The sequence below is a fragment of the Trichosurus vulpecula genome, chromosome 6 (assembly GCF_011100635.1).
Source record: "Trichosurus vulpecula isolate mTriVul1 chromosome 6, mTriVul1.pri, whole genome shotgun sequence".
Taxonomy (NCBI): Eukaryota; Metazoa; Chordata; class Mammalia; order Diprotodontia; family Phalangeridae; genus Trichosurus; species Trichosurus vulpecula.
In genome coordinates this window covers 79,161,605-79,233,693 of record NC_050578.1, presented here as the reverse complement: position 1 = coordinate 79,233,693, position 72,089 = coordinate 79,161,605, and the positions used below count along the sequence as shown (strand labels likewise).

The 72,089-nt window shown below is 39.2% G+C and overlaps 2 protein-coding genes across 2 annotated transcripts; one reads left to right on the top strand and one right to left on the bottom strand.

The window, feature by feature from the left end:
• Positions 1-10,930: 10,930 nt before the first annotated feature.
• ODAPH (odontogenesis associated phosphoprotein) lies at positions 10,931-14,275 on the top strand. Its single transcript, XM_036762706.1, has 2 exons — positions 10,931-11,006; positions 13,887-14,275. The coding sequence occupies exons 1-2, from the start codon at positions 10,931-10,933 to the stop codon at positions 14,273-14,275; spliced, it is 465 nt and encodes a 154-aa protein (XP_036618601.1).
• Positions 14,276-22,940: 8,665 nt separating this feature from the next.
• CDKL2 (cyclin dependent kinase like 2) lies at positions 22,941-69,364 on the bottom strand. The gene is given in 12 exon segments (XM_036764970.1): positions 22,941-23,146; positions 29,437-29,526; positions 34,240-34,363; positions 36,187-36,265; positions 36,833-37,125; positions 39,464-39,593; positions 47,638-47,726; positions 50,411-50,550; positions 51,966-52,078; positions 56,495-56,673; positions 61,320-61,514; positions 69,197-69,364. Coding segments are annotated over 12 exon segments (1,806 nt in total).
• Positions 69,365-72,089: the final 2,725 nt, after the last annotated feature.

Genomic DNA, 72,089 nt, shown 5'->3' with positions numbered 1-72,089 from the left:
TCTCAAAGAGTGAGCCCCAAGTCATACATAGCCAGAAGTTGACCTCAAAACTCCCATGACATGGATTAGGATCAATAAAGCCAAATTTGTGCACATTCTACAGGAGCAGGCGTTGAGGGGAGGAAAAGAAAAGCCTCCCCACTACATGTCATTAAATCAATTAGAATGAAACTCCCTTAAATAAGAATTTATTAATTCCTTTGTTCTAGACCTCTCTCAAATAACAGTGAATAGGCCAGCTTCTCAAACTTGCTAATATTTCTTCCATCTCTTCTCCAAGCAGCCAAGAAAAATGAACAAGCTTAGGAACCCATATATTGGCAAAACATGAACTACCATTTCATCCATGAGCAATGAGCAAATTGCCATAAAAACCTAAAACAAATTAATATCAAGTAAAATTAAAACATAGTGTGGTTTTATAAACCTCACTGATTTCTTTTGGTTTCTGATAATAATGTAATAACTAACACTTATATAAGACTGTATTCTAAGCAGTCAGAGAATCATTGATCTAAAGAACGATAAGCTTAAAGTAGCATGAAAGGAAGATTAGTCTGGTTGCAGAATATATACACCATATGTATATAGATACATGTATTTATGATATATTATATTCATTTGTCCATATATGATATATGTATTTATATTTATTTATTTATGTATATATGCATATGTGATGTGTATATATATATACATGTATTTTTCTGCAACCAGACTAATTGTCCTTTCATTTATACATATATATGTGTGTATATATATATATATATATATACATACACACACATATATATATATGTGTCTAAAACAGATTGTGTAAAAAGAAAGATGAAAGAGGCCAGATAGGAGGCTGCAGCAATAATCTTGGTGGGACGTGTTAGGGACCCTGACTGCGGTAATATTGTAAGACTAAGAAAAAAAGAGAGACTAACATGAAAATCATCCGGAAAGGAAAAAAATCATCAGGATTTGATGAGTCACGGAACATAGGAGGATGATGACAGATGAGTCAAAGATGACTCCAAGATGTTGAGTCTCCATGACTAGGAAAGATGGGAAAGTCAGGAGAGGAAGATGGATTTGTTCTGGGGACACATTGGATTTGAGGTACTGGCGAGACATCCAGTTGGAAATGTCTAAGAGGAACTTGGAGATCTAGTGCTAGAGATAGAGACGCATTAGTCATCATTATAGTGGTGATGGTTGGAGCCATGAGAATGTATGAGCTGTCCAGTGGGGAGAAGGTAGAGAGGAAAGAAGAGCTCCAAGAACTGGACCTTGGGAAATGCCCTTTTTTAGGGGGATTGAAGAGGCACTAATGAAAGAAGCACACAAGGAGCCATCTGAGAGAAAAATGTGGAACAAAAATTATTCTGTACCACAAAGAAGTCAAAAGGGAAAAGTGTGTCACGAAAGGGCATAGTCAAAAGTATGAAATGCCAAGGAGAATGAGAGTGGAGGGAAAGCCATTGGCTTATTGATGACTTACAAGAAAATATTCTTAGTAAAGTGTCAGGAACAGAAGCTACATTAAGGAAGGAATATGCAAAGAGACATGGCTTTTTAGATCTGCCTCCGCCACAAACTCATTGTGACCTTGGGCAAATCCTCTTGCCCATCTGAGCCTCTAGTTCTAGTTCTTTGTGTACTAAGGATTGTGTGTCATCTCTCCTTAGTTCTCAAAGAGGACCGCGACATCAGGAAGTTGATGCCATGGCTTGCAAGTGAATTGGATTTAAGTGAGAGAGGGCTGTGCTAAGTCACCAGCTTCACTTTCTCCTCCGGAGCCATCTGGGTCCAGTGGCAAAATACGATCAGGACCACTGGAGATGGACATGCCCATGGGAAAGAAGTGTGTTTCCTAGGAGGCTCCAGGTCTCGAGAATAGGGCTGGTTGGAATGGTTAGGACTTCAGTTCCTAGAATATAGTTACTATGTAGAATATATATCTCTGTAGAATATATACTATGTAGAATATAAAATAGTTACCATGTAGACTATATTACTGCAGTGCCTAGGACAAGATGAAGCAATCTACTTAATTAACTAGCAAGGGGACTGAGAGAGAGGGTGGACCTCTTGCTTCTACTGTGAGTGTAGGGAGGGTGGTGGGATGTTCCAAACACAGATTCAGGTGCCTGCATGACTATGCACCGTACTGTCCCTTTAAGATACTGCTCTATTAGTGATGAAAGGGTCAGAAAAAGTATTTTTACCTCAAGAAAAGGGGCAGCTAAGTGGTACAGTGGATAGAGTGCTAGGCTGGAGAAGGGAAGACTGAGTACAGATCCAGCCTCACTTACTAGCTATGGGACCCTAGGCAAGTCACTTAATCCTGTTTGCCTCAGCTTCCTCATCTGTAAAATGAGCTGGAGAAGGAAATGGCAAAACACTCTAGTATCTTTGCCAAGAAAATCCCAAATGGGGCCACAAAGAGTTGGGCACACTCAATCAACCAATATCAACTGTTAGAGAACATAAAAGATTCAGTCATAAATTAAGCACCTACTGTATGCCAGGCACTGTAATAAGTAGTGGGGATACAAAGAAAGACACAGAGAACCCACAAAAGGAAGCTGAAAAGTCTGAGTGGTGAGGATTAAATGAGATATTTTTAAAGCACTTAAAACCGTGCCTGGCACGTTGTTGGCACTTAATGTTTGTGTCTCCCCACCCCAAAGGGAACTAGTCACCTTAAGAGGTAATATTTTCTATATGTATTTTTAGATTGTAAGTTGAAAGAGCTTGTAAACCTAGCATTCAAGTGCAAACCGATACAGCAATCTAGCCCAGCTGAAGGAGCAGAGACAGGAGGCTGTTTCGATGGGCAGGTCAAACCACCACCACTTTGACCATCATCTCCACTCAGATCCAAGTGGAGTCAGCCTCGGACCCCGAACCCAAAAGCTTTTGGATTAGCCATGCTTCCAGCCCAGGGCTCACAGATATATTGAAAAGCAACCTCTGTGGAGATGCGGCATCTCCTACAGATGATACAGCCACATCCATTGAAGACCCAGAAAAGAAAATTCTTGTCACCATCAAATGATTTAACATCAGAAACTGATATGATTTTATCAGCAGAAAAAATGATATTAAGGAGGAATTATTACCATCTGCTTTGTTATTGTACCCTATGGCCCATGGAATCTTTCCATTTCACTGGTTGCTGAAACCGTCCCTAACCATCTCTCCCATTAGAACGTGAACTCTTCGAGAGCCAGGACTGTCTTACCTTTCTATTTATATCCTTGGTGTTTGGCACACAGTGAGTACTTAATAAAGGCTTCATCCATTCATTCATTCATTCACAGAACAGAAGAGGATTTCCCCAGCTAGAGAGTAGTAAGCTCTAACAGATAAACAGTGAACAAGTTTGTGTGATGTCAATGTTCTTTAATGGACAAATGACATCAAAACCTTAGTCCAGAGTCGCAAGTTACTCTGACTGTTGGTTCTCCTCCCTCATTTTCTTCCCTGTCAAGTTCCTGTGTTTGCCTACTTTCCTCTGCAGATACTCACTGCATTGGTAGGAGAGGATGACCCAGGTTTATGTGTGGAATATGATTTATTTTATTATTTATGCACTTGCTTTAATATAGGAGTAGCATTTCTTTTCCATTACTGCTAGGTAAATAGGTTTAAGATCTAAAATTGTTACTGTTGTGAATGGCTCATTGTATAAATATCAAGCATTATAATACATTATATATAATACATTAAATTATGAGTACCTGGCAATGTACAAAGAAAAACATCGACGGCAACTCAAGATAGGTGAGTAGGGAAAGTGTATTTCCCCTCAACAGGTTTCCCCTTAGGACGCTGAGAGAATTTGAATGTAGTCATATTTTGGTACTCAGTCTCTCTGTCTCTCTCTCTCTGTGTCTCTGTCTCTGTCTCTGTCTCTCTCTCTCTCTCTCTCTCTCTCTCTGTCTCTCTCTCTCTCTCTCTCTATCCCTAGACCTACCAGGGTGAGATGATCAGGATGAAGTGAGCAAGCCAACCCAGAGAATGAGTAGGTATCCACATGTCCCATGTGAGGGGTGACATTGTGGGAGCCTATGTCCTAAGCATTCCATATTCATGTTACATTGTGGGAAAGGGGTGCTCATACTGTTGCTATTACAGTTAGACCCTTTCAATCTTACAAGAGACTTTTACTATACTCATCTTACACTGAGGCATGAGTTTATCTGTACAGAAAAGGGAGACAGAAGGGAAACACATTAGAAGATTTGAATAGAAGTATGATTACCAATCAAACAAATGACAAACCATTTATTAAGTGCCTACTATGGGTCACACATCTGGATTCCCACAATGTCACCCCTCACATGGTACATATGGATACCTACTCACCCTCTGGGCTGGCTTGCTCACTCCAACCTGACCTCAGTTTGGCAGGGCTAGGTTCTCAAAGAGAAAGATAATTGAGTATCACCATATTGCTACATTCAAACTCTCAGGCTACTACAGGGAAACCTATCTTGAGTTGCCACAAATGCCTTTTTTGTATTACCAGTCATCATAATGTAATGCGCTCATAATGTAATACTTCCATCATGGTCCTAATAGCTGGGCACACAAATAGAAAAGTGAGAGACTACCTTCCTGTATAGAGTTTATATTCTATTGAATGTAATAGTGATGGGGGTCTTTAAATATGTGAACAAATGCTTATATAGCTCTCTCTCCACCAAAAACAAAGCAGCTAGTAATGTCATGGCTTGCCTTCCGTCTTTCAGGAGTTGGAGAAACTTAGGGGCAGCTAGGTGGCACAGTGGATAGATTATCAGTCCTGGAGTAAGGGGGACCTGAGTTCAAATCCAGCCTCACACGCTTACTAGCTGTGTGATCCAGGGCAAGTCACTTAACCTTAACTGCCCCCCCAAAAACAAAACAAACAAAAAAAGAGTTGGAGTAACTTAAATTCTATCCTAGATGCAAGTCTCAGTGACAAGGAAGGCCTGGTTGCTGAAGGGTAGGACCTTAGAGGAATTGACCACTCCATCTTAGAACATGTATTAGGGAAGAAGAAATTTGGTCATAATCTGACACATCCTAGATTTGAGGAGAAGAATCCTAAAAATATTCAGGAAAAGGATGGGAAGGATATTTTGACCTAAACTTCCACTGGGAAAGTCAACCCAAGAGAGCTGAAAAGCTCTCATGACAAAAAAATTCTGAAGATACAAAGAGAAAAAATGATTCAGAGGAAAATGGGTAGTTGTATAAAGATATGGGTACAGACACCTAATATAGAATTTAAAAAGTCATGTACAGAAGGTGGAAGCAAGGGCAGGTAACTGATAATGAATACAGAAGTGTGGCATGACCCTGTGTGAGGAGTACTGAAGGTCAGAATGAATCTGATAAGAAAACCTAAAGACAACCCAAAGAGTTTTATACACAGACTTTTGGGACATATCGTATTGTTCGTCTAGGGAATAATTGAGAATTTTTTTTCTTTGGTTCAAGCTGCCTTCCTGGTTGCCATTCCCTAAGGAGGAGGGAGGGCTTACTAAAGTTTATATCCAAAAATCCAACCCCTTTCAAAAAATGCCAGTTATACAACAGACCATCACAAGTACACCCATTTATCCAAGCAGCTTTCAAACAGAAATCAGAGAAGTTATGTGGATTAGAAGATGGCAGATAATACATAGAGGGTGAGCTCTACCTCTGGGAGTGAGGTATCTCAGCTCAACCAAGATCTTATCCAAGGAAAAAATTCCCCAAATCTGAGGAGGCAAGCTGGAAATCAAGGACATGTTGAAGAGCTGGCTTTTCCCTCTAAGGCTGTCTTCCAAAGTTCATTTACTCTCTCTTCACAGAACTCTCCTCAAAGGGAATCTGGAACTATGTGTGTGTCCTCTTGAAGAAGGAATGAAAAAAAAAAGTCTCTCCTCTCCCAACCTCCCAAGGATGGAATTTAATAGGGACAAAGATAAAATCTTACACTTGGATTTTAAAAAGTCAACATCAGGGCAGAGTCAAGACAGCAGCTGGGAAGCAAGGACTTGCTTAAGCTCTCCCCCAAATCCCTCCAAACACCTGTAAAAAATGGCTATGAACAAATTCTAGAGCTGCAAAACCCACAAAATACCAAAGGGAAGCAGGTCTCCAGCCCTGGATGGTCACTGGGAAGGGTCTATCGCACGGTGCTGAGAGCAGAGGGTGGCCCAGCGTGAGCCACACCGGGACAGACCAGACCCGGAATGAGCCAGCCAAAACAGGCCTTAGGGTGATGAAACAATGAGTTGTGACAGTTACCAGACTTTTCAACCCACAAACACCAAAGAGCAGGTTAGGGGGAAACTTCGGAATCGAGTTCAGAGCAGTCTGCCACCAGCCTGGGGGTGGCAGAGGTGGTGCAGTGGTGGCAGTGGCAGTAGCAGGAAACTCCCGAGGCTGCTTCCAGAGCTACAGTGTCAGCTGCTTCCCAAGTCCCTGGCTTATACGGTGGGAGGATTCTAGCAGCAGATCAGAGCAGGAGTGCAAGAAGCACTTTGTGGGCACAAAGGCAGATTCTCTTGCTGTACCCTGCTTGGATCTGTATTGTGGTCCTGGTTGGCGGTTCTTGGAGGAGGAGGAGCACTGAGGTAACAGAGCCTGGGGAGATTGTGGAGTAGAAGTAGCTCTTAAAACAGCAGCGCTTGGACCCTAAAGCTTGGGACAAAGTACTCTCTACTCTACAAGCAGTCATATCCTGACAAACAGCTCAAGGGTCAAGTAGTTGGCTGGGAACATGAACAGGCAACGAAAACAAACTCAGACTCAAACTCAGACTCAAACTCAAACTTTATATTCCTTTTTTGGTGACAAAGAAGATCAAAACATACAGCCAGAAGAAGTCAACAAAGTCAAAGAGCCTACATCAAAAGCCTCCAAGAAAAATATGAATTGGTCTCAGGCCATGGAAGAGCTCAAAAAGGATTTGGAAAAGCAAGTAAGAGAAATAGAGGAAAAATTGGAACAAGAAATAAGAGTGATGCAAGAAAACCATGAAAAACAAGTCAATGACTTGCTAAAGGAGACCCAAAAAATATTGAAGAAAATAACACCTTAAAGAACAGACTAACCCAAATGTCAAAAGAGCTCAAAAAAGCCAATGAGGAGAAGAATGCCTTGAAAGGCAGAATTAGCCAAATGGAAAAGGAGGTCCAAAAGACCACTGAAGAAAATACTACCTTAAAAATTAGATTGGAGCAAGTGGAAACTAGTGACTTTATGAGAAATCAAGATATTATAAAACAGAACCAAAGGAATGAAAAAAAATGGAAGACAATGTGAAATATCTCGTTGGAAAAACCACTGACCCAGAGAATAGATCCAGGAGAGATAATTTAAAAATTATTGGACTACCTGAAAGCCATGATCAGAAAAAGAGCCTAGACATCATCTTTCAAGAAATTGTCAAGGAAAATTGCCCTGATATTCTAGAATCAGAGGGTAAAATAGAAATGGAAAGAAACCACCGATCACCTCCTCAAAAAGATCCCAAAAAGAATACTCCTAGGAATATTGTAGCCAAATTCTAGAGTTCCCAAGTCAAGGAGAAAATACTGCAAGTAGCCAGAAAGAAACAATTTGAGTATTGTAGAAACACAATAACACAAGATCTAGCAGCTTCTACTTTAAGGGATCAAAGGGCTTGGAATATGATATGCTGGAGGTCAAAGGAGCTAGGATTAAAACCAAGAATCACCTACCTAGCAAAACTGAGTATCATGCTCCAAGGCAAAGTATGGATTTTCAATAAAATAGAGGACTTTCAAGCTTTCTCAATGAAAAGACCAGAGCTGAATAGAAAATTTAACTTTCAAATACAAGAATCAAGAGAAGCATTCAAAGGTAAACAAGAAAGAGAATTCATAAGGGACTTACTAAAGTTGAACTGTTATGTTTACATTCCTACATGGAAAGATGATGTGTGTAATTCATGAGACCTTTCTCAGTATTAGGGGAGTTGAAGGAAATATAGACAGAGGGCACAGGATGAGTTGAATATGAAGCGATGATATCTAAAAAAATGAAATAAATTTAAGAGGTGGTAGAGGAACATACTGAGAGAAGGAGAAAGGGAGAGATAGAATGGGGTAAATCATCTCACATAAAAGCAGCAAGAAAAAGCAGTTCTGTTGGAAGGGAAGAGGGGGCAGGTGAGGGGGAATGAGTGAATCTTGCTCTTATTGGATTCAACCTGAGGAGGTGTAAAGGCAATCAGTGAATGGGAAGATCTTTCCCACCCATTTGAGTGGGCTTTGGGGGTGGGGCTCTCAGGGTCCTGGGGGGAGTGGCTAGGACTGGAGCCAATGGTAGGCACCTGAGTTCTGGTCCACGCGATGACATGAAGCCTGTGGTGGGAGGAGCTTGCTGAAGGGTTGGAGAGGCAGTTGGTGAGAGCAGTTAAGAGCTGAAGGAGAGAGGAAGCAGTCAGCTAGCTGGAACACAGCTTGGAGATTGCAGCGGAAGCAGCAGCGACAGCGGCAGGCGCTACAAAAAAGCAGGACTGACCCTTGTGGAGACCGGAGAGTGCTGAGCAGGGGCTTGAGGCCAGTGGGTGGTCTTCTTGCTGGAAGGCCCTGGCATTGGCGGGGGAAGCACCAGTATGGCTTGGCTTGCTGCTATAATGTTTTTCTGTGGCTCCCTGGTCACCATTGTGAGATGGGCACACTGGTTTTGGAAGGCTCTTGCCAGGATGTCGAATTGGGGACACCGGTCCATGGGTCTGCTACTTCTGAGTTTCAATAAATGCTTTAACTCCTCTGCCTTCTACTTAGAGAATTCCTTATATCCTGTGATTCTGGATCATTCAGGCACATTCATGGTTATCTTTGAAGTCATGAATTCTGGATGGGATCGCTAGGTATAAGATCTCTATAAATTGGATAAATTGGAAAGCATGGAGAAAACCAGAAAGGTGACCTCAAGGTCAAGTCACATGAGGATCGGCCAAAGGATTTGGCCTAGAGAAGAAAAGAGTTGGGGGGAGGGGTTGGAAGGAGAAAGGGGAGTACTGGACATGAAGGTAGTCTTCAAGTATTTGAAGAGCAGTGCCATGGAAGAAAGATTGGACTCATTCTGCCTGGTCTCAGAGTGCAACACAAGTATCAGGGGGTGGTACCTTTACACAGGCTGTGCCCCGTGGTGGTAATGCGCTCCCTCTTCAGCTCTACCTTTCAGGGTCTTTCTTTAAGGCTCACCTTAAGTGTAACTTGCTATAGAAAGCCTTTCCTGACCCCCTAAACGTTAGTGTTCCCTTCCCCTGTGGGTTTTTATTTACACTGTGGAGAGAGAGACTGTGAGAGACAGAGAGACAGACAGAGACAGACAGAGAGGGAGACAGAGAAGGAAAGACAGAGAGAGAGAGAGAGAGAGAGAGAGAGAGAGAGAGAGAGAAGGAGAGAAAGAGAGAAGGAGAGAAAGACAGAGCGAGAAAGAGTGAGAGAGAAAGAGAAAGACACACAGAGACAGAAAGACAGAGACAGAGAGATCTGATACCAAATGAGATAATATATTTAAAACATTTTGCAAACCTGAACTCACTATGTAAATGTGAGCTATTGTCATCATTATTATTGTACTACCTGTATAGAGGTCAATTTCTCCCAGGGGAATATAAGCTCCTTGAGGGCAGGGACTATCCTAGTTTTATCTATGTATACCTGGTAGCTAACTCAGTGCCTGGCATATACTAGGTACTTAATTATAATTATAGTTAAATATAGAATTATAATTACACATTAATTATAATGATATAATTATAGTAGGAGCTTGTCAAATGAATAAATGAATGAAGTTGATAAATTTTGATTTCTAGAAGGAAAAACAATCAGAACTATCCAAAGACTGGACTGGACCACCATGGGAGGTGGTGGGTTCCCCATTTGCCCTAAGTCCGGATGTTTCAGTCCTGGTATGTTTCAGAGGGGATTGTTGAGATGTAGTTTGCACTAGGTGGTCTCTGATTAGATTCTGTGAACATGAGCTACTTTTGTTGCCTCTTCTGGCATTTGATGGAGTGGAATTATAAAACTTTAGCATTGGAAGGGGCTTTAGAGCCATCTAAACCAGCCCATACCCCAAAGAAATCCCTATGCAAAGTATAGGCCGCTGGACTTGATTTCATTTGCCTTGCCCTGCATATCCTAGAAGCAGATATGAAATTATGGCACATGAATTAACCCCTGTTATCTCCTCTGCCCCACTCTGATTGGCAGACACTGGTCATTAACTCTTCATCTATCACTCAACAGAAAGACTTGAAAGAATTTGAATGATGAGTTAGAAACAGGATTGAATGAAGGGCCTTTCAGAGTTATCATTCCCAGTCTTGAGTTCTGTATTTTGGTTAAGACCTCAGAGGTAAATATGGCTACTGGAGATAAAGAACCTCTCATAACTGCTTCCTTGACAGCAATGAACAACAGATAGAGGAAGCCATAAACTCTGATAGGAAACCTCCTAACAACTTCCTCCAAACACCCTAGAAGAAGTCTCCAGCTCATTCATTAATTCATTTGTTTGTTTGTTTCATGGGTAGCTGCTGTGTGGAAGGAGCCAGAATCCAGGGCCATAATATAATATAACACTAACCATAAAGAGAAGGCATAGGGATGAAAAGGGTTTTCTATATGTATATACACATACAATACATAAGTAATAGGAAGATTTTAAGGGGTACTCCAAGATCTGACTTCAAGGAGAGATGAATGGCATTTGGCTGCCATCCCAAAAGTTTGGAGGTTGATAAATCCTGTCTGGTATTTGCCTTGCTGATCCCTTACCCACCCATTTGCTGGCCTTTTCCCCTGTGGGGCTCTATGCAAATACAAATTACCTGAATCAGACAGTAGATGACTCATTGACTCCCCTTTAAATCCACATTGGCTTTGACACAGTAGATACAGAGAGACCAGGAACCATGGCTCACTCACCATCACCAGGCTGTTTCTCCTACAGGCTGCTGGTTTTCTGGTTAATAGTAACTGTGGCAGAAGGTAAGCTTTTTTTGGGGGGGGGAGTTTATTCTAATAATAACTTATGACAATGATGCCTCACCTTTATATATGGCATTTTACATTTTATAAATGAGATAATATTTATAAAGTGATAACACAGTGCCTGGCACACAGTAGGTGCTTAATTAATGCTTATTCCTAGTCCCTATAAAGCAGCTGGATCCTCTTATTAATGATGATTTGATCATTAATAAAATTAATCACAATTGTGGATAACAGGATCCCAGACATCTTGATAGAATGAATAGAGCTATCCTGGAAGCCAGTACAAGTTCTGGCCCTGGGAAATTGGTCTCAGCAACTTTCTAAGACAAAAAAGTGCTGATCTGCATTGGTGAAAGGAGTTTCCTCACCCAGGAATTCCATATACCAATGAAATCAGGTCAGGTTCCTTTCCTTTGGTTATTTAAGGATATAATCTCAGATTTGGAAAGATTTCAATCATCTTTTATTGGGCTTCCACAGTTTCTATCCTAAGACAATAGTATCAATTGGGTTCCAGATAATGTAACTAAATAATTAATAGGATTTATAATTCCTTCTATTTCACCTTGGGAACCCTATGAGGACTTTTCAATCGAGTGAAAAAGCACGTTTATACATAGATGCATATGTGTGTACATATATATATGTATATATTACATATATGTGCACAGACAGAAATACAGTACAGATATTCCCTTAAAATCTTCACCATAAAGTAATTATTTTCATCCCAACCAACCACATAATAATTATAAGAAAGGTTTCCTTAACTTCACCTTTTTGTTTACAAGCATGACATGCTGTCATTCAGTGAACTTCATGTCTAGACTAAAAGAATGCCGTGAATCCACTTTAAAATTACAATAAGGAAAGACTCACAAGCAAAACTTTTGACAGATTTTTTTTAAACAGCATTCTGCTGTTTCTTGTCGTCAATGCAAACATTGTCAATTTACCAACTAGATGTAAATGTGTTATGTTAACAGGGGGCAGCCCCTGATCTCTGGGAATTTACATTATAAAGGGGGTGAGAGTGGGGGGGGGGTGCTAAGAGTAGCAACAGAAATAACCCAAGTACAAGACAGTGAGAGATATGTGGAAAGGTGGAAAGGAGAGGTTCCAGCAAAGTGCTCTGAATGATTTGGAGACAGTGCCAACCCCTCATCAGTTTCACTGTACAGAGAAGATGTTAGACTTAGCTGCCCCTGTATACTGAGAGGCAAAGTTCTCAGCCTTACTGTCTGAACAGGAAACTAAAGACTTGGTAACTGCCGTTATAATTTTCTTCTTAATGTAGATTATAAATGAAAGTTGAATAAGCTGGGGCTAAGAACAGAGAATTCATGCTAACATATAAGCTTTACATACATTTGTGTTTCAGTCACTTTTTAAGGGTCAGATAATGTGTTTGCTCTGTATCTTTAAATAATAATACAAAGTTATTACAAAATAATCTTTAAATTATATATTTATCTTTATACCTTTAGAGTATCTTTAATATAATAATATAGAGTATATATAATAATATATCTTTATAGTATCTTTAAATAATAATACAAATTTATTACAAAATAATCTTTGACATTTATAGTATCTTTAATATAATAATCTATAATATCTTCATAGTATCTTAAAATAATAATACAAATTTTCACAAAATACAAATTAATTGAATTGAGAGAATTGGGAATGTGAAATACATTTTAAGTTACTTGATTTTTAAGTAAAGCAAATTGCAAGGACAATTGTTTCAAGAAATACTACTGGTGAACTTCAATTAAAAAAATGAATTTGGTTCTCATATGTAACTCCTTCGATCACAAAGGCTTTGTTGCTTTTTTTAAAAGAGGCTACTCAATGTATCTGAAGTCAGAAAGACCTGAGTTCAAATCCAGCCTCAGATACTTAATAGTTGTATGACTATGGTTTTTGGGAAGTTCCTTAAAGACAGAGAAAATCTCAGGAAGACAATGATAAGACAGAAGCACAGAAAGCTGCTCTGCTGATATAAACAGATAAGTTTTGAAAAGCAGCTTGTGGCTTCTTCACGCACTGGGAAAGGAACCTTTTCTTAAACAAGATGCTGGAGAGATCAGTTACACAAAAGGAATTGGATGTGACAGAAAGGTGCCAGGTTGTAGCATTTCAGAACTGATCTGAACAGGCAGGAGACAATGGTCTGTCATGAAATGGTGTGCTCATTTCACTGGATTCCCATGGGTCTTAATCTGAGTGGAACTATATAAGACCTCAAATCAGTGCCTTTAAAGAAATCTATTTGGCTCCATATTGGGAAGTAGGGTTAAAGAAACACAAATTCCATTGGCTTAATGAAAAGGGTGTTTTTTTTTTTAACTGTTGTTTTTATTTTTAGTAATCTCAGTAGTACTCCAAGTCTTCCTGTGTGGGATTGCCCTTCCTTGCTCCTATATTCAAGCCTAGCTATCTTTACAAGCCTGTTGATAGAAGACCCTTGGCAAGGGTTTTCCCCTCATTTCCTTAAATTTAAGTAGAAAGGACAGCTTAAGGGGAACTCTTGGTTTCTAGAACATGGACATGCCCCAAATTTTGCCTTAGGTGTGGAAACAATACCATGGTCACCCGCATTCTCTTTCCTATACTGGACACAAGTGGCATCTGCTCAGTTAAGTGACCAAAGTAGCCTTGGTCCATGGCATTTTTAATAGTATCTTTCACTGTGTTTTACAGATGCTCTCTTTCTCTTCCCTTTCACTACATCCATTCTTTCCAAATCTCTGACCCTCCAAGTCTTCATAGATCTCTACCTGGATTTTCTGCTGATATTGGCAAAGAAATTGCCTTCTTCCATAAGCCTGAAACCAGGAAAATACAAATGTGTTGGGTTTTTTTCAGGTCAAAGAAACAGATATAACCCCTTTGGAGTAACAGAGCCGAATGTTAATCCTACAGACTGTCAAATCTTTACCCTCACTCCTCCCCCTGCTACCCGGCCTCCAGTAACAACCTCCAGGCCAGTCACTTTCACAACCAGATGGTGCCGTTTTCCTCCTTTCAGAAAACCCGGAATACCCTTTGGCTTCCCCTACCATCCTTTTAGACGTCCAAACTTCGCTCACCATCCAAACTTCCCGCCTCACATCCATTGCAATCACCCATTCTCACATCAGGCTCGGAAAGGATTCCACCTTCACTACTTCCCCAGAAGGCAATCCTCAAGAGACAGCTCATCAGAGGAATACAGAAGGAAAAGAGAAGTCCCTGCCCTTCTGAAGCGGATATGAAAGGAGCCAGATCTCCAGTGGAGGAAGAAAGCCTGTTTGTCTCTTTAAAGGATACAGTTTGGATTCTAAACTTAATGAACAACTGGGAAAACAAATGGGAAATCTGGCCTTGGTTCTTTTAGTCAGCAGTGAAGGAACAGTGACAGGGACTACATTAAAGTTGTTATATGTGTCTCAGGGCATTTATCTCTCATAGGAAGGGAATCTCAGAACTGATGGTGCCGGTAATATGAGTGAATGGAAGGATATTAAATGTTGGGAGGATTTTTCACCTCTTCTGACCTCCCGGCAGCAATACCTAATGAGTAATCAACCAATAAGAGGGTGGGAAGAGATCCAGCCCTCCGGTCGAATTCCGAGCTTTGTCTCCAATACAAACATACTCTTCACTCATAATCTCCTAACACTCCCTCACTCTTTTCCATCTCCTGGCTATGCAAGGTCTTCTTGCCCTTCTGTCTGGCATAGGCTCCAGCACCAGCTGTTCCGAGGTTCCTTTAGGAAAATTCTCTCCCATGCCCTCCTCTCCCCGCAAGGTACCCACTCCCTGCCCCGAGTCACCTCACAGCTGAAGCAGGCACCCCTTGTTTGGTTCTCTGCACTCTGACTGGATCTATGCTCTGGGGCAGTGGCCAGAGAGGGAGAGCCCACATGTCCATTCTTCATTTCTGGCAGGTCAGAGCACGTTGTACAAGATGAGCAGACATGGATGGGTTGTGTTCTTCACAGCCGATCTCATTATATTACACTCTCCTTGAAACTTTCCACACCCACCTTTTCTGAATTTCCCTGTTAATGGCAAAACAATATAATAAAGCTATCCTTCTGATCATGCAAGTTCACAACCTTGGCTTCATCTTTTACTCAGCCCTATCTCCTATGCCATGTATCCAATCAGTGCCAACCTCTACAAAATCTTTCCCATCTGCCCCCTTCTTTCTACTCACATAGTAGCACCACCCTCATTGTCTCTGGACTGAATTGTTACAATAGCCTCCTAACGAGTATCCCTGCTTCAAGCCTCTCCCTGCTCCAATGTATCCTCCACACAACTGCGGGTGATTTTGTTAAAACAAAGGTCCAACCACATCACTCCTGTGCTCATGAAATTTCAGTGGCTCTCCTTCAACTCTAAGGTCAAATATTATTTTATCTTCATCTCTTTATTTCTGTCAATTTTATCGTGCACACAATTGTATATGCACAGAAATTATGTGTGCACTGTAATTCAGATACAATTTTAAAATAAGCAAATACTGATGAGGGTACATATTAAAGACCAAACATACAACCTGGGATAAGGGAGAGGTGGATGGTGGCCCCATAACATTCTCAAGCGGGCCTGGAACCCAATTAAAATGTAGTTGGGAAATATTTAACAAAATAAACAAAAATACAATAAGATATAGATAATATTACATATTTAAGTCAATCTGCAGCTGCAGGTATCCTTATGTGCAGACCAGCAACCCCAGATTCTATTTGAGGTTGATACCACCCACAGCTCTGAACCACAGCAAAGTTTTCAGAATGGCTAATACAAAATTGTAAAGCAGGATGAAGACATCTAAGGACAAACTCTTGCATAAAGGAGTCAGCATTTTAATTGGGGGGGGGCGGGTTAAGGGGGAAGGGAGAGGAGAAGGGGAAGGGGAGGGACTGGGTGGAAAGGCCAATGGCCATTTCAGGGAAAAGTAATTTTTGAAAGAAATTCTGAAGATCAAAGTTAGAATGGCTTTGAAAGTAAATAACATTTTAGGGTCACCTTGAGGAAAACCATCAAAACTCTATATCATTTTTAACTGGAGTGTCTGTACTAAATTAATTCCAGAGATACCCATTCCAGACAGTATGCAAACGGTTTGTTGTTGTCATTTTTTAATCATGATCAACTCTTCATATCCCTATTTGGGGTTTTCTAAAAGGGCAAAGATACAGAAGTGGTTTGCCATTTCCTTCTCCAGTTCATTTAACAGATGAGGAAACTGAGACAAACAGGTTAAATGACTCGCTCAGGGTTCCACAGCTAGTAAATGTCTGAGGTCAGATTTCAATTCATGAAAATGAGTCTTCCTGACTCCAAGCCCAGTCCACTGCACCACCAGAGCCTTTTCAATATTTTTAAAGTTAACATTAGCTAGAATTACCTCCTAAAGTACGGGAGACAATTTAAAAGAGGTATGACCAGTTTTCTAGCTCAGAAATGTCACAGACATAGGTTAATTGGGCTAGCAGAGGCCTTGTGCTTTTAGCCAGAGATGTCAAACATGCCAGAACCAGGTGAAAATGTTAAGTGGGAAATATTTATCAAAATAAATAAAAATACAATAGATCATAGATAAGATTACCATGTGGTTTTCTAAGTGAACATGTGGCCTGCAGGGAATCCTGTGCAGTTTAGCAGCTAGTTTCCATTTGGGCTGGATACCACTGCTCCAATGTTGAAAATTCCTCTGCTGTTTATTAGGCCACCCTGTAGTACTCCATCTACTTGTGCTGTTCATTTCCCCTTCAGAACAAAAGTACTTCTTTTGGTCTCCTCTGGTCTCCTATCTTATTGCTGGTAGTGCTTGGCAACTGTCATTAGAATTCTGGTCTTAGAGACAGGAAACCTGGGGTTCAAATCTCACTTTTGACACTGCAGGCGATTCATTTCATAACTGTGTTTTTGTATGCACAGATTTTATGACTAAGGCTACATAGACTGATAGTCACCATAGGAAAGAACAATCCAATCTAAGCCAACCAAACTTTATGAAGAACAATTAAGAAAAGAAATTTGAAACAACTGATGTATACATATAACTAGTTTACACCCATCCTGTCTTTCTCCAAATGATACTGCTTCCAAATTCATGCATGAAAGCTGATGCTGAGCAATATGAACAAACTTGAAGATTTTGGGAAAAGCTGTCTAGGAAGATGAGAAAGATATACAGTTTTATATCCTATTTTCTTGATCTAAAGATATAAAAAGGGGAAAATAACCACTTTTTACACTTTTCATGGCAAATCTTCCAAGTTCAATATTAGCAGTCATCTCTAAATACAATTTAAAGTATATTTTTAAATTATACAAAATTCTAGATTAGACTATGATTAGCAAGATCTATAAGCTCTCATCTATCTATACATTGTTTAGTAGTTATTGAAAGCAAAGCTATAGTTATAGTTATCCGTAATTATCAGGGCCAAACCTGGACAAAATTATGAAGTAGGCCAAGTATTTGGTGGCAACCTCCCCTTTTGGAAGGAAGGAAAAAAGGAGGGAGGGAAGGAAGGAAGGAAGGCAGGGAGGAAGGGAGGGAGGGAGGAAGAAAGGGAGGGAGGGAGGAAGGAAAGGAGGGAGGGAGGGAAGAAGGAAGGAAGAAAGAAAAGAAAACAAGAGAAAGGTCAGTCAGTCTTCTGGAGATAAGCCTCTCCAACATAAGGTAGTCTAGTCCTTGTACAACACACACAGTCTGTTTCAGCGACCCAGAAGCTGAAATCCCATACCTACAAACAAGGAGGCAACTCATCCACTGCCTATGCAGGACCCAAAAGTGAACATGGTGGGAGGATTATTTTGTAATCATTCTCCCCAGGGATTGAAGGGGGAAAAGAAAGGAAAGAGAGAAGGGAATAGGTATTTATATAGTACTTACTATGTGCCAAGCATTGTGCTAAGACCTTTACAATTATTATCCCATTTAATCCTCACAACAACACTGGGAGGTAGGTGCTATTATTATCCCGCTTTACAGTTGAAAAAAACTGAGGCAAAACCGAGGTTAAGTGACTTGCTCAGAGTCCCACAACTAGTTATGCATTTGAGGTTGAATTTGAACTCAGATCTTCCTGATTTCAGAACCAGTGCTCTACCCAATGTGCCCTGTAGTTGCCCCTGGTGGTAGAGGAGAGCATACGGCCCCTAGGAAGTTTCCTCAGCTGTAAAATGAGGATCATAATAGCACCTACCTTGCTGTGTTGTTTTTAAAAAAAAGCACTGAGTACAGTGCCTGGGATATGATAGTAGCTTAACAAATGTTTTATTCCCTTTCCTCATGGAAGCATGGGTTATTATACTTCAATTCTTAATATACCTTTTCAGTAAAAGTCCCTTTGTAAAAGCTAATTGATATTAATTGGTTAAATGTTATTGGGGAGGTAATAACTGGTGAATGACGTAGAAGGGAGTAATGGCACTGGCTGGGGGCTCATGAATGATAAAATTAGACATTTCAGCTGCTCGGGGCTAACCCTAGAACACTGAGGAAAGCTGGTCACTGCTCTGAGCACTGGTTCTGCTAGTCTGCTGCGTGGCTTAGGAGGCTGCTTGCTCTACTTTCTTTCTTCTAAATTTTTTTAATTTTTTTTGAGGGGGGTAGGCAGGGCAATTGGGGTTAAGTGACTTGCCCGAGGTCACACAGCAGGTACATGTGTCAAGTGTCTGAGGTCGCATTTGAACTCAGGTCCTCCTGACTCCAGGGCTGGTGTTCTACTCACTAAGCCACCTAGCTGCCCCTTGCTCTATTTTTTTCAGCAAATTCTCACTGGATTTGGACTGTTCCTTTCTGTTGTGTCTATCCATCCTTAGCTGTATCATAAGTATTCCCTATTTGTATGTAAAGATTAACAATTAAACCACGATTAGACAAAATGCTTGGGAAACAAAGGGCTATGGTCAACTGAATTTTCCAAATAGCTGGGAGTTACCTAGGAAAACCATTTTGTTACCACCCGATTGGAGGCTTTTATCTACAATCTATCTGTCCACCTTGTGTCTTAGCAAACATAACAGAATCTCTGATTTTTAATGGCTCACATATTTATGAGTGCTTTAAACTGTCTCTTTTCAATAAGCCGATGAGGGAAGCAAAGTGAATGTTACCATCCCTGTTTTAATGATGAAGACACGGAAGCCCAAGCCTGACAGAAGTGTCAGAGCCAGGATCTGTGCCCTAGTCTCTCCTGACTCCAAGCCCAGCATTCTTTTCCCCTCTGCTGCTTGTGGCATTCTCGATCACAACCAGTGTTGGGACAGATGTCCAGAGAACTGGTTTCCTTTTTGGTTATTCCTCATGTGACGGTTTCTGGCCCACTCACTATTGTGATGCCCCCTCTGTACACACTTCAGTTTGCTAATGTTCCTCTTCCAATACAAGGCCCCAAACTTAATGCATTTTCCAAATGTCATCTGACCAGTAAAGGGTACAATGGAATGAACTACTTACATCGTTCTGGTGGACCTACGTCTCTTATTAAGAAGCCCAGGATTTCGGCAGACAGGTCTCATGGGGGTCTGTGGTGTTAATGTGAATAAAGATCTTCCCCACTCATTCAACAGGGCTTTTACTTACACCCTTTACTTACCAGGTGGGAAACCCCAGGCCCACACCCTTTTACTAACTAGGCATGAGGCCTCAGGCCCAAACCCTTGTGCTAAGTAGGTCAGGAGATGTGTGAAGCCCTCAGGGCCCTAAGGAGAGGGGCTAAAACCAGAGCCAATTGTATGTGCACTGAGTTCTAGCCAATCAGATGTGCATGAATTCAGCCAATCTGAGTTCTAGCCAATCAAATGCCAGCTAGGACTGTATATAAGGAGAGCCCAGAGTATGAGAGAAGCAGAATTGAGAAGCAGACATTGAGAAGACATTGAGGGAGCAGACATCAAGAGGGTGCTGGACAGCAGACGTTGAAAGAGCAGACATTGAGAGAGAGCCAGCGTCGAGGAGAGAGTGCAGACTAGAGAGCTGCAGAGATCAAAGAGCTGAGAATCTACAGCATTGGAGAGATTGGAGAACTAAGAATCCAGAGAATCCAGGAGACTGCAAGGACTCTGAGAACTTCAAGGGCTTTCAGAACTTCAGGAGAGGACACAGGCAAGCAGACAGCTAGGATTCATGAGTGATTATTTACAGGAAGGCCCTAGCAGGGGGGAAGGCTACAGGATGACTTGGTTCCTTGCTATAATACTATGTTATAGTTTCCTTGTTGCTATATTGAGGTGGGCTTACTGGTTTTGGAATATAATTACTGCTATATCGAATTGGAGTTATTGGTCTTGGGATTTGATACTTTGGTGTCTAAATAAATGTTATACCTCCTCTGCCTTCTACCTAAAGAATTTTTCATACTTTGCGATTCTGAACCATACAGGCATGTTCATGGTCATCCTCGAAGTCATAAATCTTGCCTTACTCACACAGGATCTTACATTAAACTTGTAGCCAACTGAACCCTGCAGGCTGGATCTTTTTCACATCCACTGAAAAGCTAGGTCACCCTTACTCTATACTTCTGTGACTGACTTTTTAAACCTATAAGAAGCAATTTATACTTATCTCTATGACACATCATCATGTTATTCTAACTGTGCTCAAAAGACTTGGTGTTCTGACTCTTATGCTTAACAGCTAAACTTATTAGTCAGTCACCCCTCCCCACTTCATGTGTCCAGGGCATACACATATACCTCTGTGTCCAGTCATTGATAAAAATTAGAAAGCAAGGCTAATCTTTAACACTGCTACCTACTCATTCAGACTCTTTGCATGTTGACTTTTCAACCACTCACAAAGCCATGTGTCTAGACCCCATTTTCCTTTTTCTGCCTACAGTTGAAAATCATATATCTCCAAAAGTTTTTAAGTAAGCTTAGCAAAATGGGGATTATGTTCGATCTGCAAAATGGATCTAAAAATCATGGAGTCAGCCAACAGTCCCATAATGACAACAGCAGCAATACTTAGCATTTATATAATGTTTTAAGGTTTGTGAAGTACTTTATTTCATTTTATCCTTATGACATCCATGGAAGGTAGGTGCTATTATAATCCCCATTTTACAGATGAGGAAACTGAGGCAGATAGATGAGGCCAGCTGTCCAGGGTCATACACACAGCCAGAAAGTGTCTGAAGCCGTTTTTTGGCTCAACACTCAACTAGCTGCCTCTAAAAACATACATCATGTGCCCCATGTCCTTCCTCTCCTTTACACAGGGATAAACAAATTTAAACAATAAAAAACCCTTCGTAACAAATCACATACGAATATAATCTCTAAAGGGTTTACTGTGTTGATATTTTTATAGGAAAAAATTGTTATGTCTGGCACATGCTTCTACGTTAGATCTCTACAATACCTGCTTCTTCTGGTGAAGAGACAAAAGATTGGATAGAAGAGGCGACGAGATCATAACAGAGAATTTCATTTTAAGTTACTTTGTATAAAACTAGCCCAGGTCATCTACTGTATCCTAGGCCATCACCAATCATCTTGACTTTTTCCCCAACATTGGACTTCTATGACTCTCTGGAAAAGAGAGTGAGGCTGACGACTTTGTGCAACTCTGCCTCCCTAAAATCTAATTCATGCACGAATCAAGACATCACCCCATGGTGCCATTGGTCCTTTTTGAAAACAAGGAACAAATAACAAAAACAAAACAGATCCGTGGGAACTGTACAGGAAAACAATCTTTCACTCCTAAAGAAGAGTGATGAAGCTTCAGAAACAGCTCTTGTGCTACGGATGTTCTGGACCGCTTGAGGGAAATGCTCACACAAAATGACTATGCTCTGGGGCCCACTTAGTCTCCTTCTCCAAGAGTCACCTTGATGTCACAGGAGCAGCAGAGGAACTACTGCTTCCATTGCCATTGGCCATTTGGATGGGCTCTGATGGATCCAGCCAGCTGGATGCTTTACTCTGGTCTGAGTCACAGTTGTCCAGATCCAGCTGTCTCAAGGAAAGGGGGTCAGCAAAGGAGATGCACACAAAAGGGCTAAAGATGGTCTCTTTGGCTTCCCACCCTACTGACAGTGTGGCATTGGAATTTAACTGGGCACACAATTATGGACCCAGAGAGCACCTGGGGGATCTGGACGGGTGCATCAAAATGTCCCTCCACTATCAGGGAGGAATCATCTAAAACACTTATTCCCAGAATTATTACAGAAAGAAAAAAACAAGTGATGTTGAATTCCTTGGATTTTACTGAATTCTAAAAGGTAGTTACTGTAATTCCTCCTGTTTTATTCTCTAGCCATGGTCTCTCATTGAGGATTTAAGACTGTCGACATCTTAAAACAAAGAGGGCTATGTGCTGTCAGAACCACACTAAGACACTGGCAGCTGAAGAAGGTTTTCCCCTTTGCCAGGATTATCCTTGTGTGGTCCTCTGCAACAGAGGATAACTGGAAGGGCCGGAGGAGACCAGATTTTCATGAAACATTGATCATATGTCTATACAAACCAAAGAAAGCACACTGATGTGTACATATTTGAGGAGGAAGAATTAATATAACAGCAATGCCAAGGAACAATTAAGTTTTAATGTATTTTGTAACTGAATAATGAGGTGGGAAAGACCAAGGGTAGAAGGGCATTTTCCAACATGACCTCCCACTCTTTGCCACTGCTCCACCAATCTCAACCCCAAACAAATACTTACACTTATGTAGACAATACAGAGAACTCAACACATTAGTAACATCAACTTTAAAAAAATATATAATATTTCTCTTTGCACACCCCCACATTTTTCCTCACCCTCCCCAACCCCATTCCAACCTGTTAGATTTATTTAGTTCTTCACTCTACCAGCACATGATCATTCATGCAGCTAGTAGCCCCCTTCTCCATCCAGAGGTATTGTGAAACACAGTTACCAAGGTGGAAGGGTTAATGCTCTATGATGGGGAAATGCTGAATCTGTCTTAAATACAATGGAAAACCACTGCCCTTTTGTTCCCCTTTCATTTCCACAGTTTTGCTCCCAGGAAAAACAAGGCAATTCAACGGGATGTATTTCACCCCATGTTACTCTCCTCCCAGGATGTCTATAGTCTGATTCCTGGAGCTTGTCATTCTGAATTTTGTAGTACAATCTAAGACACAAAGGAAAAAGAAATTAAGGACATCAGCATTTCTATATATAGCAACAACAAAGAGAAATATCTTTAAAATAACTACAAAATGGATACAGTACTGGAATCAATCTTCCAAGAAAAAATCAAGAATTATATAACATAATCATAAAACTCTCTTTAAAGAAATTAAGACAAATAATTGGATGAATATTCACTGCTCATGGTTGGGCTGTGTCAGTATATCAAAAATTGTTATGCTGCTGTAACGCCAATCACGGCAGCACACCTGAGAACTACTGCTGTGATTGGCATTACGTTTTGGCGATAGGAATGGGATCACAAAGTATAGTACTTCTATTTGTTCTAGGATCCATGGCCATTTAGATTGTAAGGCCAAGGATCCTGGAGGAGTGGAATGTAACAGCAAGCAAAACACTTTTAGAGTTAAGTTTCTGTAACACAGTACGCTTAATGCAACATTAATGGATAGAACCTGCTTTGAGCTCTGGCCCAAAGCTGTGGTGCATACTGGGTCACATGGAGCCTGAGTCATATGGAGCCCAGTGTGGAAGGAACTTGCTGAATGGGTGAAACAGGAAAGGGTGGTGCAGGAAGGAAGTTAGTGAGAGCTGTTAGAGTGGTGGGAGAGGGAGGACGAAGGCAAGCAGCTAGGATTGTGAGTGTTTGTTTGTGGGAAGGCTTTGTGATGGAGCTGCTCCCTGTACTGATAATGTGTATTAACTTCTCTGTTACTATGATGGATTTGGTTTACTGGTGTTGAGATTTGGCTTTCTGGTATCTGAATAAATGTTTTACTTCTGTCTTCTATGAGGAGAGTATGTTATATTTTGTGATTCAGAACCACCCTAGCATATTCATAGCAATAGCAACCACTGTGAATGCTGCATTGGCGATACAGCTACCTAAATTAATTTACAGATTTAGTATTATACTACTACCAAAAAGTACCAAAAAATACTTTATGTAGCAGAGTACCAGGCATATAGTAAGTGCTTAATAAATGCTCCATCTATCTATTGGTCAGTCAATCTATCTAGGCTTAGACAAAATAACATCAAAATTCAGTTGTAGGAATAAAATGTAAAGAATCTTAAGGGAAACAATGGGGGAAAAGGAAGAATGAAAGGGGAATAGCACTTTTAGACATCATTAGAAAGCTATAATCATCAAAATTATTTGGGCCTTGTATATTAAATCTCTTGGCTCACTTTGTCTCCTCAAGACTGGCCTCCATCAATTTCCAGATGATCCTACGGGACAAACGCCAACAGAAACAAGAGCACCCAGTCATGATTGTTCATCCCCTGGATACAGCTCATACATAGTTCACTTCCATCCTTCCCCTCCCCTCTGGGACCCACTGAGGCAGGAACAGCTCTATGCCCCTTGCCAGCCTGAAAAAGCTACAGAAGCAGAGACCTTCGTCCCTCTTCCCAAATGATTTTGGGTCCCAGCTCTCTGAGCTGCCTCCAGCCCCAATATTCTAACTTTATTATAGGCCCCAATTGAACAGCAGGCCCACTGTACCTACCTCGTGCTCTATGCCCCCCCCACCAATATCCTAACTGCTTCATATATGCCTCACTGCTCACTAGAATAACAGGTGTGTCCATGAACTCATAGTTCTCACAAAAACAGCAGGCATGTCCATGTGATGGGATCCCAGCCACTGCCTCTAGCTAGCCACTGCCCCCAGACCCATTCCCACAGAAACAGGTGTGTCCATGCACTTCAACCTCAATCACATCATCCGTCTTGACCAGACAGGACCACAATACCTAGCCAATCAGAAGACAGCATTGCCAGGATGTAGAGCAAAATGCTTGACCACCAAACCATAGAAGGGGCTCACCCTGTGATTATGCCTGAGCAATAATAGTAGACCTAGAAAGAACTTATGATGTAGAGAGGCTTATTATATCATTACCATATGTAAATGTATGTATATATATGCATATATATGTACACATACACACACACACACACACACACACACACACACACACACACCCCTGAGTTTTTCTGTATGCATTATGGGTAACCACATGCACAGTTCCACTGAGGTTGGGACCCCTGCTCCATTACCTAATCCCTTAACAAGATAGAGAAAAACAGATGAATAGAACAGTCTAGATAAGCAATAATGAGAAATAATCAAATTCAATAACCGCAAGGACATTAGCTGCTTAAGTAAAGACTTCCTATTTGATGAGAACTGCTGGGAAAACTAGAAAGCAGATAGCCCAGAAGTTGGTATAGATAGGCAACTTACACTGCATAGTACAAATGGATACCCAATTTAAATATAAAAGAGCTCAACTTTAAAAAGTTGGAGGAAAATCGCTGGAAGTATCTTTCACAACTGTAAGTAGTGGGAAGAGTCTTAACTAACAAGAGACCACAAAAGATAAAAGACACTTTTGATTATATGACATTGAAAAGCCTTGGCATGAACAAAATCCATGCAGCTAGTACACGGAAGAAAATTGTTGATAGGGAAATATCTTTGCCTCTAATCTCTCAAAAGGGGCTGCTACCCTACATATAGAGGGAATCAACGTAGATTTATAAGATCAAGACTACTGACCAGAAAATATGTGCTCAACAGATATGAACAGTCCTCAAAAGAAGGATAAGCTATTAATTATTAATTATGAAAGATGTTTCAAAATCACAACTAATGCAAATCAAAACCCTTGTGAGATTTCTCTTCACACACAGTATAGTGGCAAAAATGACAAAAGATGTAAACTGTCGATGCTAGAGGGGTTATCAATAGATAGGTACACTAATACATTGTTGGTGGAGCTTCATGGTCATTAATGTAGTAATGGGATACCTTGGGGAAGAGGGCTCCTGACAAGTCCTCCCAGGAGGATGAGCTATGAATCACATGGTTGGCATGTGAGATAGCCTCATGGGATCGGGCAGATAAACTCTGCCTATGTACATACTCTATGGTCTGGCCAATTCAACAGAAGCCTAGAGAGAACAGAACCTGGACAATCAAATGTTCTCCCTCATACACAGTTACTTGTGAGGCACGTCAGCCCTTTTTACAGGTGGCAAAATCCCTCAGGCTGATACCCTTAAGTGAATGGCAGAGGCTGGGACTAGATCTTTGCCAATGTGGAAATGCACAAAAAGGAGTAATAATAAAGAAAGCCAAAGAAAACAGCTATAACCTCCTGTATCTAGTACAGAACTGAAGAGAAGACTCCTGAATCCTGAGGAGGCTCCAAATAGTGGCCAACCAGGGTCAAAGGAAGGAAGGCAAAGCACACAAATACTGTGGGCACCCAGCAGGAAATAGGGGCCAGACCAGTACCCAGGCAGTGCAGCATTCAAGCTGGCCCCACTAAAGAGACACAGGAGTTTGTGCAGAATGTGGGTCCAAAGCTTAGCCACCACATCCAGGACCAAGCATATGTTGCCCACACCATCTGAGCATAAGGGAGGGTGGAAACAGAATCTGACCCAAGTACAAAGTCCCAATCCAGGAACTGAGGCTGGAGATATGAATAAAAGGAAGAAAATGACAATGAAGGAATATTATGGACTTAGAGAAACCCAAGAGGTAAACCCAGATATACAGGAACAGGATAAGTAGATAAGAAATAGAGTAGGTACATGGAGTATGGATTGGGGTATTCTCATGGAAGAATCCAGGAACCAGGAGAGGGGTGGTGGATAGATAACATTTAGGTAAAGATCAATAGAGGAAGAAACAAAAGCAGTTTTGTCCCTAAAGTATACAACAGACCCCCTGGAAACATATCCCAGGAGCACATATCCCAGTCTAGCACAGAGTCATGATATAGGAACAAGAGACCTCAGTTAACTAGGTGTCTGCGGAGGCTCTCTCTTCCAAAATCACAACAACTAATAATTTCTCGATTTGCTTTAATAAGAACTCCATGCTTCAAAAGGTGAAGGAAATACAAAGCGACATTCTATTCTAGACATGACTCTCACTAACAGAGAGGCCCTGGTTGCTAGGGTAGAAACGACGGGGACTTTGAGTAAAAAAAGATCCCTTTCTCTTAGAGTTTGTAATAGAAAATGAGAAGCAAAGGGAGTCAGGGGAGACGGCACTGGATGTGGAGGCACGGAGATCTTGGTTCAAAACCCACTTCATACAACCAGAGTAGTAAAGAGCCTTAAGGTCATGTCACAAGGAACTAGGCAAGCGTAGCCTAGAGAAGAAAGGACTTAAGGAGCCATGATAACTGTATCTGAATGGCCGTCCTATAGGGCAGCATCAGACTTGTTCTATTTCATATTAAAAGGCAGGACAAGGAACAGTGAGTAGAAGTTGTAAGAAGGCAAACTGAGGTTTGACATCAAGAAAACCTTAACAATAAGAGACTCCCCCTCCTCACAGGTCTTCAAACAAAGGTTGGATGACCACTTGAAGTACAGGTAGGCTATATGGGGGTCCTCTTCAGTACAGCTTGAAATGAACTAGATGGCCTCCAAGGACCTTTTTACCTCTAAAATCCTGTGATTCTGCAATTGGGAAATGACTGAACATATGGCAGTATATGGATCTGATGTGATTTTACTGCACTGTAAGAAAGGGTAATTATAAATGGCTGACCAAGTTGTGGTATGTGGTTGTATGGAATACTACTGTGCAATAAGAAATGATGAGCTCAATGATCTTAGAAAGGCATGGAAAGACTTGCATCAAATGGTGACAGGTGAAGTGAGGAGAACCAAAGGAACATTGTGTACGGTAACAACAATATTGTTTTAAGAACAACTTTCAGTGACTAAGTCATTTTGACTATTATAAACACACAAATGAAAAATAAAGGACATATGAAGAACGATACAATCTGCATCCAAAGAAAGAACTGACAAATATAAGTATGCATAGAATAATTATTTATATATTTTATGTCTAATGGTAGCCATCTCTAGGGGGGGAAGAGAAAAAGAAATTTACATGATAACCTTATTCTATATTTAAAAGGAAAAAAAGGAATGGTAAATACAAGGAACTTGGAGAACTATGGGAAGAACACAGAATAAGAGAACAAGGTACACAATGACTTCAATAAGGTCATTGATGACAATAAAAAGTACTTGAACTATGAAGACTTATAATGAATAAACTGAGTCTGGGGGAATGGATAAGGAAGCACAATCCTCCTAATAGAGGTGGGGTCTATGGATGTGGAATGCTATATACATATCAGATGCATCTGCTGGACACTAGCTTTGTTTAGATGTTTGATCAGAATGGGAAGGTGCTAAGAGACTATGACTGTGGTACAAAAATAAAGCAGAAATAAAACTTCAAAAAGACAAATGCAAATTAAATAACTCTGGGGTATTATCTCATACTCATCAAATTTGCAAAGGTGGAAAAAGTGAATGTGGGATGGGTGGGGGGCTACTTCACTGATGATGGAGTTAAGAACTGGTCCAACTGTTCTGAAACACACACAATTTGCAATTAATGTTAAAAAAGTTACTAAACTGTTCACATTCTATGGTTCAGTGATCCAGCTACCAGGCTCATGCCACAATTAAGCCAACAGCAAAAACAAAGACACCGGATGTACCAAAATATTCATAGCAACATGGCTTAAAGCAGGGAAAAACTAGAAACCAATTATCAGCCTAATGATTGGGAATGGCTTGATAAATCTCAGTATATCAATGCAGTTCAATTTAATAAGCATTAATTAAGTACCTACTATATACTAAGCATTGTGCTAGGCACTAGGGATCCAGATACAAAAATGAAACCATTCCTGCTCTGCAAGAGCTTGCTTTCAATTGGAGTATCATTATAATGTATACAATGGCAAGTATTATTGATTTGAAGAAACATGGGGAGACTAGTATGAACTGATGTAGAGAAGAGAAATCAAACCCAAAGAATATATCCAACAACTATAGTAATGGCAATGAAGACAGCAATTAAAAGGCAATAGAATTCAGGTAGTAAAAGAGAATGGATGTTGTTATTTTCAAATTCCTAAAGCAGAAATATATCCTTCTTCTCTCTTAACAAACAGTAAGCTACAAGAGGCAAAAGTTGTTAGTACTGTTAGTTTTAATCACTATATTAGAACCATTTTGCTTAATGTTTTAATGAAAAGTTACAATGGGAAGGAGTTGCTCATTGGGATGTTAGTGCCAAAACAAAATCAAAATTTTATAAGAAATAAAATCTCATCAACATAAGAAAAATCAAATCCTCAGAAAACCTTGGATTTCCTATGAAATATTTCATTTAAGAGCTATAGAAAGTTAGGAGGGACAACAGCTACCGTGATGCAGGTCCTCAACATTCCTCAGTTTGGGTGCTCTACTCGAGGGAAGCTGGCCTCTGCAGCGTCTGGCAGGGAGGACCCTGGTACCTACGAATCAGTAACCAAGAGTTACAAAGTCACAGTAAATTAAAAGTCTCACTTCTTTCCTCTCTCAAAGCTGGGGTTCTGGGGCGGGGGGAGTCTATAGTTATTCAAGTATCATCTGTATTTATAAGCTTAAATTCCATTCCCTAAAAAGGGGGGGGAAGAAGGGAGATAAATGATTGACTTATTACTTTACACCTCTCCCAAAAAGTATATTTTGGGAGAATAAACAGATTCTAAGACATGTATATGCATGACAGAGATGCAGTCCTGACCAAAGCCACATCAAGAAACTCCCCAAATTTATTCACTGACATCCATGTAAGTCAGAAGGCAAGAGAGTCAGGACTGGAAGAACTTCAGCAAGGCAGGGAGAGGTTCTATATTTGTTTGGGGGCAGCAGTAGGGTTGATCAATTTACTCAATCAGTCATCCCACTCTACTTAAAGCAACCAACAATATATTCTAGGCCGGATCCTTCTGTCAGGTCAAAGTATCTCCACTAAATTCACTAATCAATTAAAAACATTAAACTAATGTATGTGCTGTCACAGCATGTGGTTCTCTATAAAGTACCAAACCAGTTAGGAACCCACAATCTGAGTCTCAAAGACGGCCTAGAGGAGAGGGTAGTTTCAGCTGAGTCCGAGAGGAAAAAAAAGGGGGAGGGAGGGGAGAGCAGGAGAGGGCAAAGGATGAAGCCACTGTCTCCTTCCCTCACCTTGAAGAGAGCATGACTTTGGGAACTTGTGAGGGTGTGAGGATTTGGACCTATCAGCATAGAATGCAGTGCCTCCAGCACCACTATGAGCAGCAGTGTTGACACATAATCTGGCCACACTTGGGAGCCCAGCACAAAGCTACACCACACCCAAGGAGAACCGCATGGGGGCCCCACAGAGGGGAGAAAAAAACTTCCAAGCCAAAGGATTTCCAGGTGTGTTACCTATTTGCCTCATGTGCTTTCCAAGCTTGAACCCACCTTTCCTTGGACCTTACATATACCTGCGGACTTTATATGTACCCCAGGATGTGGAAAAATTGGGACACTAATGCACTGTTGGTGGAATTGTGAACTGAACCAACCATTCTGGAGAACAATTTGGAACTATGCGCAAAAGGCTATAAAAACTGTGCATACCCTCTGATCCAGAAATATCACTGCTAGGTCTATGTCCTAAAGAGATCAAAGAAAAGGGAAAAGGGTGGGTATATACAAAACCATTTATAGTAGCTCTTTTTGTAGTGGCAAAGAATTAGAGATTGAAGGCATGACCATCAATTGGGGAATGGCTAAACAAGCTGTGGTATATGATTGTGATGGAATATTATTGTGCTCTAAGAAATGACAAGCAAGATGTTCTCAGAAAAACCTGGGAAGACTTATAGGAAGTGATTCAAAGTGAAGTGAGCAGAGCCAGGAGAACATTATACACAGTAAAAGCAATATAGTAAAATGATCCACTGTGAATGATCTAGCTCTTCTCGGCCATACAATGATCCAAGATGATTCTGAAGGACTTATGATGAAAAATAATTATCTGCCTCCAAAGAAAGAACTGATGGAGTCTGAATGCAGATCAAAGCATACTTTATTTACTTTATTTTTCCTGGAGTTTTTTTTTGGGGGGGGTCTATGTTTTCTTTTGCAACATGGCTAATATGGAAATATGTTTTGCGTGACTGCACATGTATAATCTTTATCAAATTGCCTGCCTTCTCAAGGAGAGGGAAGGGGAAGGAGAAGGAAGGAGAGAATTTGGAATTCAAAATTTTAAAATTTGTTTTTACATGTAATTGGAAGAAATAAAGTATTAAATACTTATAGGAAAAAATTAATTTTAAAAAGAGAATGTACCCCAAGTACCAATGGGGATGTTGGTACCAACTCCATAGATGGACCAGCAGCAGGCAAGGCTTCATGGAGGAAGCACCTCTCAAGTTAATCTTTGAAAAGAAGTGACAGGTTCTAAGAAGTGAGGGTGAGGAGGGGTAGATTTCAGGTATGAGGGTAGTCTGGGCAAAGGCACATAGATGGGAAATGTAATATGAGGTGTGAGGGTTAACAAGCAGACAAGTGTAGCCAGGTTATGTCTTTACTTCTTATTTGGATGTTGCTGACTAAAGCTAGAGAAAGTCATGGAACTGTGCTGACTGAATCCACTACAAATATAGCCTATGTAATCCCCAGTGGGCTCTCACCTCTCAAATCAATTCACTATCACCACCACCACCACCCCCTCCCCAGCACAGAAGCTCTTCCAAATCTTTTCATCACTCCTTGGGTCCCATACCATTTCAGCTGAGGACATTGCCTGCAGCCACTCACCAAGAACTTCATCATCTCTCTTCCTCCTCATCTCACATCACTCAAACATCTTTCCCCCATCTCCTCCTTCACCCTGCCTCAGATAAAGAGATGGGCTTTCTCCTTGCCAAGGAAACCCCCTGCTGGTGCCCAAGTGATCCCATTACACCCTGTCTTCTTCAGCAGATTGGCCCCTCTATCTTCCCCCCTCTCTCATTCATCTTCAGTCTCTCCCTGTCTACAAACATGTCCATGTCTCCGTCATCCTTCTGAAAAACACCTTCACTTGATGCAGCTATCCCTGCTAGCTCTCATCCTACATCTCTCCCCTCTTTTTAGCTAACATCCTTTAGAAAGTCATATACAATTGATGCCTCCTCTCCCTCTTATCTCACTCCCTTCTAAACTCTAGTCAGCTTCTCACCTACTATCTCCAGAGATCTCTCAGGTATCAGACCCAAGGGCTTCTTCTCATTCTTCATCCTTCCTGACCTCTCTGCAGATTTTGACACTATCGATCATCAGGCACGGACACTGGATACTGCTGCATAATACTTTCTTCTCTCTAGGTTTTCATGACACTGCTCTCTCCTGGTCCTCCTCTTCTTAGTCTGACCACTATTTAACCTTCCTCCAGACCATGCCCATTAACTGTGGGCATCCCACAGACTCCATCCTGGGCCCTCTTCCCTTCTCTTTCTGTACTATTTTACTTGGTGATATCATCGGCTCCTAAACATTCAATTATGTTGTCTATGCAGATGATTTTCAGACATATTTATCCAGTTTCTGTCTCTCGAGTTCCAGGCCCACAGGAACTGGATGTCCCAGAGGCATCTCAAACTCAGCATGTCCAAAACTGAACTGACTAGCTTTCTCCCCCATCAAATCTGCCAACTTCCCAATTTCTCTACTTCTGTTGAGGGCTCCCCGATCCTGACAGTCACTCAAACTCATCACCTTGGCATCATCTCAGTGCCTCGCTCAACCCCCACCACTCAGCCAAACCTCATCATTTCCACCTTCACGGTCCCAATCTCCCTACACTTTACACCTTTGTACATACTGAGTAACTGCTCTTCTTTGAACCCAACATTCTGTCTCTTGACTGTGTCTTATCGAGAATGCTCTCCTTCCTCGTCCCCAGCCCTTCCCTTTCATCTCCTGGCTCCTCCCAGAGTTCCTTCAAGACTCAGCTCACCTTCTGCATCCCTCCCAACTCTGCTTCATTGACACTACACCCTGTACAGGCACCTTCCTTCCCTTTTGTGTGTTGTCTTTTCTCACTGGAGGTAACTCCTTGGGGGTAGGAGTTATCTTTATTTGTGTTTGTATTTGTGTACCCAGTACTTACAGTAAATGCTTAATAAATGCTTGCTGTCTTACCTCCCAGGAGTCCTGTCCCTTCCTGCTAGTGTCTTCCCTCTGAGATTTTTGTTATTCAGTCATTTTAGTTAAGTAACTCTTTGTGACTCCCATAAATGTTTGTTTGGTTTTTTGGTAAAGACACTAGAGTGATTTGCCATTTCCTTTTCCAGCTCATTTTACAAAACATGTTCAACTCATGAATTATATCAGGAAATTATTTCCTAGGTGGTAGATCTGAAGATATTATCATGTATAGCTATTAATTTCACTATTTGTAACAGTCTACAGAATACAGTGCAGAGCTTAGCACTGTGCCTGGCATACAGTAAGTGCTTAATAAACGCTGACTGACCAACTGACTGGTATTGAATAGACTAGAACCTATGAGGTTCTGCATTCAGTTCAGCGTGAGTACTTGCTGTACTAATGCAGAGTATATCTTTTTTATATGGTAGGAGATTTCCTGAGTAACATGGGCCCAAAAATCTATTGCCTGGAAGCCAACCTTCTGGCACTGAGGAGTTTCCAGTTAATTAACGACAATAATTGTTTGGAAAGCTCTATGAACTAAAAATGGATGCAGTGCACAGAACTTGACTGACTCCCCCAAACTGGCTCACTGGCCTCAGAACCTGCCCAGGACTGCTCGACAAAGAAGCATGAGAGAAACCCGAAATATTATGAGGATTGTGCAGGCTACATGTGTACCTGATGCAAGGCCATATTGGTGCTGTACAGCACAAAAGCAGCCAGAGACGGGATCCGAGATTCTGAAAAGGGTTTTTTTCCTTTCTTTATCAATCTAGAATTTCGAACTAAAGCACTAACATATACACAAAGAAAAGGGGTAAAACAGTAAGCACAGAACTTTGGGGGGAAATTTTTTGCTTACATTTTGACCCCTATTTCTCTTTAATAAAACTGGTTTATAATGATGGGCTGCTTTGGATTTTAAAATGCTATTTTCCTCCATTGTTAAGACAAAAATTTTAAAATCCAAAACATATAGGCAGAAAGAGGAAAGGAATTAAAACACATACCTATGCCTTCGATTCCTCTGACTTCAGGGAAGAGATTATAATTTGGTCCAGGCAAATGAATCTCTGTCTTGGAGAATTTCCATCTTTTCTTGTTTGCCTGAAGAATATTCTTTTCATTAGAGACCTAACACCATGAGAATGCAATTGACAGAACTCAAGTGACTTTAAAGTAATCCCGATTTCCTCCTTCTATAACAAGGAATCTGTGATTTACCCACTTTGGGTTCTCCCTCTATAAGCAGAGATCACAACAACTCTTTCATACTTTCAAGGGTTGCCATGACCCAAACGTTCATTCCCCTTTGGCCAACCTGCTGACAACCTTCTCCAAATGTGGCTCTATTGGTATGCACACAATTAATCTATAGTTTGTTACTGGCCCATACTAAAAGCCTCTGCACCTCATTCTTCCAGAATGGCCTTCAAGACCCCAAGGTGACCTCAAGGCCATGATAAGGCATCAGAGCAGGACTGGACAACTCAATAATCTGTGGTAATAGGAACCAAGTATAATATGACCCCTTGAAAGCCAGGAATAGTGCCAAAGGGCACAGCAGCTAGGTGAAACAGTGGATAGAGGGCTGGGCTTGGAACCAGGAAGACTCATCTTCATGAGTTCAAATCCAGCCTTAGACACTTACTAGCTGTTTGACCCTGGGCAAGTCACTTTAGTGACCTCAGTTTCCTCACCTATAAAATGAGCTGGAGAAGAAAATGGTAAACCACTCCAGTATTTTTGCCAAGAAAACCCCAAATGGGGTCATGAAGAGAAGGACATGGCTGAAATGACTGAACAAAAATATCAAAAGGATATTTTCATCCATAGCTTCAACTCGCTTTGAGTGTCTCCTCCTCATTCTGCCTTTGGCTCAGAGTCAAGTTAAGGTTCTTGTGATCAATGAAATGATGAAAAGATGGTCAGCAGGAAGACAAAAGCTCCCAAATAATCATCATAAATTGAGAATTGCTCCTAATCAATTACCAATTAAAAAGGAACACAAGAGCAAAAGCGATGTAATACGTAAAAAGTTAGCACTTCTTAAGCTGCTTTCAAAGTTCTAGTGGACTCTTTGTTTGCAAATATGATAGCTAAATTTTAAAACTATTTCATATATATCTTTGAGGGGAGCTATTAGGAGTTAGATTCTTGGAAGAGAGAGATTCAGCTCTGAAACTGCATGCAAAGGCATATGCAGCATAGAAGCTATCACTGACAGGCCAAGGTGGCCTCTTATGCACAATCCTGAGCTGTTTTCTTGTAGGAGGAAGAGCTTCTCTCTGCTACTGGATTTTAAAATGTTATTATTAAAATGTTAAAATATTAAAATTTTTTTCTTTTGTCTGTCCAGTCCCAGATCAGAAAAGAATGTACACCAAATGACTACAGCCCTGGAATGAGGAGTAACAAGATTTGAGGTCCAATCCTTGAGCTAGTGTGACCTTTGACAGGTCACAGCATCTCTGGGCCTCAGTCCCCTGACCTGTTAAATAAAAAGTGGGCCTCAGTATGAAAACCAGAATGCATCTATGAATTTACGCAGAAACTGTTATTTTAATATTCTGTCATACATTAGTTGAGAGAGAGAGAAAAATTCTCTGTATTAAGATGGGGTATTCCTTCATTCTAAAAAAAAAACTTTATAGGCTGAGTTTTGAACTGATAAAATTTATAGTTTAAGAAATTAATTCATTTTATGTCAAATTTTTTAAAACTTATTGAGTACTTCCTATATACTCCGGATAATAGCATTTAACACTAAAAGGAGTGTTTCAGAATCAAAGCCCGCTATCTTAAATGAATAACTCACTCCGATATGAGTAGTTGTTTCTTTTGGGACACAGAGTTTCTAGATACAATCCTGAGCCTCTTCACCATTACGGTTAATACCAAAACGAGGCCAGAACTGGCAGCGTTTTCATTTTTGCCACTAAAAGAAGGTCACTTACCAGTGTGGTCAGGTTAGCATTATAATGGCTACCCAGCTTAACAAATGGAATGCGGTTTTTTTTAGACCTGTCATCCATCCTTTAATTGGGAAAATCAAAGCAAAATTGAGTCAGAGTGATCAATGACAGCATTTTCTAAAGTTCAAAGTATAAAAATGATCAAACGTTACAGCATCTTATTTGCCATTCAGTTCTCAGACTATTTATCGCACACGGAGATCCAATATATACCTTCTACTACAGTTACTTTCCAGGCCTGTATCATTCACATATGCTGCTTTATTTTATCATGACATGCCTCGTCATGCAACGTCTCACTAAAGGAATGCAAATAATCAAAGCCAGCATCCTCATTTCTTATGACAACTGCCTTCCCATCTGGGAGAGCTGTAAGCTCTCCTCCCACCCCTTTTGAGACTGTATGACTCCTTGCTCAGGTCTCAGGCGAGCTTTCTTTATTTGTGCTCCTGATGTCTTAAATAATTATGTAACATCAGGATCTGAAGCAAAAGTCTTTTGAAACGTCCCTAGGATGAGGCTTGCGTTGTACCAAAATATTCAATATGGCAGAATATACAGAGATTGACAAAATATCTGTAAATATGTTTTTAAGTAAAATGTTTGACTGTGTTTCTCCCACTCCTACCTGTAAGCATGACCTAGAAAAGGCCCCACTCCTGAATTTACACTGCAAGTAATGCGGGAAATACTGTGTATAATTGGAGGAATCACCATGCCAGGATTCTTTGTGCAATGCACACTGATGTTGCTTGCTCCAAAGGTGGCTGGATAAACTGCTCGGATCTGACTCATTTCACTGTCTGGGAAACAGCTGAGATGGGAGGTTCGGCTGGGTTTTTCAGTCTTTTCGCTATCGGCTTTTGGTGCTTTCATTTTGATCACTTTGGAATCCCTAGTTTTAGGATCCGCATTGGCATCCTGTTCACAAAAGCAAATGTTCATGGGATTAGTGATCAGAGAAAGATAAAAAAAAAAAACCTCTTCTTATAGAAACATCAGCCACAGAAAAAATTTTATGCTTTTTTGTTTCCTTTTTAATAGACTTCCGGTAGAATGGAATTAAAATTAATGAAGAAATTTTAGTGTTGAGATTCATTCGCAAAAATATGAAAAGAATAAGAATATAATTCATACTAGCTATCACCCACAAAGCATTCCATTTTCAGATTCAAGAACTCTGAATTTCCTCTCTTTTTTATTAAATTTCTGATCGTAATCATTTATCTTTTCCTATTCATAAACTTATTCTTCAATCTCACTGCGACCTCCAGCCCCTGGGTAATATCCTAGGCTATCCATTCAGCTCTGGCTACATTCTCTCTTCTTTTCTCAACCTTGATCTTTTGGTGAACCAGATCAAATCCACCTTACCTTCCACTCCTGAATCCTTCATTCCCTTCTCCCATCAACTATCATCCCTTGCCAAGCCACAACCCTGGATTATTACTGCCACCTGGCCTCTTCAGAACTTGTGGTGACTGAGTCCACTAAAATTTATTTTGGCTAATCTCAGATGGGCCCTCACCACACACAGCAAGGCAATCCTATTATTGTTGTTCAGTTGTGTCTGACTCTTTGATGACCCCATGTGGGGTTTTCTTGGCAAAGATACTGGAATGGTTTGCCTTTTTGTTCCCCAGTGGATAAAGGCAAACAGAGGTTAAGCGACTTGCCCAGACATAGTATCTGAGGCCAGATTTGACTCTTCCTTACTCCAGGCTTAGCGCTCTATCTACTGGGCTACCTAGTGGCCTCCAAAGGTAATCCTACTACTCCATCTCACTCCCCACAGCACCTGTTCCAAAACTTTTCTCCTCTCCTCAAGATTTCCAACTCTCTGACGATATGGAAGCTCTTATCTTGCTAAGGCCAACTCTTCTACATGTACCCTCTACATCATTCCCTCCATCCTCTCCAGAAGATTGCGCAACCCTCTAGTCATTCATCTCTCCCTACCTACTCGCTCTTTCCCTGCTGCCAACAAATACACCCGAAGTTGTCAGTCTCCTTAAAAAAAAAAACTCACTAGACCCTACAATGCCTGCCGCGTATAGTCCTATGTCTCTCCTCCTTTTCTTAGCTAAACTCCTTGGGAAATAAGTAGTTCCTCACACTTCTAAGCCCCCTTCTTTAATTTTCATAATTTCCACTCCATTACTTAGTTGGAGACTTTTTATTTATTGTCATTCAATTAGTTTTCTCGTCAAATGCCCAATTCCTCCATATGGTCTTTCTCTCTTTTGTTGAAACCATTTAGAGATACAAATTTTCTCCTAAGAACCTTTGAGCTGCATCCCATAAATTTTGGCATGTTGTCTCATTATTGTCATTTTCAATGATAAAATTTTCTGTTTCTATAATTTGTTCCCTGACCTACCAATTTTGTAGAATTATGTTCATCTCCAACCAAATTCATCTTTCAAATGAAACTACTCCTTCCAAAGTTACCAATAATTTTTTCTCACATATAAAGATTTTATCAGTCCTTGATTGGTCATTAGTATACAGACACTATGAAGAATCTCTACATTTTAAAAATGCTATTGTCAAAAAATAGAAATATAACGTACTTGTCATCCTTTTCTCAATGGTTACTCCAGTAACTTTCTAACTTTAAGATTGAAGGTAACCGTCCCTTAAAAAAAAGGACATCCAACAACAGTATCCTCAATAATGATAAAGGAAAAAGGTTTTTACAAAGCAAAGATTCATTAATTCTATATTTGATAAAATCCTACTCACTATAAGGCAATTCTAGTCTTTTGCAGCACATTGACATAGTATTGGGAAAAAATCTGCCACCTAATTATTATCAAAGATGACAATGTCACAGCACACAACTTTGAAGGGATATCCAACACCAGGAGCAGTTTTACTTAGGAAACAATTGTAATAAAAGACAAGATGGATATCGCAGAATGTTTAGAATCAGGAAACAGATAATTGAGGAAAATTTTCTATTCTTTCCTGCTCTCTCCATTAGAAAATTAGGTTGATGGGGTGCATACCATAAAAATGGACCTCTATTTACCTACAAGATAAATTGCAGAACAAATTAGGAACTCAAGTTTCCTAAAAGGAAGGAAGGGAGCAGGGAGGATACATATATGATACATCTAAGAGAAAGTATAAAAAGTCAAAACCAAGCTAAGATAACTTACTATTTGAAAACTACAAATTTCTCGTAAGCTTTTAATTAAAAAAAACATAGAATCTAGTATATTAAAAGCAAATTGAAAATATGACACACATTTACCTTTATAACAAGTGTTTTTCTTTCTTCACTTGAAGAATCACCTTTTTCCTTTTTACTGACTTTAGAGATTTTTAATGAAGGAAGTTCTCTGGCATCTTTCTGTATCTTTAATTTTAGCTCCTGAGAAAACCTACAAGATAAAACATATTTGTTAACAAAAGATAAGCCCATGATTGAGAAGTAAATAAATACAGGAATGACCAGACTTCCAAGAAATTTAATTTTTAACTTAATTTAATCAAGTTTAAATAACTAATTATAATGAACATTAGAATTAGAATGAACACTATTATATTGAGAAGCAATTGGACAAGGATCACATATAATTCAGTGACTGATAAAACATGATGCTGATATATGATACATAATATTAATAATAGCATTCAAAAATAATTTGAATTAATTACATAACTTACAATGAATGTAGTAATTTTTCTTGAATTGTTAGGTAGAACTTAATTGGATATTTTGGGGGATTTTCCCAGAATAATGTCAGAAGGCGATATAGAACAAATCAAACTGATAGAAATTTTCCATTCATATAAATAATTTTTGTCATCTACTTCTAGATTCACATATGCTAAAACAATAATATAACACAGTGAGGCAAAGAAAAATATGGTGTTAGTGTAATGAATCATGTTCTCAGTCGGTTTACATTCACTGAGCATCTACCATACATACATGCCCTGAAAGAGAAATATATGTATATATGTACACACATAAATACATAATACACACATGAATATATATATTATACAAATATATGCATAAACATATACATATACATGTATATTTAATTCAACAAACTTTTATCAAAAGCCAACTCATTCCTGGGGTGGAATATAACAGTTTCTGAGGAATAAAAACGGTGACTACCAAAAGGGTGGTATAGAAACACGTGGTAGATGTAAACATACTGAAGCATCTTACATATGGTGGCATCAGTGGTATGAGGGCTTTCATTGCAAGATTCTTTTTCCTTTAAGTAGTTGAAGCATAGTATTGCATGATCCTGGTTATAGTTTCTTAGTACTTGAACTCTTTCTGGCTGCTTAGCATCTTTTATCTTTGATCTAGAAGCTCTGAATTTTGGTTATGACATTCTTGGGTGCTTTCAATTTGGGGTTCCTTTCAGAAGGTTATTGTGTATGCTTTCTATTTTCACTATACCCTTTAGTTCTGATAGATCTGGACAGTTTTCTTTTATGATTTCTCAAAATATGGTACCCAAGTATTTTATTTGGACATGGTTTTCAGACAGGCTAAAACTACTGGTTTTGATTCCTAAACTATCTCTCTTCATCCTGTTTTTCAAGTCTTTTGATAGTAGATACTTCATCTTTTCTTCATTTTTTTTCAATCTTTTACTTCATTTTAATATTTCTTGTTGCCTCCTGGAGTCACTAAGCTTTGTTTGCTCCATCCTATTTTCAGGATGGAGCAAACCTACTTTGGCAAGGTATTCTATCTTCCATCCAAAACTATTTATTCTCCTTCCGATTCTTCCCTCAACAGCTCTTATTTCTCTTTAAAACTTCATTTCTTTATCCCTTATTTAATTTCTTCCAGTCATTTTTAGATTCCCTGTGCCCAAGCCATTTTGTTCCCCTGAGGCTTTGCTTATACTTGCTTTGGAGCTACTCTCTTCTTCTGGGCTTGGGCATCACCCACATTATTTCACTATGTTCGCTGCATTAAGTGTTTCCTCTATTTACTTATGTCTTCAGCTTCCATTCATCATTTAGGACTTTGTGTCAGGGCCATTCTCCAGTCTTTCCTGTACAAATGGATAAAGTGGTCAGACCCTATTTAGTTCTGTTCCAGACTTCTGGGTTTCTTGCTATTGTCTTCCATCTCCCCTGGTGGATCTGCACTCAAAGCACAAGAAAGATTCAGACCTGCCCTTGGGGCAGCTTGGATCTGAGTGTTATGGACTCTAGTCCACTTGAAGAGCCCCAGTCAGAGCAAGAGTAGATTCTGCCCTCCTGGAGCATACCAGTCAGAAAACGATGGATTTTAGGTGTCCCTGGAACATCCCTGATCATAATGCTGCCAGGCCACTGCCAAGTTTCCATGAGCTCATGTTGGCTTCCCTAGTGAACCCCTTCTTCTAGCATCCATATGCTTTGGGCTATGTAGGGACAATGGGACAAGCGGATGAAGGAATTTATTTTTCCTTTGGATTCCAAATCTCTCAATTTCTTGCTCATTATTCAAGCTGGTACTGTTTTAAGATACTTCTTGGGAGTATATGAAGAAGGGCTAGGTTCCACTATAATTTTTTTATATCATGAGCTTAACTAGAAGTCCTTGTTAGTTTTTTCAAAGGACCAGCTTATCATTTTATTTACCAGTTTTATAGAGTTCCTATTTTCCAATTAATCTATTCTTCCTCAATATTCTTGTGTTGTGGAAACTTTTGGTATTTTTAAGTTTTTTCCAATTCACATTTATTTTCTCTTCTTCTCACTTCCCACTGACAATCAATTGAGGAAGGACCAACAACAGTCAGGAAAAAAAGAAAAAGATAAGCTCCATAACAAATAGACATAGTTGAACAAAACAAATTCCCACATTGCCCATGTCCAAAAATGCGTGTCTAATTGTGCCTTTTCAGTCCACAATCTCTTTGGCACCAGGTGTATAGTATGCTTGACATTCAGTATTTTGAAACTGTGGTTTGTCATTGCATTGCAAAGAATTCTAAAGTCTTTCATATTTTTAAATAACATTGTTGTCCCTATGTAAATGGTTCTCCTAGTTCTCATTTCACCCTGCATCAGTTCACAGGGATCTTCCCAATTTCCTCTGAAACTATCCATTTCATCATTACTTATTCCATTACATTCACATACTACTATTTACTTAGCAACTTCCTAATTTTCCCCTTAGTTTCCAGGCTTAGGGTTTTTATTTTTGTTTTTGCTACTATAAAAGAGCTAATAAATATTTCAGTACATATGGGTCCCTTTTCTCTTTCTTCGTTCTACTTGGGGCATGTGCCTAATAGGGTAGTGCTGGATCATGTACAATTTGGTGACTTTAAGAGCATAGCTCTAAATTGATTTCTAGAATGGCTTGACCAGTTCACACCTCCACCAATATTGTGTAAGTGTGCCTTTTTCTTGTAGCCCCTCCAACAATTCTCATTTTACATTGCTAATCTATGGTTGAGGTAGAACCTCAGAGTTACTTTGTCTCTAATTATTAGTTATTCGGAACACTTTTTCATATGGTTGTTGATAGTTTAGATATATTCCTTTGAAAACTACCTGTTCATATTTGCTGAGCATTTAGATATAGGGGAATAGTTCTTAGTTTTATAAATTTGAATCAGATCCTTATATATCTTGGATATGAGACCTTTATGCAAAATCTTAGCCATTTTTGAACCAAATTATTTCAATGATTTCTGCTTTGTAGTATAATCTGAAATCTGGTATTGCTAAGAACACTTCTTTTCCACTTTTTTTTAATTACTTCTCTTGAGATTCTTGACCTTTTGTTCCTCTGTATGAATTTCATTATTATTTTTCTTAGCTCTATAAAATATTCTGTTGATAGTGTGATTGGTGCAACAATGAATAAGTAAGTTACTTTAGGTAACGTGATTTTTTTTATTATATTGAAAGGTCTCATACCCGAGCAATTAATATTTCTCTAATATTTATGTCTATATTTCTGCAAAAAAATTCTGTAAGTTGAATTCATGTAGTCCCTAGGCGTGTCTTGATTGGCAGACTCACAAATATTTATGCATTCAGTAGCTATTCTGAATAGAATTTATCTTTCTATATCTTCCTGCTGGTTTATATTGGTAATATAGAAGCTGCTGTTGATTTATGTGAATTTATCTTATATTCTCCAACTTTGATTAATTTATTAATGGTTTCAAGCAATTTTGTTGAATTTTTTAGAAATCTCTAAGTAAATCATATCATCTGCAAAAAAAATCAATAATTTTATTTCCTCTTAGCCTATGCTTATCCTCTCCATTTCTCTTTCCTAACTTGTTGCTATAGCTAGCATTTTTAGCACTATGCTAAGTAGTAGTGCTAATAATGGGCATCTTTGTTTTACCCTGATGTCATTAGAAAGACCTCTAATTTTGCACCACTACATATAATGTTTACTCTTGATTTTAGATAAGTATTGTTTACTATATTGAGGAAAATTCTATTTATTCCAATGCTTATTATTGAACAGAAATGATATTGGATTTTTCAAAAGCTTTTTTTAAGCATTTATTGACATAATGGTGTCACTGTATTTATGTTATAAATGTGTTTTGTTATATTTATAATCATTTTATGTTGTGCTAACTCTACAATTCCTAATATAAATTCATCCTGGTCACAGCATATAAACTAATATGCTATTGTAACCTGTTTGCTAATATTTTATTTAAAGTTTTCGCATCAATATCCATATGGTTATAAGCCTATGGTTTTCTTGATTTACTTTATCTCTTCCTAGCTTAAGTATAGAAACAGACTGGAAGACAGAGATTGCAAACAGCTTATGTAATATTGAAATGAATTGTTTTGTGAATATTTGATGTAATTCACTTGCAAATTCATCAAGTCCTAAAGTTTTTTTCTAACATTTAGGAATTCATTTATGGCTTATATGACTTTTCCCTTGATGCTGGGTTATTTAAATACTCTATTTCTTCTTTTGCTAATCTATATGTTTTATTTTTCTATAAATATTCAACCTTTTCCTCTAAGTTATTTTTGTTAGCTATAATAAATGGGAAAATCATTTGTATAATTTCCCTTATTTCTTCTTCATTTGTTGTAATTTTGACTTTTCCATTTTTATATGAATAATTTGGTTTCCATCTCTTTTTAAAATCAGACTATTCTATTGTTTTTTCTTTAAACTCTTAGTTTTATTTGTCAATTTAATGGAGGGGTTTTTTGCTCTCAATTTCATTATTCTGTTTTTTGATTTTTAAAAATTTCTATTTTGTTGTTTAGTTGAGGAGGATTGATTTGTAATTATTCTAGTTTGTTGTGTACCCAATAAGTTGATTTCTTTTTTTTCTCTCTTTTGTTGATGAGTGTCTAGATACATAATTTTTTTCCTAAAGACTACTTTAGAAACATCCCATAAGTTGTGGTATGTTGCTTAATTGCTGTCATTTTCTTTGATAAAATTTTTCTTTGTTTCAATGAGTTATTCTTTGATGCATCAATTCTTTGGGATTGTTAGCCTCCAATTGATTTTTAATTCTTCTTTAAAGGACCTTTATTAAATACAGTTTTTATTACATTGTGATCAGTTAAGGTTGTGTTTAGAATTTCTCCTTTTCTGCATCTATGAGGTTTCTATGATGCTAGTACATTATTTTTGTAAAAGCCATACACAGCATATGTATGTATATGTACATGTATATATAAACTCTTCGCTATTCCATTTAGTAATCACCACATATCTATTATCTCTAATTTTTTCTAACGTTATATTCAGGACTTTAACCTCTTTCTTACTTAACTTTTTGTTAGATTTATCCAAGTCTCAAAGGGGGTTTTAAAGTGTCCCACTATTACAGTTTTAGTATTTCTCCCTCTAATTCTTGCTTTCCCTTTAAATATTTAGATGCTATGCTGTTCAGTGCAGATAGTTGATATTCCTTGATTATCTATTGTTTCCTTAACTATAATGTAGTTTTCCTGATCATCTGTTCATTTTATCTATTTTTAGTATAACATTATCTGAAAATCATGATTGTCATCTCTGCTTTTTTAATTTAGTTGAAGCAAATTTTTTTACTCTAGATCCTCACTTTAATTAATGCAAATCCTGACGTTTCAAGTGTGTTCCCTATACACAACATACTGTTGGATTCTACTTTCTATTCCTTGCTGCTTTCCTCTTCCATTTTACGGGTGAGTTTGTTCTGTTAACATTCATGACTACAACCACTAATGTATATTTTTCTACACTTTTTTCCTACCTCTTCCCTTTACATATAAGAAGAAGGTGGTAAAAGAGAGGGAGTTGGCCTATGTCATTGCCCGGTGACATACATGTTTCTACTTCATTGCCCCTATTCTTTTACCCTTGATCCTAGGTTTTTACCCTTTGTTCCTTTCCTCTTAATCTCCCTTTGTGTTCACACTTCTGACAGGAGTTTTGTTTTGCTTATGATGACTCCTTTATCTATCATGTCTTCCCTCTTAAACCTCCTTTCACCCTCTCCCATCTTTCTGTCCTCTTCTATTTCCCTTTTGAGTTCAATGTGTTTCTGTACCATGATCTTTATGTGTCTGGAAGGAATGGTGTTATAAGTGTGTTCAACCTTCCTTTGACTAGTTCCAATGAAAGTAAGATCAATGGGATGTCTATTCCCCCACCCCTTCCTCCATGTTTGAATATTCTTCATCTTATGCACTTCTATTATGTTTATTTCCTTCCCCTTTGTCCTCTTTTCCTCTTCAACATAATGCCCTATTCTCTCATTTACGTCTTCTCCTAAGACCATCAAAACAGAACAAAACTACGTCAAGTCCTCTCTACGTCTGCTTTACTTTTGTCTTTACTTTATGTCCCTTGTCTTTACTTTATGTCCCCTTACTTTACTTTATGTCCCTTGAAGATATTAGGATTATGAGAAGACATTTGTTTATTATCCCCCATTAGCATGTAAATGATTCATCCCTGCAAAGTCCTTCTGATTAAATGTGTGGACCTTTCTATGTTTATCTTGATTCCCGCATTTCCACTTCAAAAATTCCATTTCTGGCCTTTTTATTAGAAATACTCTGTTTTATTAAAGGTCCATTTAGACCCTTGTACACTCAGTTTTAGCCAACACTTTAGCCAATATATTCTTGATTGTAAGGCTTTAAAAAAAATATGGTATTACAAGCTCTCCTCCTCTTCTTCATAGTGATAGTTGCCAAGTCTTGTGTGATCCTGACTGTGGCTCCTTAGAACTTGAATACTTTCATTTGGGCTTCTGGGAGTATTTCTTTTCTTTAACCTAGAATCCTTGGATTTTGTATAACATTCCTGAAATTTTTCATTTGGAGTTTCTTTCAAGATACACCCAATGGATTCTTTCTATTTCTACTTTGCTTTCTGGTTCTAAAAGATCTGGTAAGTTTTCATTTATGATTTCTTGAAGTATCATACATAAGCTTTTTTTTGGTCTTGATTTTCAGGCAGGCTTAGATTTCAGATAGATTCTTGGATTTTCTCTACTTCGCTGACCTGTTTTCCATCCAGGTCAGTTATATATAATATGTTCCTTACAACTTATTTTGCTTTTCTGAATTTGTGATCTCATCAATTTAGGAATCCCCTCCTATGCTGCAGATCGCAACGCATTCATGCCTGCCTCCTCTGTGAGATTCTCGTCTGTGTTCTCTTGAATGGTTACCACAGAGGCCCTCCTAATGTGCTGGAAACCTTTTGATTTCTTCCCATATCACGAGGGGACCAGTGGAGCATTCTGACTATCCACTGGTCATCCCTCGCTCTCACCACATGACCCATCCATCTTCTTTTCCCATTATTACATGCTTTTATAGTAGAAAAAGAATTCTTCACTTGTACTTAACCTGCCTTACCTACTTTCCCATTTATTGTATTGCTAAATGCTTACACACACTAATTTCATGCACAAAAATGTATTCCTATGCTAGAAATAAGAAAGGCCTGCCTGGTCTGTTTTATGCTGAAGAAAACAGAAATCTCTTGTGTGCGCATTTGTAAAGTCAGCAGGACCTGTGCTCTCAGATTCTCAAGGCCCTTGTCTCTTCTGTGGATTCTTATAAATGTTGCTTTTAAGAACTGTGCCCCTCTCTTTTGGACATGGACATCTCCCCCCACTCCCTCCTATGCATGGGTCACAAAGGTAGCCTGATCTCATCTGGGTTGCTTAATTGTAAAGTCCCCAGACTGTGGAAACTGGGGGAGTGTCCAGGGTATCCTTGAAGCCCCCTCCCCATCTCCTTACCTCAGACTAAATCCCCTTGCTCCCCATCCCTGATGCAGCTCCCCATGACTATGCTAACAGATCATTATATTCACTGGCACTTTGGGATCGGCTGCTCTGAAAAGTGAGAAATAACCTCAAACAATCTGCCCAATAACCAAAACTGTGGTCTTATTTGTGCCACAGCATGTTTTAATGATGAAAAAAGCACACAGTGTCGCACCTCTCAGCAAATCCATCCTGGTTAAAGAAGTCATGGTGTAGGAGCTCATCACAGAAAGGCCTTTTGTCAGGATCAATCTGTAAACATTTCTGAAACATCAAGAAAAGGCTTTTATTCAAAACAAAGAAAAAATGTCTACAGTAAGAGGGATGTCCTATACCCCTTGGCATTCCCACTGCCCCGCCCCCGGCCCAGAGACATGTATCAGGTCACAGACCTTCTCCCTCATCACGTTAGTTAGAAGTGAGGAGTGTGGGGCATCCCTCTTCCATCATATTTGTGTTTATCACTAAAGGAAATGTATGAGGGGCTCTTAATACCCTAAAATATCCAATTTTAAATAACAAAGGGTATCTGTAAAGATGAAGCAATTATCAGGAGGCCAAAAACCTGTAAAAGTTATGCCAAAAGACAATTTCTCCAGAGGAATGACAGAGATATGGCTGAAGGAAGAGCAATAGAGTGAGGCATATATCCCAACCTTTTTTTTTTCCTACTCAAGTCAACCAATTAAGCACCTACCAGGTACTAAGCTTTACTCCCCCAAATTTCAACATGTGTTATTATAGTAAAAAGAAGTCTGAAAAACAGAGACCCATGATCCACAAGTAAGTTAAATTATGATTAATAACTGGTTAACATTTAATATTAATAATTGGTTAATAATATCTCAGAGTTTCCCAATTGTATATATTCTTAGGGCAGGGGTTTATCACACCAAAGTTTGATCTCTTTTAAGCACCTGATATTACTATCCTTGAATCTAGATGATGCAACATAGTTATGGTACACACACACACACACACACACACACACACACACACACACTCACACTCTCCCTATACCCCAAAACAAAACACTGTGCACTGAACTGGAAAGAGTTCTAGCCTTGAAATCAAGTCAGACGCTGGTGCCTGAGGCTTCTCTGCTTCTTATTAACAAGACACAAGGCCTTGCACAGAGTAGTAAGTGGTTATTGAATGTTTATTGATTTGGGTAATGTATTTCTACATTGAGTCAGTATCCTCTTCTGTAAGATGAGGATTCTAATACCTGAGCTCCCTGCTTGCACTTTAGAAACTGTACAAAGCTATCTCTCGATGACACACAAGCAGTCTGACTGAATGGGAAGGCATTCTATTGTACATTATCCCTAGCATTTTTCTCTCCACCATAACCAGGGCTCACATAATCCAGGACTTTTTAAAGAGAAAAATAAGTAGGAATAAATGTTATATCTGTTATGAGAATCCATTTCTTTTCCTAACACAAAATAACACAGACCACAGATTTACACATTTTTTAAAGCACATTCCAAAAAAGCCATTTTTAAAACACATTCCAAAAATAGATTCCTGGATTATGGAGATTTTCCCTTCACATTATATCTGTATGATGTATACTATTAATATCAGGCTACATCTAGGGTCTTTTCACATAGATTTTCTCACACAGGAACCCAGGAATTGCCAAACAAACCAAACTCACAACCCACTGGGCCCCAGATTCTGTTCCCAACCAAGGCTTAACATGGAAAGTACAAAATTGTCTTCCTGGAAATGAGCTTGATAGTGCTTCTCTTGTATCCATGTTTTAAGCCTATTTCATTTTTGAGACTGAGTTCCATAAATGAATAATAGTCCACTGAGCAAAAGAGAACCTCCTTTGATTCATCCCATTTTGGTCAAATTCCAAAGGCCCTCCTCCTGATATTTCCAGATTTGGTGAACAAGTGCATAGTCACCTCACCAATGCCATCCACAGTCTTAGGATGTTCAGCCAAGCTCCCTTGTCTTTCCTAAAGTGAAGAGACCTCCTCACATACATCATTTCCCTAGCTTCTGAGAGAAATGGTTATTTCTCTCTTGTATTAATAACTAATTATTCACTCAGGACCAAGTTTTTCCCTTTTTCTGCTTCCTCATCCAGACAACAACCAGTGTGGGAAATTTTCTGCAAGACTGTGGATTCTTGCTCATTGTGTTTACTCAGACAGGTCTGGGAAAACATAGATATTCCCTTTTGTCAGACAGGTGATATGGAAATTGATAAGCCTCTTTGACCAAGACTTAGGTGATCCAAGTCACTGCCTCAAGACCCTCATTGTAATGTAGACCACCTCTCATTGTAATATTCATTTTCTCATTAATTGTTAACCAGTCAGAGTTGATTGCCACCCTCAGGAACACCTATTCTTCCAAGAGCATATAAACTGTGAGCCCACCACCATGAGAGGTCTTTGGCACTCAAGAGTGCCACTGACCTCTTTTATTAAGAAACATGTTAGTCTTGTTAATAAAATGATTAAATTACCCAGCAATTACATCCCTTGAACTTTTTAAACGTCATACTTCCATGCCCTTTCTTTCTTAAGGTTTAGGAATCAGAATCATATACAATATTTAAGGGGCAGAAGCACCATAAGGATAAAATGGTATTTCTGTTGTATTTCCAACACCCTTCAAAGTGAAACTGAGCTTCCTACGGGCCTCTGTGCACCTGGAAGGGAAGTGGGAGGACTAGGCCAGGGACCCATCCACATTAGCAACAACTCCTCACAGTTATGTGCCACCTTGAGGTTTCCTAAGCAACAAAAGCCTGGGTAGCGCCCAGCTTCTAAGAATGCTTCCCCACGTGAAGATTGGAGCTAATGATAATTTTTCTACTTATTTCACAGGATTGTTTTGAAAACCAAGGCCCAGGGGAGGAAAAAGGCCCTTCTGGATCCATTGCAGCCATCTAGTAGGATCAAACAAAGCGGACCACCCCTTACCTTTGCTAGATCGATCACCACTGCAGGGAGCTTTGGGCAGCGGCTTTCAAGTGAGTCAGCTTCTTCCATTTCAGGCAGTTTCACGCTGGCAAAGAGCGGGTTCTCATAGAACAGTTCCTGATGTCTTGGGATCAAATTACCTGAAAGCAAAAACAGCACCCAGTAACTACACAAAGCAATAACAGCTAACATTTATAGAGCGGCTTAAGGTTTACAAAGCACTTTATAAAATTACCTAACTGAAACCTCACAACAACCCTGAGAGATAAGTGCTATTATGACTATTAATTATTTTTATTTTACAAATAGGAAAATAAGGCCCAGAGAGGTTAACTTGGCCAGGGTCACACAATAAATGTCTTGAGACCAGATCTGAACCCAGCTCTTTCTGACTCCAAGCGCAACATTCTGTCCAGTATGTCAGCTGTAGAAATGAAGTGGGGACAGAGCACACAGATGACTGAAAAATGCAGCTTTGTGAGGTTTGGGCTCTAAAATCATGTAAAACTCACCAAATGTAATGCATATGTTAGGTGTAGGGCAACCAGAATGCTAAAAGTAAGTAATTTTTTTAGCTGTTTTTCAGTTGTTTCTGACTCTACATGACCCCAGTTTGGGGTTTTACTGGCAAAGATACTGGAGTGGTTTGCCATTTCCTTCTCCAGCACATTTGACAGATGAAGAACTGAGACAAACAAGGTTAAGTGACTTGCCCAGAGTCACACAGCTAGTGAGCGTAGTATGATGCCAGATCTGAGCTCAGGAAGATGAGTCTTCCTGACTCCAGGACCTCTGCTCTATCCACTGTGCCACCTACCTGCCCAAAAGTAAGTCATAATTATCCTTTATTAAGAATTACAGAGGCACCATGGCCCCTGAAGAGAGAAGGTAGCCTCAGATTCAGGAAGATCCAAGTTCAAGCTCTGCCTCTGCAAGGTCACCCTGGGTAAGTCACAAGCTCGCTGTGCCCAAGGCAACTCTCTTGTACTCTAAATCGTAGAACTACTGCCAATCTGCATTGGTAGAAGACTTTCCTCATCAGGAATTCCTTATGGCAATGAAATCACAACTCAAAAAACAATTTTTTTCCTATTGACTTTGTATCTTAGTAATCAAGTTCTTATCTCAACATCTCTCTTTTTCCATTAGAATGGCATGATACTGACCTGATAAGAATACCAATGTAGAAAACACGAAACATTAAAAAATTCTTGCTCTATTGGATTTCCATCTTAGACATGAGATGTTGATTTCCAAAGAAAACTAGATCACCCATCAAAATTACTCTTTTATTTCTATTTTCCAAACTCTAGATTTAATATGTGTATAAAGAATCCAATGGTCAGTCTTTGAGATCTTCCCAGACTGCAGAAGAACCCATCATTTTCTGCAGTTATTATTCCCCACAAAAGGAGGGAGCAGGGAAATGTTAGTTAAATTTAAAAGGGATACGACCGAGATCAAAATCAACCTGGACAAAACATCGGTTGTTGACTAAACTCAGCTTTCACCTCCCATCTCTGGTAAAATTTAAAATGCAAGTAAAAAGTCTTACCCAAACATTTCACAATATGATACAGCTGATCAATATCAGAATCCCCAGGAAAAAGGGGTCTCCCCATGAACATTTCAACCAACAAACAACCAATGGCCCATATATCAACAGCCCTGAAAGAAATGGAAAAATGGGTATAAGAAGCTCAGGAATCTACAGTTTACTTAATGAAATAATCCCTACAGCATTACTCATCCAGCCTATTATTTTATACTCTTGATACTTAGAATTGTATCCAAATATGTCAAATTGCTCATGAAAATAATTTTCTATCCAGACCCCACTTAACTCAGGTGATAAACTTCTCGCAACCTTAACCAAATGAATATTGCCAAAGAATCAGAAGTAAATAAAAAAGGCCTCTAATCCCCAGAAGTATCTGTCACAATGTCCAAAGATTTTATTTTATATGAGAATGCCTTTAGCCCTCAGAACCCATTTTTTACACTGCATATAACTGCACCTCTAGTTCTTAACTTAGGGTCCACAGACTCCCAAATGGTCAGTGGAGAGAGGTCAACAGAGGCTGTGAACTTGGATGGGAAAAAATTGTATCTTCACTTTCACTAATATCTACCTGAAATTTGCCATTTTCTTCTATTATTTAAAAATATTATTTTGAGACAGCTTCACCTTGGGATGGGTCCCCAGGGTCTATGACACAAAAGGGGGTACGAACCTCCACTCTAACAAAAATGGATCATTAAAAGCAGAGGAGGACTCATTTCAGTGTTGGAGGGAGTTAGTGACAGCAGAAAGAAAGCAGAGAGAAAAGACCAAGAGGGGGTGAAGTATAAAAAGCAGACATAAAAAACCCATCAACAATGGTTAAAATGAAGATATTTTGATGTCTATAAGGAACATCATCGGTTATCTAGAAAAAGTAGCTTGTGGGAAATCTCTTTCCAGATAGTACTAGAAAATTGAGGGTTTTATTATAATACCTTGGGATAACACTTTGCCTTGTTCTCTCGAGAAAGCTCTGTAATCATAACATTATTATCTTATTCACCAATAATTCCATGAGAGTGATCAGGACAGCTCCCTTGATCAGCTGGCCTGGCACCTGTGGGAGCTACCCCATGGAGCAGGCCTGGGGGAGGAAAGGCCTTAGCTCCTACTGGTAACAAGCAAGCTCTGGCTTCCTGCTGAGATCGAATGCAGCCAGAGGTTCATGATTGTGAGAAGCTGGAAACTGGGTCATAAGGTGCCACTTATGCAAGAGACTGTAAGAGGAGAGACTGAACCCTCTTCCACTTTCTCTCTTCCTCTCTTTGGATTGTGTCACTTGGGATCCACAGAGATTAAAGACTTTCCTAAGACTTAAGCTCTAAGGTGGGGGCATAGTAAACCAGAGAGCACAAGAGTGGCCTGATCCCCTCTTTTAAAGCCAAGTTCACGTGAACATAGACTGTGTGAGCCAGGGACTCCAGTCTCCTGTCTCCCTACCCTCAAAAGATAGAAAATCTCTAAAAACAAAGCTTGTGAATGGCTCATATCTAGGATCTCCCTAAAATGGATTAAGTGGCCCTTTAAAATTTAATCAATGGACAATGTAGATTAGGGATTGGACAACATTAATTACTCTATCACAAAAGAAATGCTTAAAACACAAAAGGTTCTAATTTGTGCATTAAAATATGATACAGTAAGCCCGCTCTCTTAGCCTACTCTCCAGGGTGGCTGGTAGCTAACCCAACAGGCATTTCAGATCTACACCCCCAGAGCATCACTCAAGCAAGCTTGTGGCCAACATAGCCTGCAGGGCTCGTCTGCTCCTCAGAGGTCATCTCCAAGGAGCTGCTGCAGAGAACATTTGCCGCTGGGTAATAAGCACCTGGACCCAGGAGCTCTCAGCCCACGAAGCTTAGAAACACCCTTCTCTGGATTGCTGTTCAATCACCTGTGCTCAGGGAAAGAAGCATAAAGCAGAAGCGTGAGGTCTAGTCTCAGGTTCGTCTCGGCTGGCATACGTGCATTTGCTGTAGCTGTGGGCAGGATGAGCACAGGGCATAAAGGAGAAAAATCCCCATCTTTCTTTCTGTTTGGGTCCTAAGACAGATGTTCTAAAGGGAGGAAGAGTGAAAGACAGAGAGAGAGACAGAGAGAGAGAGAGAGAGAGAGAGAGAGAGAGAAAGAAAGAAGAAAGACAGAGACACAGAGAGAGAGAGAAAGAAAGAGAGAGAGAGAGACAGAGAGAGAGAAAGAGAGAGAGAGACAGAGACAGAGAGAGTGAGAGAGACAGAGAGAGGGAGAGAGCCATTCCATTGAACATCTGAGTCCTGGCACAGTCCCCAGTCATCATTAACACATCCACAGCATCACAAGGACCAAGGAATCTGCAAGGAGCCTCTTGTTGCACGTGTCCCTTAGCAAGAGGCCAGAACACAGAAGGAGCCAAGGTCTGTTCCTACATGTGCTCCATGAGAAGGTGCCCTACCAGCCCATCCCATGCAAGCTCTCTGTGCTGGCTGCCAAAAGTCCCAATTCAGCAGATCAGGTGGAACTCCATTCCCCTCATGACATTCTGTCTCCATTTATACATTTACCATCCCAAGAAAATCAAACGGAAGACATCTTGTAATGTTACCCATATCCCCAGTTCTGGAAAATCCTCGGGAGACCTAAGGAGGTTCAAATACTGTCTTTTCAAATGTCTTCCCTGAGTGTCCTGCACTAAAGAGTCTCAAGAAAATCCACGTGGCACAATTTCTAACAGACTCCTGGATGTCATAAAGAATCCAGGCAAAAGTCCATTAGGCATAGTGCTCTATCAGGCCCTGATAAATAGTATTTACTGAGAGCCCAGACCTACCTACCATAGCTGTTGGGTCTGGAGGTTACCATCACTCTTAAATAAAAAGTAATAAAATCCCAGCAACAAATAACACTTTACAAAACTTTCATAGGTTATCACAGCCTACCTGCTTGGTACTTTTAAGGCACTGGTCAAACCCAAAAACAACTGGGAAAACAAAATTAAAGTAGACAACAAAAATAACAGCAATAATATATTTATATAGTGTTTACTGCATGCTATAGCAAGCAGTATGCTAAACTCTTTCTAATTATGATTTCATTTGAAACTCACAACCCTGTTAGGTAGGTGCTATTGTCTCCATTTTACAGATGAGGAAACTGAGGCAAACAGAATTGAATTGACTTTCCCAGAGTCATACAGTAAATGTCTAAGGCTGGATTTGACTTCAAGTCTTCCTAACTCTAGTGCTCTATCCACTGTGCCACCTAGCTGCCCCTAAATGGAAGGAAACAGAGAGGGAGGGAGGGAAGGAAGGAAGGAAGGAAGGAAGGAAAAAGGGAAGGAAGGACAGAAAGAAAGAAAAGGAAAGAGAAAGAAAAAGAAAGAAAGAAAAAAAGAAAGAAAGAAAGAAAGAAAAAGAAAGGAAGGAAGGAAGGAAGGAAGGAAAAAGGGAAGGAAGGAAGGAAAAAGGAAAATGAAGGACATAATAAAGAAAAGGAAAGAGCCAAGGAAAAGACAGAAAAGGAAAGAAGAAAGAAAGAAGGAAAAAAGAGAGGAAGGAAAAAAGAAAGGAAAGGAAAAGAAAGGAAGAAAGGATAGGAATGAAAGGAAGGAAGGAAGGAAGGACAGGAAAGATAGGACAGGAGGAGTAAGAAAGAAAGAAGGGAAAGGATGAGAAAAGTGCTTACCCTCTTTGAGGGAAAGCATAGTCCCAGAGCTCATGAAAATCTCCCAACACAGATTAGGGACCTGAGATGGACTGAAAATCATCCTTTCACCCTCAGGTAAGAAAACAAACTGGGTGAAAATTCTTCCAGATTCTTCCAGTACCTGGCCAACCCATACCCTTCTCCAACAGATCCTTGTCAATGCATACAGCAATTCAGATACAGGTCCAGAAAAAATATCTCCAGGAATCCCTGCAAAATATAGGGCACCCAATTTTTTTTCCAGTGGATCTCTGTGAAACCAAAGGTCACTCAAAATGGAGGTCCAAACTCAATTGACAAAAGGACAAGCAAAGTAGTTCAAAAGAAATCTAATTCCAATGAGCCCTAAACATGTGGAGCTCTCATTGAACAGTTAGCATTGATTGGAACTAGCCCCTCAGATAGCAGATGAGCCCCCAACATGTAATATTCAGGGCTCTGCATGAACCTGGAGCTGGGATTCCTTGATGCAAAGAAGATGCCCCTCCCCTTCCACCATTATGAGGTCTTATGACCAAAAAAAAAAAAAATAAAAATTAACATATTATGAGAAACAGGCAAGTTATTTAATTGACATTTTACTACAAATTGACATTTTACTAAAAAGAAGTTAACATTATTAATCTGTCTCAGAAATTACTCTTAGGAATAATTCATCAAAGTAATTTTAATTGCTTAATGATAAAGTGGCAAAAATGTAGACATTTCTTAATGAATTTTCCTTGCCTTCAGTAAAAGCTTCCTTTCAATGTTTGGAAGGTAATTTATTGGATTAGCCGCTCAAGACTTTCCCCAGACAGAGAGTTAAGTGTCTCCCCAGGTACTTCATGATTTCTTACTTGCCATACTTTATGTCTCCAACCAAAAGCTCTGGAGCTCTGTACCAACGAGTCGCCACATAATCAGTATACACTTCCCCAGGAGCTCCCAACGTGCGAGCAAATCCAAAGTCACACAGCTTCACTACTCCAGACTCAGAGATCAGTATGTTCTCTGGCTTTATATCTCTGTGTATAATCTAAGTCAGAAAGCATAGCATGAGAAAAATCAGGGGTATGCTTGGGCATCAAATCAATAAGTGTAATGCACTGTCCTGAGAACCATGGTGATATTCACTGAGGTACGGCACCATATGAAATAACACATATGACGGATTCAGAGAAATCTGAGAAGATCTATATGAACTGATACGGAATAGTGAGCAGAACCAGGACAACACTCTACACACTAACTACAATACCATAAAGTAAACGGACTTTGAAAGACCCAGAACTTCAGCCAAGGCAGTGGCCAATCATGACCTGAGAAAATGGATGAAGATGCACGTTTCCTCCCTCCTGACAGAGAAATAATCGGCTAAAGATTCAATATGAGATATGTTTTCATTTATAGACAATATGTTAATTTATTTTGCTTAATTATACTTGTTGCATGGGAGGTCTTCTACTCGGGGGATAGAGGGGTTGGTGGGTAGTGACATTGATATAAAAAAAGAAAAGAAATATACAAACGTCAATGAAGCATTTTTTAAAATACACAGGAGAGACCAAAGGAGGTTCAGAAGGGGACTAATAAAGAGGGCAGTTTTGCTCCTACCATATTAAATGTAACATATTCTTTAAAAAAACATAATACAAGTTTATAATTTCATATACACATACATGTATGCATATATATATACATATATATTCTTTGTGATAATGTTTGTGTTTGTTCAGTTCATAATAAAAAATAAAATTTTAAAATATGAAGAAATATAAGAATATAGTCTATAATCTCACTGTATTTTTCATCTAGTTTTAGGGAAATCGACATAAACACTTAAAACCTTAATAAAAGGGTCAAACAACAATTCAATAGAAAGATGTCAGAAAAATATGGATTTCTGCCTGAGAAAGAACTGAGGGGTGGAGTGAATGAGGATCACAAGGAGGATGGAGAGCAAGCTTTGGGGTCATGAAGTATAAGGAGACATGGAAAGAGAAAAGATTATGATCAGATGGACATGGAAGGAAAATATTTGTGGTCCCTCAGAGTGTGGCCATCTCTGTGTGTTGCTGAGGTGGAGTGGAGATATAGGTCATGGAAATGAGTAGAAAGAGGACCTAGAATTGTAGGGTTTTATTTAAGAGGGTACATTTAAATCCCCTAGTATGAGGGCAAGAGATGAGGAAGAAAGACAGTGAGTTAGGTATTAAATTCATTGAGAAAGGAAAGAAGATGTCTGGGGGTGGGGTGCAAGGAAGGAAAGTCTATGGATATCTTGGGTTTAAGATATTCAAACCAAAATGTTGGTAAGCATCTGGAAATATGGGACTGAATCTTAGAACAGGAGAGTAAGTGGGAAAGAGAGATTTGGGAGACATCTCAATGGAAATGACAGGTAAATCCACGTGAGGAGATGAGCTCTCCAAGGGAAAAAAACACAAAGAGAAAATAGGTTGGGATTAAAAAAAATAACACAAATACATACATACATATATGGTTTGTGTTTGTATTCCCAGGGCTTAGCACACTGCCTGGCACATAGAAAGTGCTTTAGAAATGCTAGCTGACTGGAGGATTGAGAGTGAGGATACCTAGAGAAGGTGATACTGAAGCTTCAGCCTGGGTGATTGGAAGAATGACAGTGCCCTCTACAGTATTAGGGAAGTGCAGAAAAGGGGAGTATTTGGGAGGAAAGCTGAGCGCCATTTTGGACATGATGAGTTTAAGATGGTTTGTGGGGCATCCAATCCACAATATCCAATGTGACTAGAGGTCAGAAAAGAACTTAGGGCTGGATCAATAGATCTAAGAATCGTTTGAAAAGAGTTGAAAATTGAATCTTATGATTGAAAGCTGCTGTATAAAAGAAAGCTAAAACAGGAAAAGGCACAGGTGCGAAAATATTTCTAGGAGCACATTTAGTGAAAGGAAAGCAGTGGGAGAAAGGCAGAATCAAGCAGACCCTGGAGGCAGAAGAGCTGGGTTCAAGTTCTGACTCTGACATACTAGCTAGGTAAGGCTGAACCATAAGTCAATTAACATCTCTGCCTCAGGCATCTTTCTGTGTTCTAAAGCTGGTGCTAAATAGAATTGGTAGAGAGAGTTTCTTTACCAGGAAGGCGTTCCCTCTGTCTGTGAAATTAAAAAAAACACCTGAAGAAAAGTGGGTATTCATCAACTAGGGAATGGCTGAACAAATGGTGATATGTGAATATAATTAAATATTACTGTCATAAGAAACAACAAATATGAAGAATTGGGAAAAATTGTGAAGAAAAAATAGTTTAGAGAAAAATAGTTATGCAAACATGACAGGTAAAAATTTTTAAATCTAAAACATATAAATAACTGTTAAATTTTACAAAAGTAATTTCTAAATAAAAGGTAAATGGCCAAAGGATATTAACAATTTTCAAAAGAGGAAATGTAGGCTGTTAATAATCATGTGAAAAAAACACTCAAGCCATGTAACAGTCAAGGAAATGCAGCTTAAAACAACTCTGAGACACCACCAAATTGACGGAAATAACGTAAAACAATGAAATTCAACGCAGGCTTGTGGGCATAAAGACTCACATCCTTTGGGGAACTGTCAATATAGAATGTTTCCAGGCAGCAACCTGTCGGCTCAAAGTAAAACCTGTGCACACAGCCTCTCTGATTCATCTACTGTCAACAAAATACATGGAGAGTGTTATTTAAAAAAAAAATTAGAGGAGTTGTTTGTTCCAAAATGTTCACAGCAGCATTATTTATAACTTAAAACACCTGGAAGCAACCTAACAGAGGAATGGACAAATAAATGGTAGTGCGTTGTTAAAATGACATAATATAGTGTAATTAAGATTCACAAGTTTGAGGAAAATAAAGAAAAATTAAGGACTTTTATGAAATAATGCAAAACAAAAAAAGAAAGCCAGAAGTATACACTAACTTTTGTTGTTCAGTTGTTTCAGTGTCCGACTCTTTGTGACCCCATTTGGGTCTTCTTGGCAAATATACTGGAGTGGTATGCCACTTCCTTCTCTAGTTCATTTTACATTTGAGGAAACTGAGGCAAACAGTTAAGTGACTTGCCCAGGGTGACACAGCTAGTGTCTGAGTGTTTGAACTCAGGTCCTCCTAACTCCAGGCCCAGCACTCTATCCAGCGCACCACCTAGCTGCCCCATATACTAACTACAGACATATAAAAGGAAAAATGAATGGGAAAGACTGGACAAACAGAATTTCAGAGGATTCAGAGAGAGTGAGGGAGTGACTAAAAGGTGACATATAATGAGCTGAAATTAATTTATGTAAATGTTAACAGTTGCAAAGCAAATGTAAATCAGTTATATATGATTACTATCATTTGGAGAAAAAAAACATATATGGCAGCAACTTTAACTTTGCCCTTCGGAGATTTTTATTCCTCCTAGCTTACTCAGGGGGTTTCACTCCCCTAAAACATTACCAAGTACATATTGTAAGCAAGTGTAACTATGTATGAAAATAGAAAATTATGCACAAACTCAAATTTTCAAAAAATGTATTTGCAGGGTCGACAACTTTGTGTTTTAAAATTGATTTTGTATTGTAAATGGAATCATTATATGAACTCTCATTTCTTGTTGTAGGTCATTTTATGGGAGTTGATAGAAAGGGGTTCTTATAAAAAAAAACACCTGAAGGATTTTGAAATGTTCAGGAGTGAGGGAGAACAATGAAAAGCAACTTCAGTTTTTGGATGCGTTCTAAAGCTGCAAGCAGAAAACACCCCAAATAAAAGCCTGTCTCTGTACCCTGGTACAAAAAAAGCAGGAATATTATGACAGTGAACTCTGCTGGATGTCTAACGTAAGTATTCAGTGGGTACCTACCCAGTCTGTCCTTCGGATCACACACGAGGGGCTGGAAAAGACCTTACGGATCACATAGGCCACCCACACTACCCCTTTTGTGGAAGACAACCTGGCCATCCATAGTGACTGGACTTCCTCTGCTCACCACATATATCCTTACGCTGGCCTGGGAGGCATCTCTTCTTTCCTCTGCCTCATAGAGTTTTTTCTTCTTTAAGATACAGTGTGAGCACCATTTTCTGCCAGAAGCCTCTCCTGATCCTCCAACAGACAATGCCTTGCCTCCCAAACTATCTTGTATTCGTTATTTCACATGTATGTGGATTTATTAGCTTTACATTTATTATATTATTATATATTATGTTATGTTACATAATATAATATTATATTATTTATATGTTATATTACATATTATATTGTATATTGTATATTGTATTATATTGTATTATATTATATTATATTATATTATATTATATTATATTATATTATATTATATTATATTATATTATATTATATTATATTATATATAGTATTATTTTATTTTATACACACATAGATAAAAAGTCCTTTTTATCCCTCATTAGAATTTAAACTCATTACAACTAAGGATCGCGTCCTTCTTTTACCTTTGTATTCCAAGCACCTAACTAGCACAAAGCCTGGCATATGAAGACACTCAGTAAATACTCGTTGATTAGTTGGCTGGTTGGTTGATTGCTCAGGGTCACACAGACAGTAAGTGGCAGAGACAGGGTTCAAATCTAGGTTCCCTAATGCCAAATCTAGTTCTCTTTCCTCCCAACCATGTGACCCCATTTAAACTGAATACTTACATTGTGATTATGACAAAATTCAATTCCTTTAATAATCTGAAACAAATACTTTTGAACTCTTTGATATTCCAGTCCATCTGGAAAGAGGTCCAAGTCATCAAGTATAGTGTGGTCCACAAATTCAAATACCAGATACCATCGTTTCTTTTTCTTATATACTTCCAGGAGGTTCACCAAATTCTCATGCCTCAATTGCTGTTAAATTAAAAAAAAGTAATAAATTCTCCATTAATAAGGTCAAATTATAGTCATATAAAGAAAATCCAAAAAGGATATTACACAAGAAAGCCTACGTCTTTCCAATTGTATTGCAGCCAAGTATCCGATGAGATTTCTCTCTCATTCCAGAGCCCTCAGGCATAGTGTCCATGATGAGAGAGGCTGCGGTGTCCTTATACTCTGGACTGGTCAAACCACATCTAAAGTATGGGGATAATTGTTGGCACCACACTTTTGGAAAGGCACAGATAAACTGAAGAATGTTCACAGAAGTGGAGAACAAGAGGATTCGTATGAAGACTTGATGATGTTCATCTCAGAGAATATTAGGGAGAGGTATATAAAGGAGCCTCCTGTGGAAGAGACCGTTCTGCTCGTATGCTGACAGACTGCAGAACCAGGACCAAGGCAGTGAAGCTGCAGAGAGGCTGGATATATGGAAAAACTTGGCATCAATCAAAGCTATCCCAGCAGGAAAAGGGCTGCCCCTGGAGGCAACTGGCTCCGTTAGACAAGAAGATATATGGTTGTCGGAGAAGGGGATTCTTTTTTTTAATATTATTTTATTTTTTCAAGTTACATGTAAAGACAAATTTTAACATTCATTTTAAAAAATTATGAGTTCCAAATTTTCTTCGTCTCTCCATTACTTCCCAGGAAGGGGGATTCTTGACAGGGGCAGGTGGCAATAGACAGTCTCAGGGCTCAGGAATTCCAAATCTGTGACTCTGACTCAGCAATGTAATGTCACTTTGAAACAAAGAGAATATTGCTTTAATAAGAGACAAGAAAGGACAATGTCCTATTGGCAAGTATTTTTTTAGGAATGAGTGTTTGAGGCTAATGATCAACCTGCACAAATATTTTATTCTGAGGTTGACTTTTCCTCTTCTGGCCCCAGAAGACTAAACAAAGAATAATAAGTGGAGTTACATATGGGCAGTCTAGATTTGCTTGAAAGAAAAATGTCACCAAATACCAAGATAAGGTCAAAATGATACATGATTTAGACATAAAGAGTAATACCATAAGCAAATTAAGAGAACAAGGAATAGTTTACCTGTTAGATCTATGGAGAAGGGAAGAATTCATGACCAAGCAAGAGACAGAGAACATGAAATGCAAAATGGATAATTTTGATTATATTAAATTTAAAAGTTTTGGCACAAACAAAAACAATGCAACCAAGATTAGAAGGAAAGTAATAATATGGGAAACAATGTTTACAACCAGTGTTTCTGATAATGGTCTCATTTCTCAAATACATTTACAAGATTGATTTATAAGAATTAATAAGAATACAAATCATTGCCCAATTGATAAATGGTCAAAGGATATAAACAGGCAGTTTTCAGATGAAGAAATTAAAGTTATCTATAGTCATATAAAAAAGCGCTCTAAATCACTGTTGATTAGAGAAATGCAAGCTAAAACAATTCTGAGATAACACCTCATACCTATCAATATGACAGAAAAGGAAAATGATAAATTTTGGAGAAGATATGAGAAAATTGCTTTGTTGGCGGAGTTATGAACCAATCCAAAAATTCTGGACAGCAATTTGGAATTATGCCCAAAGAGCAATCAAACTATGCATAATCTTTGATCCAGTAACACCACTACTAGGTCTGTATCCCATAGAAATCATAAAAACAGGGGAAAGGACCCACATGTACAAAAATATTTATAGCAGCTCTTTTGTGGTGGCCAAGAATTGGAAATTGAAGGGATGCCCATCAATTGGGGAATGGCTAAAAAAAAGTGGTGGCATATAAATATAATGGAATACTATTGTGCTTGTGAACCATTTTGAGCCCCCTATAACCTGAAAAAGGCCTAAAACCTGGACTGACCAATCAGGAGAAAGACATTTTTGGCACACTCTGAGCTTAACCTACCATAATGCCTTCAGTACTCTGGCATAATAAAAATACTTTGTTTTGCTCTCTGGGTCAACCCAAAATGCCCCTTCCTGCATGAGCAACTACAAGGCCAGAAGAAGCTGATCAGGAGCATTCTTCTGTGTATGACTGTCCAAGGCAAGACACCCTTCAACTAGACACTATCTTGAATAATAGGACTTTTCTTGCCTTGGTATTTTATGAACACATATTATGCTATGTTATGAGATATATATCATCATGTTAATGATAAAAGAAACACAGACATCCTGGATCTACAATTTCAATTTACACTTTGACACTTCTCTTATCTTATTGTATTTACAATCTATCCTATTAAGAAATTCTTTTGTCACATTATGGTTAACACATATGGAGACTATAATTTTGGTTAACAGAGGCATCCAGAGTTGGGATTGCTCTAAGTGTATAAAGAGTCTTCTTCAGCTTATTTACCCTTGAGTTCAGAATTATTTTCTGACTCCCATTCAATGCATGATTCTCTGGCTTAATGAGAATAAATAAGCACATTATAGCACACGTACAGCCTGATTCTGTTTGTTCCTTAGTCAGACTTGGTAAGGTGAATCCCATTCTGTTTGCTCTTAGGACAAACCTTTGATTAAGGGGGAAACTAATTCTGTTTGTTTCTTTGGACCAAATCTTTGGTAAATGGTTGATATGCTATAAGAAAGGATGAGCAGGTGGACTTCAGAAAAACTTGCAAAGATTTACATGATCTGATGCTGAATGAAGTGAGCAGAACCAAGACAATATTGTATACAATAACAGCGACATTGTGCAACAGACTTAGCTCTTCTCAGCAATACAATGATCCAAGACAATTACAAAAAACTTGTTATGGAAAATGCTATCTACTACCAGAGAAAGAACTATGAAGTCTCAATGCAGATTGAAGCCTGTTTTCACTTTTTTTCATTTTTTGTTTTGTGATTTTGTTCTGTTCCTTCTTTCACAGTATGACTAATGTGAAAATATGTTTAACATGTTTGCACATGTATAACCTATATCAGACTGCTTGCCCTCTTGGGAAGGTAGGATGGGAGGGAGAAAGAGAGAACAAATTTTGAACTCAAAATCTTATTAAAAATGAATGTTGAAAACTATCTTTAGATGTAGTTGGAAAAAATAAAATATTATTTACAAAAAAAGAAAAATGTCATAAGAACTGGAGCTCTCTCAAAATGAAATAGGCTTTAAGAGTGTTCTCCCCCCAACACCACACCACCCCCATGCCTCTACTACCACTATCTTCAAGCAAAGGCTGACTGACTTATCAAAGGATGCTGTCAAAGGGAAATTCTTATTCAGATATGGGGCTCAACTATGTCTTCTGAAGCTCTTTCCAATTCAGAGATTCTGTGGGGTTTTTTTCTTTTAAAGAAAAAGGGCATTTAGGACAATCTTAAATGGCAGAAAGTCTATGTCAGGCAACGGTTACCTTAATTTCTCACAAAATTTCACTCTTTTCCCCACCAGATAGTTTCAGTCTATGAGGATACTAGGAAGCAAGTTTTAATCTGCGACTATCTTCATCAATTTACATTGATTTTTTAGATTCTCCTCTAAGCAATTCAACTCTGTTTGGAGCTGAATTGTTGGTAACTGGAAAAGATGGATTTGGAGTCAAAGAACTTGAGTTAAAACACTGAGACTGTTCCCTGTATGACCTTGAGCAAGAATCACAGTCTTTCTAAATCTCTGTTTCCTTTTCTGGGAACTTAAGGAAACTCAAATACAGGGTGTTCCTGAAGTCTGGACACATAGGCAAAAATGCATATTTTCAAGAAATTAAATGAATGAAATTTTCAGTATTTTATTTAATTGGAATATTAACAAGTAACATCTTCAACACGGTTTCCATCATTTGTGATGCAAAGGTTGATGCGCTTTATAAGATTCATGTGAACTCGATGCAATAACTCCACATTTCCTATGTGTCCATACTTTAGGAACATCCTGCAGATCATCTGAAAGCTTCCTTCCAACTCGAAATCTACGACGCTATGATCTCATGTTTGTGAGACACATCTCTATTTTGTGGTTTCCCCTCTCCATCTGTCCCCTGGTGTCTTCCCCCCGCCCACTCCTACCCTGCTTTCCAGATTCCCTTGTAAGCTGTCTTCCCCCATTAGATTGTAAGCCCACTGAAGGCAGGGACTGTCTTTCTTTTCCTTATTTGTATCCCCAACACAGCACAGTGCCTGACACATAGTAGGTACTTAACAAATGTTGAATTTACTGAACTGAATGAGATAGATCCTTATCTCATGTTTCTGGCCTAGCATCTAAGTACTTAAAGGAAAAGTTAATTCAACTAGAGAAAGAAATTGACAGCAAAACTATCATAACGGTAGGCAATCTAAATGTGTCCCTTTCAAAACTGTACAAAGCTAACAAAAAGATAAACAGGAAAAAATGAAGGACCTAAATATAATTTTAGACAAGCTAGATATAATAGATCTCTGACTAAATAGGAATCCAAAGGAATACACTAATTTCTCAGCTGGGCGTGGCACTTTTTATAAAAAGTGAGTGTGTGCTATAGGGTAATAAAACCCTCACAAACAAATGTAGGAAAGCAGAAATATTAAACATATCCTTTACTGCCCATAAGATGATAAAATTCATCATAAGAAAACATTTTAATAAATGATTTGAACTTAGAGACTACAAATAGCAGAAATAATTGGTCATTTCATCAAAGAAAATGATAAAAATGAGACAGCATACCAAAAATTTGGAGGATGCAGCCAAATTAGTCCTTAGGAGACCAAGTGAAAGGAGAGTCCCCGTGGATGACAAGCTCTTCCTGTCTGTGGAAGTTGTATGTTGTGTTGTATTGGTTGCACCTAGCCTAAGACATTGCCAAGTCCTGTGGAAGGGAGTTGGGCCTAACCATCTACACAAGACAGAGCAAGGAGACGAAGAACATTTAGAATGTGATTTAATCAATCATTTCTGTCCCTTTGTCATTGGTGTTTGGAATTTCCAGTGTAGCAATCTGTCATCTGTAGATTTGGAGAGTTACCTGAGACACTTGGATTAGGTAACTTTACCATGGCCCCAGAATTAATACGTGTCAGAGATAAGACTTGAAGCCAGGTCTTGCTGACTCTAAGCCCAGGCCACCAAGCCCAACACCATATTGCCCTTAGGATACAGCATGGTAAAATATAAATTACACTGATCTTAACCTAAAAAGACCTTACTTTTATTCCAAGCTCAGAAACTTTTACTAGACTGTGGAACACCATGGGCAAGTCACCTGACCTCAGTGGGCTCAGATTCCTCACTTGTGAAAAATATACTTGCACAATTTGCTTTACAAAGTAATCATGAGGAAAGCATGCTACTATATCTTGGAGCACTGTGTAAATGTGAGTTTTTGTGCCCTTCTCCAAGAAAAATAATAGATAACATTGATATAGCACTTTAAGGTTTGAACCCTGCAGCAGTCTTGCAAGGGCAGGACATTACAGCAGGCCTCAGTACTCCCACAGTAATCATCAGAGGTTTAATTCAATGTCAGGTCTTTCCACTTCCAAGTATAGCATTCTAGCCAACACACCACACTAACTCTTCTATATCCACTTACTCCTTTTACAAATAATCCAAAAAGAGCAGTCAATGCATCTGTCTAATAATCTGCATTTGTGTCTCATTCAGAATTGCCTTTTCTATTTCATGTTAAAATTCTGATCTTCATATTAAATTCCCTTGATTTGAAGGATTCTGGACTTGCTTATTTGTACTTTGGTGGTTGAAGAAAGCATATTAAGGTAACAAGTCAAGCCATTTCATCAAAGCCTAGAAGGTTTAAAACAAACTCTCTTTTTGAAAATCACTTCCTTCCAATTATCTACCATTAGTGAAATCAGGAAACAACCAATCCACCCAGTTTTTTTTAAAGGCAAGGAAATGGGCCCATGGATTTAAGTGATTTACTCAAGGTCACACAGGTAATAAACATCAGAGACAAGATTTGAACCCAGACTCTGACTCCAGAGCCAATGCTTTTCCCACTGTCCTAGGATGCTTCTGTCTTATGCTTATCTGCAGTGTCACATAAAAAGTGCCTTAGCATCTTGACAATATCAAAAAAAAAAGGAATGTAAAGTAATCGTCACATTTCTCTTCCAAAATCATCTCATTTTATTTGTTTTAAAACAAAAGTTTACTTGGAAACAAAATGGGTACCCACCAATTGGGGAAAGTCTGCATATATTGTTGTTTACAGATGTAATGAAATATTACTGTGCCATAACAAAAAACAAACATGAGGAATTTAGAAAAAGAAAGTAGAATCCATCAATCAATCTCTGATGCAACATGAACGAACACAATACTAAAAGATGGCTGAATTCAGTCCAAACGCAATGGTCAATATGGAGCTCTGAAGGCAGCTGATGAAAGATACTTCCTTACTCTCAAAAAGCAAAGGACTATGAATGACAAACAGTACATGCTCTGGGGTTACTCTGGTGGTCTATGTCTGTCAGTCAGTTTTGCCTAACTATTTTTCTCTATTTTCAAGGGGAGAACATGCATAAAAAATAATTAGCATCAATAAAACTTTTTTAATCAAGGTTTAGATTTTATTACAGTTTGATACGGCCTTTTGCACAGGCAAGTAACAGTCAAGAGTGGAGTTTTTTTTGGCAGAATGCAATAGTAAAGGCCCGCCATGCTACTAGGGCAGATTTTAAATTTAAACAGAAACACACACACTCCATTTTGATCTAGTCGATATTTAACCACAACATCTCACAGCTGCATTAAACATTAGCAGGACTTTCTTTTTTAAGAACAATGAAACACTGGAATGAGTTAAGGTAGGAAAAAACCTTTAGGGAAGGAGGTTCCATAATAATATCATTAAGTCAGTCTTGCAAAAAAAAAAATACTTACCTATGATTTTGGGATAATAAGAGACTTACTCTCCTGGCAAACCATCTTAAGCTTTTAATTAATTTGCTATCATCATTAACACATTTCTCTTTGAAATCCTATACTCAAACCATTTTAATATTTCATTTCCTTCTGTCCTCCTGTGCCCCTCTCTCCCAAAAGAAACTGGACTGACGTGGCCCTGGGAAATTCATCATAAGGCCACATGCAAGAGGCACAGAGCCCAAGGGAAAAGAATTCTAAGCTGATCCAGTGTCCAAAAGACTTCAGTCTGGAAAACGCTTGGGAAGTGGCTCACCTAAGGGGAAATATGCTTAATTTTTTTAAATCTAGAAATCTTGTTTCTTTGGATTTTTAATTAAAATAAAATGAAATGCTTTTAAAAGCCCAAATCACACATGCCTTCTTCCAGTTTCACCCACAAGAACTATTATCCATGAGAGATTGCATATTATCAAAACAAAAATATCTTTCATAAATTTATTTTAAAAGGCATTTTAAATGTCTTCACAATTTATTTTTATTATTTTAACACAAAATATAAACAAATACCAGAATCTCAAGAAAGTCCCTTTCCTCCAGTGAAATCCTAAACACCCCAAATTCCATAGCCTGCCCAGAGGTACTGGCTTTGCTAAAACAGCAGCTACCTGTCTTATTTCTCCATATTATCTCTCCTTCTACTTGGGTTTAACATTTTAAGAAACTTTCTTAATTTAACAAACTATTTCATATTAATACATGACATTTGGATAAACTACTTTTTTCTGCAATACTGAAATTTAAGATTGACTTAATCTTACCAACAAATACACATTCATTCACCTTCAATAGCTTGATTTCTCGGGTGACAATTTTCTTAACTATTTTATCATCTTCGCTCTCCAGGAACTTCTTGATGGCCACTATTCTTCCATTGTCTTTATTCCTACACTTCATCACTGCTCCATAGCTGCCCTCACCAACCAGGCCTAGGTTCTCATATTTCTCCATTTTAAAATAACAAAATCAAGAGGAATCTGTCTTGTTCTGAAAACCAGAAGACAAGGTTAACAATATCCAGCACACTCATTTTCATGAGCTTACCCACCAACTATCTGTGCCCAGGTTCTGGAGGCTCTTTCCTGAGTGCTGCCTCTGCCTACCCCAGTGGAATTTTACCCAAAGATCAGCCTGCAGAAGCATATCCTGTCCCCCCTCCCTCTCTCTCTCTCTCTGTCCCTCTCTTTCTTTCTCCCTTCTTTCCTTCCCTCCTCTTCCTCACAGATTTGGAAGGGGCCTCAGAGTGTCTTTATTCTAGGCCATACCTGAAGAGGAATTCCTTTTACAATATTGAATCAAATAGACACATCCAGCCTTGCCTGAAGACCTGCAGTGAAAATAAATTTCTAAGCACAGCATCACACTTTTGGACAGCTCTAATCAGAAAGATTTTCCTTATGTCAAGGCGGGGTTGAAAGCATCCCATTTTGGCTCTGGTGCCTAGACTAGGCGAGGACATTTTTTGATTGAATCAAATAGTCAGAATAGAGTGTTAAGTGGACTGGTCAACCTGTTCTGGTTGTGTGTGAGACTGGATCATGCTGTAAGTAATTTGTATAAAAGAGAGAGCCTCTGGATTGGAGAGGTTGGAGAAGATTGAAGTAAAGGAAGGACAGAGATATGTCAGAGAAGGGAGATAACCAAGACACTCATTGGCTCTAAAGGCAACCAGGATAGGGGGACCTAGACTGAGAAAAGCACATCAAAAAGTCCAGCCCTTTCCCCAACTTCCCCTCCTCATGTCTGACACTTTAACCCAAATGTTTCCAGTAAACTGAGTTTTGCCCCAACCACAAATTGACCAGAGGTTTATGGGAGATAGATATAAATGTACAGACGGAGCATAGAGTCAACCTCCACCCAGGTGTTAAGATCGTGGCTGAACTCTGAGCTTTTCATCTAAAATAAACTCCCTAAAGCTAAAGAGGGAACTAAGAGGGGCCATTACATTGCCCCCATGCTAAAAATCCAACCTTTCTGAAACTTCCACCAACCACTTCTCATTATGCCTTAGTAACCAAACAGAATGTGCCTAACTTCTTAATCCACTTAATAGTTCTTCTATGTGAAGACACATATCATGCCCTCCATAAGGCCTCTCTTCTACAGGCCATTCGTGCCCCGCCTTCAGCTGACCCTCCTCCAGCCTGATCTGCATCTCTCTCACCGCCCAGTGCTTTGTCAATCTCCTTCCTGACATGTGGTACCAGGAACATCCTTCAGACAGGGCCTGACCAGTGCAGAGTAAAGAAGTCCATTACTTCCCTAATTCTAGGCACTGAAAATGCCTTTTCGAATGCAGCAGTCTGAGATCAAGGAAGTGTTTTTAAGTCTCTCCCACTGCTGGCTCTTACTGAACTTGTCGTCCACCAGAACACCCATGACCCTTCCACACAGGCTGCTGTCCAGCCACGCTCTGTGTACTTGAGACTTCTGGCCCACCCCCCAGAACTTTTTTTTTTAAGGATAGGTGGTATTTTTTTTTTATTTTACCCACCCATACAACTTCTAATCTTGTTTTCCAGTTCCAGCTTTATGCTCAGGACACCCACATGCATTTAACAATAACCTAGGAAAAGTAGATGTAATTTTCTCAGTAAAGAGGCCAGGTCTTCAGATGGGGTGGGGGAGAAGAGAAGTGTAGGAGGCTCAAGAAAAGAAGAGAAGGCTTGGAAATAGCTTCTGTGGGGAGTGGCATAGAGAATCAATTAGGAGGGATTAAAAGGACCACCTGGCCTAGATGAGACTGGATAACATGAATTTGTACTATACCCCATCAGGGAGGTAAGACTTCCAAAAACTAAGTTCAGCAGCACTTAAGTAGGAACAGAAGAGATGGATGGTGACAAGCAGACAGAGGATTTAGGATCAGAGGACATTATAGGGTTAAAATGGTTGACTATTTGGGCTGAGTTTGGGACTGTGAATGTACTAAAGCACAGAGGGGTGGGAGATCTCCATGAGGGTGAATCGGTTTAGAAGGCACAGAGAAAGGTGGAAGAATAGGAAGCTATGGTCAAATGGAGGAATGTCAGAGTTTCTAATTAGGGAAGCAGGGTATTTGTGTGTGATGGTGATTTCCAGAATGCGGCCTGAGGTTCAGTGAAGGAGTAAGTTGGGCTACTTAAAGAGGCTAAGGAATTGGGAGTTTGAAAGAGTAAGTAGGATAGTCAAGTCCTCAAGCAGAAGGGAAGGCGTGGAGGAGGGGAGGAAGATGGTGAGCTAAGTGCTGGACTCCTTGAGAAAGGAACGAGCATAATCTGGGTCTGTGCACTACAGCCACCATTATTTGGGCCCAGTGGAGATTTTCAATAGCATTTACTTTACAGGAGAAAAGGTGGCTTAGTACTGGAAGTAAAAAGAGAATCCAGAAGGGACAGTGGTGAGTAAGGAGTCTCCTGACTCACCCTCCAGGACCGGTGTGGGAGGAGGAAGGGAGAATGTTGGTGAGGGCAATGTAATGGTGGTGGTGGTGGTGGTGGTGGTGGTGGCACAAAATTTGGCTGCATTTTCATGAAAGCCAGTAGATGGAAGGAGTGTGGAAGGTGAAAGAGGTCTAGGATGAAGGGGAGTGTGTTCACTGGGATACGGAGTTGCTGCTGTTGTTGTTGAGGTCCACTGTCCACTCTTGAAGAGGACCAAGGACATCAGCAGGGTGATATCTTGACTTGCAAAT

Bases quoted from the DNA above. Each gene is read 5' to 3' on its own strand.
- ODAPH (XM_036762706.1), top strand. From the start codon at position 10,931: ATGGCTCACTCACCATCACCAGGCTGTTTCTCCTACAGGCTGCTGGTT. The intron at 11,007-13,886 runs GTAAGCTTTTTT...GGTTTTTTTCAG, and splicing joins AATAGTAACTGTGGCAGAAG to GTCAAAGAAACAGATATAAC.